This window comes from Dipodomys ordii, unplaced genomic scaffold (genome assembly GCF_000151885.1).
Source record: "Dipodomys ordii isolate 6190 unplaced genomic scaffold, Dord_2.0 Scaffold1000000201, whole genome shotgun sequence".
NCBI lineage: Eukaryota > Metazoa > Chordata > Mammalia > Rodentia > Heteromyidae > Dipodomys > Dipodomys ordii.
Window position 1 is genome coordinate 364,246 of NW_012283818.1, and position 72,089 is coordinate 436,334.

Here is a 72,089-nt window from a genome sequence, read left to right on the forward strand (position 1 = left end):
ATATTTACATACACATGTTTACTGCATATTGCAGTTAGTGTGGTTATTCATTTTATTTTGTGTTTTATTTATTTCTTATGTATTTTAGTAAGTATGATTACACACATAACCTTTTTACATCTTATTACATAGGACATAGATCCTGAGACCCAGGACTTTCACCGATAAGGAAGAAAAATGGGACATTTGGCTTCTTCCACCACGATTACTTAAGTCTTTAGCTGTTCTGTGATTTGAACTCAGGGCCTAGAAAGCCCACTTCATGAATGGGGCATGGGTTAATGTTAGCACACCAGTCTGATGCAAATGGAGTTTTTGGTCAAATTTGGCCCTAGGAGTGGCCAATATATAAACACATAGATGTGTAAAATGCAGTGTGTGTTTAATTACATATGTATTTGCATCTATAAACATATACAGAGAGAGACAGATAGACATTTATGGAGATTCTAGTGTATAACTCTATGTAAAGAGTGATGTCTATATCTTACTTTTATATATTCTATTGCTACTAATTATTTGGTCTAAAATTATTCCTCCATTAATTAATCACAGTAGAAGACTTAATAAAATATTAATTAAATTAATCAATGACCTATATATAATGCATACAATCTTATATTAGAAAGACTAGTTAACTAGTAATTCAATTAGCACATTTCAAACATTCTATTAGTGTTCCTAGAGATAGGAACCAGTTTCCTAGGATCTTCAGCTACGTGTATGTGGGAGTTCCAGGATCGAACTCAGGGCGCAGGTGTCAGGGTTAACCTGAGGCTTCACTGACAGCCCACCAGCCTCAGCCATGCAAAGTCATGTACAATTTTCAAGGCAAGTCAGTGAGACCCAGGATGGTCTCTGTGCAAAAGAAACAAAGGTAAAACTGTTGTGTAAAACTTTCTGTTTTTCTTCTTCCATTTTGATTTGTTTGTTGTTTGTTTGTTGTCCAGTGCTGGGAGTTGAAATTGGTTCCTTGGATCCCTGGATCATATGTGGGTGTAAAAACTGCACCCCAGCCTAGGGTAATCAAGGCTGAGACAGAGTTGTGAAGACCTGAGTTCAAGCCCCGTGCCTGCCCCCCCACCAAAAGTTAAGGTCCTGGCTTGGAATTTGGGACATTTTATCTGCCATACCTGGGATTTGAAATCAGGGCCTGGGTAACTCTATGTTGCTGTGGGTGAAGTGGAAGCTCACCCTCCTTGAATAAAAGAAAGTCCAAGGCAGACAGGAAGCCCTGAGAAGAGGTTACAGGCACTTTTAAAAGTAAAATCCACAAGATTAACATATAACACCAGGTGTCCATGGGATTGGCCCGTTAAAGGTCACTATGTAGTCCAGCAATTATTTTTTTAACTATCAGGGAAATTTATAACACTCTTTGCAATAAAACAATTAGTGGGGTGGTCAAACGGAGGTAGTCACTCTGGGAGATAAGGGTTAGGGGATTTACAGTGTTACAGGTTTGTGATTGATTAACAATTTGGCCTAGTCTGCTGGGCTCACCAGATGGCCCTTATCTTGAACCCCCTAAACCGGGAATTTCTACACAGGAATGGGGAGGAACATACTCTTTGTTCCTTATCTTGGGTCCCATATGGCCATTTGTGCAATTTACTTGTTAGCTCTTTATTTACGATTACAGTGCTAGTCCCAGGGCCGACATCTAGACTCCGAAACTTTTTATTTATCTCCAGAGAGGTCAAGGGTCAGAGCTAGTGCAAGCAAGTTTACAGAGGCAAAACCAGCAGTTAGCATTTGTAAAAATATAACTCTAATTTTTAATCTTTCATTCCCCCATTTTTTTTCTTTGGACTAATTTTAATCTTAAAATTTAGGGGGCTATTATCTCATTTGCAGGTATGTCACTTGTCTGTAATACTTGGTATTGCTGAGTCAGTACCATGGCCTGTATGACTGACAGCCTTTCACGAATGAACTGTAATAGCTTGTTAATGATGCAAGGACCAAAGGTAAGAAGCAACAATAAAATAATGACAGGTCCTGCTACCGCTGACAGCAGCTTAGTGAGCCAGGGAGATTTAGACCACCAGCTCTCGAACCAGCTGCCCTGCTCAATATTGTCCAAATTTCGCGCATCTAAACGCTTTCGGAATTTGGCCATGGAGTCACGCGCTATCCCAGTATGATCAGTATAAAAGCAGCATTTCTCTTTTAGACCTGTGCACACCCCACCATCCTTGAGGAAGACCAAGTCTAAACCTCTACGGTTTTGAAGCACTACCTCTGATAGGGAGGTGAGGGAGTCTGTTAATGCTGTGACTTTCAAAACAAACTTGGCTATATTTCTATATTTCAATCTTAAAGTCTAGTTAAATAACAGATTCTACCCTGTATTACTATTACTATGATGACTGCTACTACTACTATTATTACTCTGAAAGACCCAAAACCAGCAGTTAGCATTTGTAAAAGTATAACTCTAATTTTTTGAGGTCCAGTCGTGGGGCCTGAACTCTGGGCCTGGGCGCTGTCCCTCAGCTTTTCAACTCAAGGCTAGCGCTCTACCACTTCAGTCACAGTGTCACTTCTGGCTTTTTTTTTATGCTTATGTGGTGCTGAGGAATCAAACCCAGGGCTTCATGCATGCAAGGCAAGTGCTCTACCACTGAGCCACCTTTCCAGGCCTATAACTCTAATTTTTAATCTTTCACTTTCCATTCCAGGAGCAGGGCTGCTTGGAGCCAAGGTCTAGTTAACCTTGTTTAAAGTTTTAGTTTTCTAAAATCCCTAAAACAAAGGCAAAGCCTGGAAAGAAGCTGTACCAGTTCAAGTCTCCTCTCAGGGCCTACTTCCCAGTGCTTTACCCTTTGATGTCATGGTTTCACTTCTGGTATCTGTGTGTGTTGCGGGGGGCGGGTAATTTGTGTGCATATACTAGTCCTGGAGCTTGAACTCAGGACCTCAGTACTGTACCTGAGTTTCTCCTGTACAAGGATAGCACTCTATCAATTGAGCCACAGAGCCACAACAGGGGGGGTCTGGTCGTGGGTCCTGAACTCTGGGCCTGGGTGCTGTCCCTCAGCTCTTCAGCTCAAGGCTAGCGCTCTACCACTTGAGCCACAGCGCCACTTCTGGCTTTTTTCTTTTTGCTTATGTGGTGCTAAGGAATCGAACCCAGGACCTCGAGCATGCAAGGCAAGCACTCTACCACTGAGCCACCTTCCCAGCCCCAACAGGCTTTTTTCTAGTGATGTGCCACTGAGGATTCAAAGCCAGGGTTTCAAACATGCAAAGCACTCTACCCCTAAGACCCATTCCCAGCACTGAACTTCAGGTTTCTTTCTTTCTTTTCTTGTAAGTTGGAGGAGTTGAAGTCTGGGCTGGGTGCTGTCACTCAGCTCTTCAGCTTAAGTGGAGAGCTCTACCACTTGAGCTACAGAATCCATTCAGGTTTTCTAGTGGTTCATTGCAGATAACCATCTCAAGGAATCTCCTGCTCAGGCTGGCTTTGGACCTTGATCCTGAGCTTTCAGCCTGCTGAGTAAGTAGCTAGGATGACAGGCTTGCGTCACTGGCACCCAGCTTCCACTTCAAGTTTCTAAGTGGTGAATAGGAGATGATAATGTCATGGGACCTTTTGTGTGTGGGATAGTTTTGAACCCAGATCCTCAGCTTCCTGAGCAGGCAGGATGATAGACCTCAGCTAAAGACACCTAACCCGTGACACTTTGCTGCAAGGGAGTCCTTGGCTTGGCACAGTAGAGTGTTAGCCATGAGCATAAGAGGAAAATCAGTGTCTAGTCTCTGAGTTCAAGGTACATGATGGAGAAAAATAAACCAAAACAATTATCTGCAGGAGACAACTCAATAGAGTTCAGTACATACATAAATTTGGCTCTGCCTTGGGAAATATCTGTGCCTCAAGTTTCTCACCTGCACAATCATCTTACTTGTGAAGCTCTAATGAGGATCAGATGAAAGAATACACCCCGTGAAGGACTCAGCACCCAGCACCTCAGGAAGGACTCTTCATATAGCTGTATCCCACAAGTTGTCATTAGAATTAGGATGTTTTCATCAGTATCACCATTCCTTCAGAAAAATGTCACGAACCACACAAGTTCACATCTAATGGTTTAGAGGAGTGGTTAGTTGGGGGGTGGGGAGGGAGGGTAATCAGACTCAGGGGTTGCACTCATAGGGTTGTGGGTACTGTCCTAAGATCTTTTCCTCAAGGCTAGAGCTCTACCACTTTGTGCCACAGCTCAGAGTCTCACAGACTTCTTGCCAGGGCTGAGTTTTCAACCCACCAATGTCAGATCTCATCCCCTGAGCAGCTAGGGTGAGCCACCAGCATCTGGTTCGATGGAGTTGGTTTGCAGCTGTTAACCTCTGGCTGTCAGGATAGATGGCAATCGTCATCTTCAGATTCCCGGCTTACTCTGTCATGAAGTATTTAAAGTCCTGGTCTTGTATAGTTGCAGTTAGAACATTCTAACTTTTCTTTGGTGCTTGAGTGACAGCACCACTTCCGGCTTTTTCTGTGCATCTGATAGTGTGAAAACGAACCCAGGGCTTTATACATACTAGGCAAGCACTCTACCACTAAGCCCAGGAGTGACAAGTGTAGAAATAGATTTATAGATAGCTTATATATATAGATATGTATATATGTATATATATACACACAGATATATATGTAAAAAATAAGAAAAATATATGTATATTATTAAATTACATATACTATATTACTATCAATTATCCATAATTAAATTATTCCTTCATTTCTCATTGTTGAAAATTTATTAAAATATTTATTGAAAATTAGTCAATGTACTATGATTATTTTTTTAATTTTTAAATATAATCATATACTAACTACTAATGTAATTGTTACTTTTACAACATTCCATTTATATGGATGTATGTCAGAATTTGTTTCTTAGGTTCTCCCGCCATTCGTAGGTGGCGGTCCCAGAATTTGAACCCTGGGCCTACGTTTCTGGTTTTGGCTATGGCTTGCCTGATAGCCCACCAAACTTCAGCAGTGTAAGATCACATACTCTTTCTGGGCCCTTTCATTTAGACCCAGTATGGTCACAATCAAAGGGAAAAAAAAAGTAAAACCGCCTTCTGGAACTTCCCAGTTTTATCTTTATTCTTTCCCCCTCACTTTCTCTTTTTTTCTTTTTTCTTGGTTGTGGGGTCAGAAATCTGGGTCTGGACACTGTTCCTCAACTATTCAGCTCAAGACTAGTGTTCTACCACTTGAGCCATAGCACCACTTCCAGCTTTTTTCAGCATATGTGGTGCTGAGGAATCGAGTCCAGGGCCTTATGCATGCAAGGCACGCCCGCTACTACTGAGCCATCTTCCCTGCCCTTCTTTTTTTTTATCAGTCCCGAGATTTGAACTTGGGTCCTAGGATCATAGAATGGGCGGTGGGTCCATTGGCTGCACCCCAGCCTAGGGTGATCAAAGTTGAGGCAGAATTGCCAAAAGCTGAGTTCAAGCCATGGGCCTGGACAAAATAAATTAAGGCTGTGACTTGGAATTTTCTCCATTTTTCTGGCAGGCCTGGGATTTGAACTCAGGGTCTGGGTAACTCTGTGACACTGTGGGGGAGGGGAAACTCACTGTTGTTGAAGACAAGAATTTCAGACCAGTTTCCAGGATTGAATTTAAGCACCAGCACTGGAAAAATTAATATTCATATATGTGATCTTTTTACATACATGGGCTTATTCCATTTGACATTTATTACCCTTATTTATTCATTATTTATTTTATTTAGTATTATTACATATATAACATTTATTTCATTTATTATATCTTATCACATGCATATATTTGCATATGGATTATACTTAATACTGAGACCCAGGATTTTTACAGAGAAGGAAAAAAAATGTGTCAAAGTAGGCAGGATGACAGATATCAGCCACAGATGCCTAGACTGTAACACTTTTGTACGGGTGTCCTTGGGTCCCCTTGGTAGGGTGCTAGCCATGAGCCCAACAGTGAAGGGTCAGTAGCTAGGACCTGAGTTTAAGGTTCATGACTGAGAAAAATAAACCAAAACAATTGTCTGCAGGAGAAAACTCACTAGAGTTCAGTACATACATCATTTTGGCCCTGTCATGGGGACATAACTGAGCCTCAAGGTTCTCATCTGCACAATAATCTGTGGAGCTCTTACAAGGACCAGATGCAAGAATGCACTCAGTACACCATTCCTCATATAAGACTCATGACAAAGCTGTATCCCACATGCTGTCATTAGAATTAGGGTGCTTTCATCAGTGTCACCAAACTACACAAAGTTCACATAAAATGATTTAGAGGAGTGGGTTTTGTGTCGGGGCGCGGTGAGGCAGCCATGGGGATTCCACTGAAAGTTTGGGAGTACTGTCCTAAGATCTTTTGCTCAAGGCTAGAGCTCTACCACTTTGAGCCACAGCTCAGAGATTTGCAGACTTCCTGTCAGGGCTGGATTTTAAAACCACCAGTATCTTGGGTGTCAGGGCTGAGCGAGCCACAAGCATCTGGTTTTGTGTAGCTGGGTTGCAGCAGTTTACCTCTGGCTAAGTCAGGTTACATGGCAGCTCTCAGCACCAGACTCCTAGCTTGCTCTACAATGATGTATTTGCAGTATAATTCTTATATTTTTGCAGTCAGAACATTCTACTGTTTTGTTTTGGTGCCAGTCCTGCATCTTCAGTAAGTGTCTAGACACAGTCCTTAATCTTTTAAGCTCAAAGCTAGTACTCGACTGCTTGAGCAACAGCATGACTTCTGGATTTTTCTGTGCAAGTGGTAGTGAGGAATGGAACTTAGGACTTTGTACATACTCAGTGAGCACTCTAACACTGAACCCCAGGAGTGACAAGTGTATAAACAGATAAATTTGTAGATTGGTAGATAGAGAGAGATGCTCAGTGGTAGAGCGCTTGCCTTGCAGGCCTTAGGTCCTTGGTTCGATTCCTAAGCACCACATAATTAAAAAGAAAAAAGCCAGAAGTGGCATTGTGGCTCAAGTGGTAGAGTGCTAGCCTTGAGCTGAAGAGCTGAGGGACAGTGCCCAGGCCCAGAGTTCAGGCCCTATGACCGGACCCCAAAAAAAAAAAAAAGAAAATTAGTCAATGTAGAGTAATTCTGCATAATTTTAGAATATAATCATATACTAACTACTAATTTAAATGTTAATTTTATAACATTCTATTTGTACGGATGTATATCAGAATGAATTTCTTAGAACCTCCCACCATTCATTAGTGGCAGTTCCAAGATTGGACCTCCAGGTCTAAGTTGCTTGTTTCAGCTATGGCTTCCCTCATAGCCCACCAAACATTAGCAATGCAATGTCATGTACACATTCTGGGGCTTGTCATTTAGACCCAGGATGGTCACAATACAAAGGATAAAGAAGTAAAAGCAACTTCTTGAACTTCTCAGTTTTATCCTTCTCCATTTTATTTTTTTTTTTTTGCCAGCTCTGAAATTTGAAGTAGGGTCGTAGGATCCAGTGATCAGCTGTGACAGAGATGCAATGACCAGAGTTAAAGCCCTGTGCTAGGCCATAAAAAAGTAATAATAACCATGAGACCCTGGCTAGGAAATTGCATCATTTTTCTAGTAGGCCTGGGATTTGAACTCAGGGTCTGGGTAACACTGTGACATTATGTGTGAAGGGGAAGGCTCACTGTCCTTGAAGACAAGAAATTCATGGGGCTGGGAAGGTGGCTCAGTGGTAGAGTGCTTGCGTTGCATGCATGAGGACCCTGGTTCAATAACTCAGCACCACATAAGCAGCAAAAGCTGGAAGTGGCACTGTAGCTCAAGTGGTAGAGTGCTCGCTCACCTTGTACTGAAGAGCTGAGGGACAGTGCCCACGCCCAGATTTCAGGCACCATGACTGGCCAAAAAATACAGAAAAGAAAAAAAGAAATTCAGACCAGTTCCCAGGGCCTGAATGGAAGAACCAGCATGGGAAAAAAATATTCATATATATGAGATCTATTTACATACATGGGTTCTACTGCGTATGACATTTATTACCCTTATTTATTTAGTATTGTTACACATATAACATTTCCTTTATTATATCATATCTCATAGGATATATTTGCATATGGATTATACATCGTATTGAGACCCAAGACTTTCACAGAGAAGGAAAAAATGTGTCAAATTGGCTTCTTATTCCACAAATAAATTTTGGTCCATGCTGGAATTTCAACTCAGCCTACATTGCCCAATCCATAAATGGGGTACAATCTTAGCACTCCAGCCTCCAGCAAACTGAGCATCCAGGAAATTCTGAGGAACTGTGATCAAGCCACAGTAGTGCTCAATAGATGTGTTGATTGATATTATATATATACATATATATATACCTGCACCTATATGTATATATATATATTTACACACACTTACAAAGAGGGAATGTGAAGATGTTATTAAATTATATATATGTTATAACCAATCATTAGTTACTAAATTATGACTCCATTTAATGAGGTATCATGGTTGAATACTTACAAAAGCATTAATTAAAAATTAGTCAATATCCTTAATCATACCTTCATGCTAGAATGAAGATTTAAATCCAATAATTTTTGTGTGGCATTCTAAAATAGAATCACGAATTAACTGCAAATTTACTTATTACTTTTATGACATTCAATTAGCATTCACATGAACAGGAATGAGTTCATCAGGATCTCCCTCCATTTGTGGGTGGTAGTGATAGCATTTGAATTCCAGGCCTGGGTAGGTTACTTTGAATGCAAAACATTGGAATGACACCATGAAGATTTCAGATTGTCATGATTGAAAAAGAGAACAACAAGAAGAAAAGAAAGCCAGGTGTCAGTGTGTCCTGCCTATAACCCTAACTCCTCCTGAGGCTGAGATGTAGAGAATGCCAATTTGAATTCATCTGGGGCAGGGAAGTCCACAACACTCTTCTTTTTCTAACAGATCACAGGGGAAAAAAAACCATGAGTGGGGCTGTGGCTCAAGGGCAGAGTGCTATCCTTGAGCAAAAGGAGCTCAGGGAATGGGCCTAGACTCATAGTACAACCCTAGACCTGCCTAACCCCCCCAAAAAAAAGGAGGCAATAACTCCATGTCTCTGTGTATGAATGGATGATGTATGGATGATGGGCATTCAGCAGGTTGCCCATGTCAATCCCCCCAACCTGGGCAAGTCCTCAGAGAGTCCTAAGTCTGAGCCAGCAGCTTGAACAAAGCATCCTTCTCTGCCATTTAATAACAAGTGCCTTATGTTCTGGTTGAGATGTCCCATCGGGACACTAGCAGCCAGCCACTGCCTCCAGGGAGACCACAGTTCCTAGGCTGTAGGAGTTGTCAAAGGTTCTGGCTCGATATTCTCTATCGCTCTGTAGGATATGTGAGCCTACTCCTCTGGGGCCTGATGGCTATCCCTCATTCACCATTCCTCATTGTTTAGTCCCAGGCTGTTCCCAAATCTTGGCAAAGATATGAAATAGCCAGCAATTTCTGCACCAAAAGGGATAAGCCAATAAATCCTACCCTCATAGTTCCTGTCAGAAGTGAGCCTTGGGCTGCTAATGTGGCTTAGTGGTAGAGTACTTACCTAGCACACACAAAGGCCTGGGTTTGATTTCTCAGAATCACAGAAACAGAAAAAGCCAAAAGTGGCACTGTGGCTTAAGTGATAAGAGTGGTAGCCTTGACCAAAAGAAACTCAGGAACATGCCCAGACTCTGAGTTCAAGCTCCAAGACTGGCAAAAAACTGAGCCAGGTGAGACATATTCTTCTGGTACTCATAGGAGAGCCAAGATTAGAGGTAAGAGGTAGGGTAGAGTACAGTTGCTGGTGTCTCACACTTGTAATCTTAGCTACTCAGGAGGCTGAGATCTGAGGATCACAATTGCAAGCAGGAAAGTCTATATGAGACACTTTTCTGCAATTAAAAACCCCAAAAGTCAGAAGTAGAGCTGTGGTTCAAGTAATAGAGTGCTAGCCTTGAGCACAAAACCTCAGGGATAGCATCCAGGCCATGAATTCAAACCCTAGGACTGGCAAACACACACACATACACACACACACACACACACACACACACACACGCACACACACACACGTGCACACACACACACGTGCACACACACACACGTGCACACACACACACGTGCACACACACACACACACACACACCAAGCTAGAGCATTTGCCAGTCAGCCTGCACAAGTTCCATCTCTAGCAACTCAATATTAAAAAAAAGAGGGAGGGGGAGGGGGAGGCTGGGAAGGGATGTGAAGGGTAATCAAAAGGAGGAGGCTGCAATACTTAGTAAGAAATGTATGCATTATCCTGCCCATGTAATTGTAACCCCTCTGTACAGTATTTTCAAAAAAAGAAAGAAAAAAAAAGAGGGAGAAAGGAAGGAAAAACTTCCTCCTGGAGTTGATATAACCAGTGCCAAAATTCCAGTGGAATTCTAAGATGTGGAACAAGATAGAGAGCCTCAGGCAGAAGGTACAACATGCACAGAGTTTCTTGAGGTGTGGTGTAGAATAGGTGGTGTGAGTGGAATGAAGGTTCTGTGGCTTCACACAAGTCCGGTAATACATTCAAGGCTGGGTCAAGGCTTGTACTTGAGCCACAGGGATGGCCGAGGGTGGAGGTCCCAGAATGGGGCCCAGGGGGAAGATTAGCTTGGCTTTTCACCTGGACCCCAGCCATTTCCCGTGGCTGGAAGCCTATTTTTCACAGTTCCTGACCCTCAGGCCTCCTTTCCATGGAGGACTCAGGGCAAATGCAGGGAAGAACACTTGCTTAAGGAAAGATTCTAGCCCAATGTCAGTGGTGGCTCAACCCCTGTAAATCCTAGCTACTGAAAAGTCTGAGTTCAGAAGTTCTGGGTCAAAGCAAGCTCAGGAGAGAAAAGTTAGTGAGACTCTTCTTGTCGATGAACTACCAAAAGCCAGAAATGGAGCTTTGGCTCAAGTGGTAGAGTGTCAGCCTTGAGGCAAAAGTTAAAGAGACCAGTGCCCAGACACTAAGTTCAAGCCCCAGTACTGGCACATAAAAAATAAAGAAAAGCTTTCAGGAATTCCTAGTCCACTGTGGTGAAAGTCCAAATCAGTTGGGTGCTGGTGGCTCATGCCTATCCTCCTAGCTCCTCAGGAGGCTTAGATCTGATGATTGTCGTTCAAAGCCAACCTGAGCAGCAAAGTCCAGGAGATTCTGATCTCCAATGAACCACAGGAAAACTGGAAGTGGTACTGTGGCTCAAGTGGTCAGTTGAAGAGCTGAAGGGATAGTGCCCAGGCCCAGAGTTCAATCCCCACCTGGCCTGCGTGAACCTCACTCTGTGGCTCTAGGCAGAGTAATTTCCAGTGGACTGCTAAGGGTCCCCCAATCTCTAGGTATCCTACAAGTCTTGCAAGCAGCCTCTTTGGAAGCCTTTTTCTACAGAGCGGGTCAAAGTATCAGAAGGGGCTAGCCTTGGGGCACTGAGGTCTTCAGCCAGGTCATCAGAATGGCATCTGTCACGGGTGCAGTGTGGATCTGAGCAGTAAATCAATATTTCAGACCAGGTTTCTGGGCCAGGAGGGGCAAGAGCTGCAAGATGGCACAGCATGTAATGCCTATTCACGGGGGCAAATTTGTCAGCACTCCTTGGGTGGGTGTTGAGTTGGGCTCATGAAAGACTCGTAGTCGCAGGAATCCACAGCTGGCTGGCTGCTGCTTATAGCAGTGGTTATCCCAGGAGTCCCAGGGCTCAGAGCCATGCTTTCCTCACCAGTGTTAAGTGGCAAATGAAGGTCTGCAATCATGCACTGAGTATAAACCAGCATCGATCGTGTTCTTCCCTTGGTCTTGTACCCTCTGCATGAATGGAGGTACAGGTTCCATGGGATTTACTGCCAGGGCCCAGACCCCTCAGCCCAAGAAGGAATTGGAGAGAAATAACTTATGTGTCGAGTGTTTATTATGACTGTGCCTCTGGACTGCCCCCAATTCTAGCTCAGCTCATCATTACTACCTTCCTCTGTGTGTGTGTGTGCATGGGCACATCTTGGTACTAGGGCTTGAACTCAGGACCCGGGCTCTGTCCATCACTTTTTTCATTCAAGGCTTGCAACTCTACCACTTGAGCCACAGCTTTTCTTCCAGCTTTCAGGTGGTTATTGGGAAAGGAGAGTCTCACACACTTTAGAAAAGTGAGCTGGTGATAAGAAATGTACTCATTATCTTGCCCATGTAATTGTACCCCCTCTGTACAGTATTTTCACACACAACAAAAGATCCTACTGATACTAAAAAAAAAGAAAAGATAAGATAAGAAAAGTGAGCTGGGCTGCCTCTGAATGCCAATCCTTAGATCTCAGCCTCCTGAGGAGGTAGGAATATGAGAGCATGAGCTATTTACATCTGGCCACACTTTCCATCTTGGCTAAGACAGTGTACCTCTCTCCCAGCCTAGCTCCTACCTACTGATAACCTTCCTCCCCTTCCCCCTACTCCTCCAGGCTTCAGAGGAAACATACCCTCCCCTGACGACATAGAAATTGGATACTTGACAGGTTTGAGCTTTATGTTCTCCACACAGTCAAGGGCTGCTGGGAGCTGATGTGGAGATCAGAGATCTAGGCCAGGGCAAGTAGACAGCTGTAAGAACAGAAGACAGTATGAAAAGACATCCTTGAAGCTGGAGGCCAGTGGCTCATGCCTATAATCCTAGCTACTCAAGGCTGACACATGAGGATCAATCAAGATTCAAAGCTAGCCTGGGTGGGCAGACTCTTATCTCCAATGAATCACCAAAAGTCTGGGAAGCAGAGCTACTGGAGTACAAGTTGTAGAGCACCAACCTTGTGCAAACAAGCTAAAGTACACTACCTAGGTTCTGAGTACAAGCTCTGGTAAACACACACACACACGCACACACACTAACAGGTGCTAGTGGCTCATACCAGCAATCCTAGCTACTCAAGAGGCTGAGCTCTTAAGATGGCATCTTGAAGCCATCCCAGGCAGGAAAGTTCATGAGACTCTTATCTCCACTAAAGTACTAAAAAAGATGAAAGGTGAGCTGTGGTTCAAGTGGTAGTGTGTTAAGTTTGAGCAAAGGAAGCTCAGTGCCTAGGCCCTGAGTTCCAGCTCTAAGAGTTGTTTTTAAAGACACATTTTGCTCCCCATGCCCCCTCATGCCATAAATTCAGATGTTGATGATCCTAGATCTCATTTACACTCCTGCCACTTCCACAGCACCAGCACAAGTGGCCTGTTTCTGGCCAGCTCTGGGTTAAGAAGTGAATGTACGCAAGAAGAGCATACCCAGATTAAGGCTAATGCCCCAGAACATTGAAGTATTGGCCATATCAGTCTCCTCTCGCAATTCCCTGGCCCTGGAATCTAAAGTCTGTGCCTCTGTGTTCTGGGCATCCAGAATTCTCTAGAAGGATTTGAGAGGCCCAGCTGGGGCTGGAAAATAGACTTGCCTGAGAAAAAGTATGTTGACATTTCCTAGACACCAACAGACACTTCCAAGCCACCTTGGTGTCACCTCCAAAGTAGCCCGGAATCCTCCTTGCTTGGGCGGCCTTCAGTCCACTATCAAGCTCGAGTTGGCGAGAGTCATTGGCAACCTCCTTCCCCCACTCAACTGCCTGCCTGCTGAGAGGGACATGCAGCCAGAGGTCTAGCTGAGGAAAAGGTCAGGGCATCCCATGTCTGAGTTTTCCACCCAGAGACAGGCAAGACTTTATTGCAGCTGGCCTGGCTGATGCAGGAGGCCAAAGATTTGGACAGCTGGACTTGGGCCCCAAAGAAAAGCTTGAACTCAAGTCTCTGGTAATTTAGGAATCATTGTAGACCCTGATAGGAGGCTAAAGTAAAGGTCGGTGTGGAGGAGGAGCACCATACGAGGTCAGAAAGAGGCAGACAGGCACCCAAGAAGGGGACAGAGAAAGATGAGGGAAACACACACACACACACACACACACACATGCACACACACACACACACAGGCATGCACACAGGACACTAGTGTCTCACATCTGTCGTCCTAGTTGCAACTCATCAAAACACAAAACACATGTAACCCTGCACTTCAGACTTGGTCACCAGCATCCAAAACCATTCTTCCATGGATGGAGAGCATATAATTGTCACTACCATCCCACTTCTCCTCCCATTCACCCACTCCCTGCCTGCCACAAGCCACAACCTCTGGAGTTCTTGGTAAGGCACCACCCACCCTGCTATGGCTTCACACTCGAGTAAACCTGGAGTGATATTGGAAATGTCTGTACAGTGAGGCCAGCATCTGGTCTTACAACCACAGCAACCCTACTACTTCACTATCTCTTGCAAGTAAGGAAGGGGTGTCTTTCTTTCTTCTTTGGTTTTTTGTTTTTGTTTTGTTTTTTGGTTGAGGGGCTTGAACTCAGGGCTTGGGTACTGTCCCTGATGTCTAATTTTCCTCAAGGCCAGTGCTCTACAACTTGAGCCACCGTGCCACTTCCGGTTGGAGTCTGGAGATGAGGCTCTGGAGGGAATTCCCTGCCTAGGCTGGGTAATGAGACCCTCTGGATCTCAGACTCCCGAGTGGCCAGGATGACAGGTGTGGGATGACAGGCGTGAGCCACCGGTTCATGGCTTAAGGTGTCTAGTCCTTCAGAATTTCCACTTAGTCCTTCTCTAGATACAACTACCTAGACACCCCTCTACCTCCCTCAGGGACAGCAAAGGGATGCTAAAATCTGGGTGGGGCCATGGGTATTAAAAAGCCCCTTCCACATCACTAACCCCCTCTAATCTCCCATCTGCCTCCTCCTGATTGCCTGGTCTTCCAGGGCAGATCAGTCCCACAAGGAGTTCTGGGGCCTGCCCTATGTTCCCCACCCCACCCAACTGATACCTGAGGACTTCTGGGGCCAGCTACTCCATGTCCTTGTGGAAGACGTTGGGAGGGTTGCTGATAAGTGTGCGCAGGGGTGCCCAGGGCAGAAGGACTGCCCAGCTCCCCTCTGTCAGAGGAGACACAAAGCATGGATGTATCTACTAAGAGATTCAGGGCATAGCCATCCAACTGTCACAAAGGTAACATGGAGAACTGTTTTATAGTGACAGCTCTGGGGCCTGACCTCATGGCCCAGCACTGTCCCTGACTTGCTTTGTCTCCAAGGGAGTGCTCTTTCACCTGAGCCACCATGCCACTTCCAAATTTTTCTGTGTATGCAGGACCTAGGAATCGAACCAATGCTTTCCTATGTGCTAGGCGATCCTTCCACCTCTAAGACAAAATCCCCGCCATAGATAGCTGTTCTTCTGTGAAACCTCAGGCCTGTCTTGGGACAGTCTCATTCATCTATACCAAGTCTCTCACCACCCTGGCTGGAAATGAACATGCTCTGCTATGTTGCCCATCATCTGCAGCACCTTTGCTTGTTAAGCAAGACCCCCTTTTCAAGTGCTGTCTCCAAGAAGCCCTTTCTGATCACCTTGGAAAAGCTGGAGCCTCTCCGCTGTGCAGGCTGCTAGCCTTGTCAGGCTCTGCCTTCCAGCCAGTGTGGGTTGAGAATGCACAAAGGGGAAGGCTTGGGTTCCACCACCAGATTTCTGAAGGCCCTGATACACTACCCAGGGGCAGGTGTTGTATCACACTCCGTGAGAGGGGACTCGAAGCCTGGGCAATCTGTGGGCAAAAAGACAGGGCCATTTCTTTGTGTGGGCTTCAACTGAAGATTTGGGAGCTGTCTTTCTGAGTTTTATTGCTCAAGGCTGGTGCTCTACAACTTGAGCCACAGCTCCACTTCTGGCTTTTTGGTGGTTCTATGGAGAGTAAAGTTTCATGGGCTTTCCCGCTTATAGCTGGCTTCAAACTGTTATCCTCAGATCTCTGCCTCCCGAGTAGCCAGGATGACAGGCATGAGCCAGAACCCCAGGTGATGGGCACCAAAGGCTTTTTGTTTTTTTGCTCCTGTTTATCTCCTGTGAACTAGCAAGCCCAAGTTAAAATAATCATTACAGGGGATCAAATTCCTCTCCTAGGTCAGTTAATCCAAGGAGATAAAGTGTATTTGGAAAAGGCTAGTCTGAGTTGGCTTAGGGGTGTTTGTGTGTGTGTATGTGCATGAGTGTTGGGGATACCTACCCTCATCTCTGTGGTGCCTTATCCTCCCAGCAGGGAGGGCAACCAGGATCCTGACCCCAAGGGAGTTGGATGGGGGAGGGTACCTAAGGTCACATCCAGGGGGATGATCTGAATTCTGTCCTGCAACCTAAGCCTGGACAGATGAAGGAGAGGAGAAGGTTAGGGAAACATGAAAGGGAGCCCCTTATCTTTGGCTACATGTACCAGAGAGAAAAGTGAATACATCTTTCTTGGAAGTCAGATAAAAGGTGTACCATGTTCATTTATTTCATGATTGTGTTAGTCCTAGGGCTTGGATTCAGGGCCTGGGTGTTATCCCTGAGCTTCTTTTGTTCAAGGCTGAGGCTCTACCACTTGAGCCACAGCTCATCTGGGTTTTTTGTGTGTGGGTTTGGGGAGGGAGTTGGTTTATGGGAGATAAGATTCTCACGGACTTTCCTGCCCGGGTTACTCTGAGTCACAACCATCAGACCTCAGCCTCCCAAAGAGCTAGGATGGTGGGTGGGAGCCATGAGCTCTTGACCAACACCATCCATTTATAAGCCCTTAGACCCAGGGCCAGCACAAGCATACTACACCTCCTTGTTGGGAGTAGGAAGCAGACATGAGTGGGTTTGATACTTCAACAGCCTACCTATCTTTGAGCATTGTTCTGGGTCAGTCTGATGGAGGCTTCTTCCTTATCCACAGCAATGACTTGGCTCTGTCACAAGAACAAATGTTCCCCAGGAGGAATCAGGTCTGGGGTCTTTCCTCTGAACCCCGCCACCCTAACCAAAACGACACTCCCCAGCAAAGCGTAGTACACACAGAGTGTATTTATTGTCTTATAGCCAGGGTCTTGTCAGATAGGTGGAGGTATAGGTCAGAGGCCCGGGATTGTGCTGGGCAGGGGGACAAGGTGACACCTTCTCATCCACTTCCCTTTAATGGTGTAGCAGAGGGATGTGGGGAAGGACTCATGGGATGGACAATGAATAGCTGTCATGGTCTAGCCAGGACACAGAGGGGCTTACCTCATGAAGCTGGTTCAACAGGCTGAGCAAAATAGCTCCTCACCCACAGCCCACCTCCTGAATGAGAGGGCCACCATGGGTTCCAGCCACATGGGGATGCTGGGCCACCTCCTCCAACACTAATTCTACCAATTCCTGAGAGAGAGAGAGAGAGACAGCGACAGAGTTCCAGAATTACACTTAAGCCAGATGCCGATGGCTCAAACCTATAATCCTAACTACACAGGAGTCTGAGATGTGAAGATTTTGGTTCATAGCTGGCTTGGGAGGAATGCCTGTGAGAATGTTATCCTCAACGAACTAACAGAAAATGGGAAGTGATGCTGTGACTCCTGTGGTAGAGCGCTAGCCTTTATCTGAGGAGCTCAGGGACAGCATCCAGATCCAGAATTCAAGCCCCACAAATGACAAGAAGTGGACTTCCCATCACAAGAAGTGGACTGAATAACACCCACTCTCTTAGGAAGCATGGCAGAGAAATCAGGCCAAGATTCCAGTCAGCTGGGGATCATGAGTAGGTCACCTGGCTTCTCCATGACTCATTTTCCCCAGCTGGAAAAATGGATAGAGTGAAGGATCCCTTCCTCATGGGGATAGGGTAATGATGAAAGACAGCCATGTTTTTTTTCATAATCCCACACCTGTTGCATGATTAACAACAGACCCCATCTGAGCCCTTTCCCCGGCAACTTCCTGTCATATGCTCACAGAATTGTTGAGAACTGTATCTGACACCTGATCCCTCTGTGCCTGGCTCAACTCCAGAGATCCCTCTGTATTAGTCCCTTATTTACTCACAACTGTCCCATGAGGAGACTGAGGTCCGATGGATGACATACAACCCAGAGCTTCACCTGTGGTCAAGAATCCGCTGCCGTGAACTAAGAGTTTGGGACAATCCGTCTAATACGAGGACTGAGCTGGGTGCTAAATGTCTACCAGCCCCTTCCCCACTCCCCCCACACATACACACAACACACTTTCATCCTCCTTTGCAGGCAAAGATGTTTTACTTTCTTTCTTTTGGTTGGTTGTGGGTCTTGAACTCTGGGCCTGGGTTCTATCCCTGTGTTCTTCAGCTCAAGTCCAGCACTGTACTACTTGAGCCACAGTACCACTTCCGGTTTTCTGGTGCTTTATTGGCGAGAAGAGTCTGAGGGTCTTTCCTGCCCAAGCTGGCTTTCACCCGTGATCCTACGATTCAGCTCATAAGTACTTAGGATGCAGCCATCAGCCACTGACAACCGGCCAAAGATGCATTTCTATGCCTGTCATCCTATCCCCTCAGGAGACTGAGATCTGAAGACTGCAGTTGAATGCCACCCTTGATAGCAAAGTCATTGAGAACTCTTATCTCCAATTAAACACCCAAAAACTTTGCAAGTGGAGCTGGGGCTCAAATGGTGGAGTGCTAGCTTTGAGCATGAAACAAGGGATGGGACCCAGGCCCTAGTTTTAAACTTTTTCTAGCATAAATCCACCCAACAAAGGGAAGCAGGTGAGCACACCAGAGTTCAAAGCTCACACATAATCCTCAAGACTCATAGAATAGACCCCATCCTGTTGTGAGTCTCTAGATTCTATGACCTAGGTCATGGCAGTCTTAGATGGGACTGACCATGCACCGAGTCAGGACATTCAAGTACAATCTCATACTGAGGATCCCGTGACCTCATCAAGGACTCAAGATCTCTCACTCTACTGCCTTGACACAGGGCAGTCAGGTGAGATCTAGTTATCCAACCAAAGGATATTGGAATGAATTAATTTCTCAGCCAAGGGATACAGACTGGAGGGCTCTAGGTCCCTTTATCTCGGGAAGGAGAAAAGGGCTGATCCATCTCAGGAATGATCCTGGGTTGTGAGTATCCTCAAAGAAACAACCCAGCTCAGAGCCCAGTGCGTCTGGTTTTCTCACCAGCCTCGACCATCAGTCTGCCCTCTCTAAATCCCATCTAGACTAAAGGCTGAGCCAGCAAGGAGACCCACCTCTACCTCTACCTCTGAGAATGGCAGTCATGGGGTCCTAGAGTCCCCTAGAGAAAGTCTCAGAACGACTCTTTCCCTCATTCCCTGGTTGTCCTGTGCCAGTGGCCTGGTTTCCTCTGTCTCTAGTGGAGGAATGAACACTGGAGGTGTCATCTTCAGATTGAGCCAGCAAAAGTCCCAGTCCCCAAGGATGTACTGCACAGGCATCCTGCAGTGGATGACAGCGAGGTTGTCAAGGGTGAACCCAGAATGCCAGGAATTTTAATAGCCATGTGGCTGGGTCGAAGGCTTTATCACTGATGGTGTAGGTTGTCAGGTGAGGTCATGGCTTCAATGGCCTGACACACCTGATCTGGGATCATCCTCCCTCTTCATCTTCCTCCTTATCCCCTGCCACTCCCCTCTGGACATGGCTCTCCCTATCCTTCTTAGCGTTTGGACACTTTCGTCTTATCTGACCAGAAAATAAACTCGGTTACACACCCTGAGCACTAGGGTCTACCCCAGGTTGTTTCCCTTAGCAGTAAGCAAACCACTCAGATCCTGGATGTCATGAAGTTGCTGAGCGGACAGTGACTTGGTCCTACATACTGGCTTTAGGCTCTGAAACTGTCCCCACAGAGATTGTGAATGGTTGGCTCCCTTGATCCAGGAACTCCAAACCAAGGCCTGCATGATCCCTTCTTCCTTCCTTTCCTCCTTTTCTCCTTCACTTTTCCCTCCTCTCTTTCTCTTTCCTATCTATGTGTCACTCCTGGGCCTTAAAATCAGAGACTGGGTGCTGTCCCTGAGCCTTTTTACTCAAGGCCAACAGTCTATACCTTGAGCCACTCATCCACTTCTGGCATTTTCTTTTTGGTCGTTAAAGGCTTTCCTGCATGGTCCTTAAGCCTCAATCCTCCCATCACAGCCTCCTAAGTAGCTAAGATGACAGGAGTGAAGCAATGGTATCCAACTCAAACCAAGATTTCTTCATGTGCTGTGGATCCAGCACTGGAACCTTTCATCATGTATGACCCCCCCTCTCCCCCCCACCCCGGGCTTGGCACACACTGTAATCGTTTTTTTGGATAAATAAAAGAGCATCTGTCTATGACAATACTACATCAAAGTCCCATCTAATTCGGTAAGCATCCTGGGTGGGGGCAAAGCCTGATGTAACTCTCCAACAGTTCTCCCTCCACCTCTTCCCACCCTCCTGGTGCCACTGCACTTAACTGTTTTGGTTCCAAGGACGTGAGCCATGATGTCTTCACTGGATTCTGGGGCCTCTGGGATGCCTATCTTCTCAAAGATCTCTGTCCATCCACTGACCAGCTCTGTGGCACTCCATTCCTCACTCAGGTGTCAACAAGGTTGCTGTGAGGTGAACGCCAGACTCAAAGGGCCTCCTCTCCACTCCCTGGGGAAGACAGGATGGTCCACTATATCCGGCCCCCAAATTTCATGTTGCAGAGAAAGGATCCTTGAGGCATTCCAGGTCTCTGAATCTCCCAGATTCCAGTGCAGGTGCTGGGAATTGTCTCTGCTCACAGCTGGCAGGCTGCGGATGGCGAGGTCACAATCTCTGCTCCCCAAGACATCCTCAACTGTGGTGGTCACCCTAAAGAGAGCCGGTGGAGAATCAGCAGCTGCTGGAGAAAGGCAGTCAAGGCACGACATTCGTAGCAGGAAACCTTCTGGCTTGGGAATTCTGCCTGTGCTGCTTTGAAAGTCATTGTTTGGTGGCTGAAATGGTCCATCTAATTTGACCCAGAATCCCAGGCATTAGTAGAAATTGCCAGCTTCAAGAAAAAACCCTGGAAAAGGTGGCATTTTACTTCTCCCAATCAAACTTAATGGGTTTCAAAATCAGTAGTCCCTTTTTCCTTCCAGACAGCCTACAGCAGGTTACAGAAAATGGCTTTCAGAGAGCCTTAGCTAACTGCATGTCCTGGTCCCAAGCAGGCTCCAGCAGGGGGACCACACTTGCCTACCATTGCCTAGCTGGAAACAGCTCAGGAGGGACACAGATTGGAGTCTTCAGGACTCCAGGGAGGACTGCCCACCAGTGCACTGCCCTGGGAGGAAATCCATGGCAACATTGGGGACCCGGAGCTCCCTGCTCAGATGCCCACGGACACCATCAATGCCCTGGGTAAGATTCCCCTCTCATCCTCGGTCGTGATAAACCATCTGCTATGTCACACCGTTCATCAATTCCCAGACCCTCCTAGCTTCACAGCCCCTGCCCTACTCCCCCTATCTCGTTCCCTAATTATGTTTGGCAGACACATTCTCAACTTTGAATTAGCTCCAACTATACGCATGAGAGCAGACTGTCTGGCTGGAAGAATGCAGCTGTGATCTGGCTAAAGACAGAAGGGCAGGTGTCCACCCTGGTCTGCGGTTCACACAGGCCTCCTAGGAGAGACCCACGCAGGCCCAACTGCTACTGTGGGCTGCAGGAAAGGGGAAGAAAGTGGTGGGAAGGAACATCTAATGAAACCTTCTCTAAAGGAGCCATGACACTGTGAAAGAGAAAACAAAAATTGTGGCTGGGCTCATACTGGGCATTAATGAAAAAAGAACAACAAATACACACATGCACATAAATAAAATGCTTTTGCTTGGGCTAGGAAGGTGGCTCAGTGGTAGAGTGCTTTCCTTACATGCACAAGGCCCTGGGTTTGATTCCTCAGCACCAGGTAAGCAAAAAGAAAAAAGTCGGAAGTGGCCCTGTGGCTCAAGTGCTAGAGTACTAGCCTTGAGCTGAAGAGCTTAGGGACAGCGCACAGGCCCAGAGTTCAGACCCCAAAACCGGACCCCCTCCCCCCAAAAAATTATTGTACTCTTTTTAGACATGCTGACTGTACAATGAGAAAGATGATCTCTCTCTCTCTCTCATACACACCTAAACACACAGACTCAAAGCAGTGCCTCTCCTGAATTTGTTGGTTTCTCATCTAGGCAACTTACCAGCTCAAGCACGGGGGTTCCCTTGTCAGAACCAGGGGCAACCACCTAAGGGGAACAATGCTGTAATAATGCAGAACCACCCTGCCTCCCCCTTTCTCCAGGGACAGACCCTTCCCCTTGGGAACAACCAGCCTTGAATCCCCAGTCACCAAAACCCTAGGCTAGGACTCTGGGTGAAGGAGTCCCCAGACACGTGGTTCCTGAGAGCCTGGACAGAAAACAAAGCAGGGGGTCATGGTGCCTCCAGAGAGGTGTCTGACCTGGGGTGGGAGCATTGTTGGGGACTTTGATGAGGTCCTAAAAGCTATATACATGGTTGGATTTCCTACTTCCAGCCTACATACTTCTGGGCGACTTGGCAGATTCTTGGGGAGGACGAGGAGACCAGATGAACTGGGAGCACTAGCAGAAGCTGGCAGAACTGAGAAATGTGATCACCCAGTCAGAACTGTTGACAGCTGGGGTTGGGGGTACAGGCCGGTTGTATGTGTGTCAGAGGGGGTGTGCTTTTCTCCCAAATACCCACCTTCTATCTGACCCCAGTGCCCTCACCTCTCTAGTGGGCTCTTCGGGGAATGTTCTCAGGTGAAAGGGTGACTGAGCACAGAAGACAAGGGCTCACACAGCAAGGAGGGCCTATCTTCTGTATCCAACACCTCCCTCCCCAGCAAAAAGGAAAAGACCTAAGAAGGTAGGTGTTGGGTACTGCTCCCCATCTCTGATGAAAGCCACCAGGTTCCCACCAGGGAGAGAAAGGATACAGATGCAAGGCTGTGTGGCTGTCACTGCTCCAGGCTAGGGGCTCTGTGGTGCCCCCTCCTCACCCATCCCTGATGCTCCCCTTTTCCTGGGACACTAACCGCTAGGGATGAGGGTGGATCCCCGAGTGGACACCCACCTCCACTCCCCATCCCTGGGGTGCATTTGTGGCAGAGCCAGGGCAGACTGTGGCACATGGGGGAGGTGCATGCGTGATGGGTAAGGGGAAGTAAGAGGTGGGGTTCTGGCTCGGCGGGGGTGGGGGGTTGGATAGAGTGGAGAGGTCGCAGGGGGTGGGGTCGTGGGGTGCTGGCCTGCAGGGTGGCCACTCAATTGTGTTGCTGGAAGAAGCTGTAGGCTGCGATCGGGTCCGCACCCGGCATCTGAGGACCCGGGGCCGGGACCAAGTCAGGGCCACAAGCATGCCAGGGGCGCGCCATCTCCGGCAGGTGACTGCAAGAGGCTCTGCGGTTCAGAGCCGGCAGTGCCATGTTTGAAAAGCAGCGCTGCTGAGAGGGGGCAGGGGCGTCTGCCAGCGCATGGCGGGGCTGCGCACAGCCTCTGCTCTGCAGCCTCAGCGGCCTCCTCCCCTGTGTCAGCCGCAGCCGCAGCCTCTACCTCAGCAACCATAGCTGCCTCGCCGCTGCATGCTCTGCACTTCCGGCCAGTACCCACACTATGATCGGAGCAGCCGCCAGCCACTGAAGCCATTTCCACTGGTGCTTGTGTAGTAGGTGTTAGGTTTTTAAAAGGAGGTAGCCGAGTAAGAACAGCAGCACTCACGTGGTATTCAGGTAAGGGGTAGGTTTATTCAGTAGACCTGCTGGGACCAGGCAAGGTTGGCACTCCACGTGGCTGGGAAAGGAAAGAGGAAAGAGAGAGAAAAGAGCTAGAAAAGAGAAAGAGAGCAGAGAGAGCAGAGAGCTAGAAACAGAGGGAGCTAGAAACAGAGAGAGCGCCTGGGCCTGCACTAGGCATTATCTAGGGTATGGGCAGGGAAAGGTGTGGCCACATCAAATTCAGATGTGACCTCAGCGGATGCAGATGTGACCTCTTCCAGGTGTCCCAGTTGCCTAGGTAATGCAGGTACTGGGTGGAGACTTTGCTGCGAGGAGCGTGGAGTCTGCTAGCCATCCAGGAGCAGACCTTACAGTAGGAAGACACCCTACTCAGGCAGGCAAGCCCACCTAGTCGTCTGGAGTTACAGAGCCCACCACAACAAAGTTGTTATTAAAGAAGCAACTTTATTTAGAAGGTTCCTACACTGACCGGCCAGGGCCGCAGCACAGACTCAGGAGTTGATACTGCGACCCCCAAGCGGCCCATGTGCTTAGGTTTTTAAAGGCAAAAATCACAAGGTGAAGCCTGGTCAGGTAGGTGACCAATGAGATTTTCACACACCCAAAGATTGCACAGTCATACCAGACCACACCCAGGTGGCCAGTGAGGTTACACTTTGTCACATAATGGCTGTTTAAACCAGCCTATCACTTTTGGTTTAAAGGACTCTGGAATTCAATGGTAAAGCGGAGCTTAAGGTAAACATACACAAAGAAGTTTAGTGGAGTTTAACGTAAGCATGTGAAAAAGGTGGAGTTTATAGTAAACTTGGGATGTCTCCAGCATGCCAGCCTGAGTGGGATTACTGGCTAACTGTTTAGTTTGTCAGTCCTTAACAGAATAATGAAGGTGGGTTAAGTTATTAAGGGGAGGGAGACCTAGAGGATTGCTTTTCATTCCAAGAACTGGGCAGGTTGGAGCCAAGTTTTTTTTTTTTCCTTAAATCCCTAAAACAAAAATAAAACCTGTAAATAAGCTGTCCCAGCTCGAGTCTCCTCTCAGGGCCTACTTCACTTGTGCTCCTGCTCGCTCTTCTCTCTGATCTCTCTCAGCCCCACACTCCTCTCCTGGGCCTTGCTGCCCTGATGCACACATGCCCCTGCTTCCTTGGGCCCCTGGCCATTGCTGCCACCAAAGTGTGCCCCTGGGTCTTGCCCCCTCTTCCCCTGGGCCCCCCCACCCCTGGCCACAATTGCAGCCCTGACTAGGTCCTAAGGCTTCCAGACCATGGCAATTGCAGCCTTACCTCAGCTCAGCACTACCCCCCACCCCGGTACCTGCCTTGGGGATTGAATCTCCCCTCAGCCCCACCCCTGGAGGAGACTCTCCTCCATTCCCCTTCACTCCACACACCAAGTAGGTGCATGGTGACACTCATGTGTGTATGTGTGTTTGTGTTTGTGTCTGTGTGATTGTTGGGGATAACTACCTCTCAAGGACTCAGAATATAGCACCCTTTGGGATGACTCAGCACATAGCGCACTTCCAAAAATAGCACAAAGCACTCTGTGTAAAGGACTCAGCACACAGCTCCCTTTGAAGGACACAGCATGTAGTATGCTGGGTAGAGTACTCAGCACAGAGCACCCTTTGAAGGAGGGAGTCCATAGCCTGCAGTGTACAGGACTCAGTGCATGGCATGCTTTGAAAAACCAGCACATAGCACTTTTTCCCAGGGACTCATCACATAGCACCCTATAAGACTCCACACAGCACCCTTTGAAGGGCTGAGTATGAAGCACCTTGTGTAAAACACCCAGTGCACAGCACCCTTTGAAAAACTCAGTACATAGAACAATTTTGAAGGACAGCACATACCACACTGTGGAAGCACTCAGCACACAGCACCATTTGAAGGACATTACAGAGCACCCTGTGTAAAGGACTCAGCACACAGCACTCAAAAAACTCACCTCATCCCTCTCTTCGCAAGGGCTCAGCACATAGCAGCACTTTTCTCAGGGACTGAGCACATAGCATCCTTTGCGATAACTCAGCAAACAGCACCTTTTTGAGGACTCAGCACAAAACCCCCATGAGGGAAGGACCCAGCAAATAGCTCCCTGTGAAGGACTCAGCACATAGCTGTATGTCACAAATTCAGCTGTCATTAGAATTAGGGTGCTTTCTTCAGTATCACCATTCTTCAGTAACACTTCACAAACCCTACTAGTTCACATTTACACAACCTGTGTTTTATGGAGGAAGGTCAGCTGGAGGTCTTGAACTCAAAGCTTGTGGGCCCTGTCCCTGAGCTCTTAGGTTCAATGCTAGAGCTCTACCACTTGGAGGCACATTGCCAATTTTGTTTTTTTGGGTTGTTCTTTCACAGGTTTTAGGGTGATAAATAAGGCCAAGTTGGGGTATCCGTGGGCAAAGGCTCTTAGCTCAGCCTGGAGCTGACCTCTCCCTTCCTTGTGTCCCTGGAAAACCGGACCTCCTGGAGCTCTCTTCGCCTAGGCTGGAAGAGACCTGCTCTGGCATCAGCAGAGTGAGCAAAAGTCAGCTTGGCTCTGGTCACTTCCCCATATTGAACTCTAGTGATGGCACCGGACCGCGTGTTCTGCGTATGGCCACGATTGTACCTGAGAGTTGTGTTTACCCTGGCTTCCCTAGGGCCCCCATCATGCTTCAAAGCCACCCTGCATAGGAAAATCCTTTAGACCCTCACCTACAATTAACCATCGAAAAGCAAGTGGGGCTGTGGCTCAAGTGGCACAGCACTAGCCTTGAACAAGAAAACTCAGGGATAGAGCCCAGGCCCTGAGTTCACATACACACACACACACACACACACACACACACCACATGCATGCAAAATCAGAGATTTCTACACTGCGATCTTTGGGTATTCTCTACTTTTCCCCCACTAAGCCTGGTGGCTGCTGGCCTAGGTTTTTGATGCATACAACAGCACCTGACATCTTTAATTTTGGGGGAACAGAATAGCTAGAACATCAGCCTTCCCCCATCCAGGCTCCTTGATTGGGTCATGGTCTATCCAGGCCCTTTGGAGCTCCTTTACAGTCTCGCCAAGATGCCTTCAAAAGGCATCACATACTAGGCACTGGTGGCTCATGCCTGTCATCCTAGCTACTCAGGAAGCTGAGATCTGGAGGATCACGGTGCCAAGCCAGTCTGGGCAGGACAGTGTGTGAGACTCTTAGCCTCTATGAAATGTCAGAAAACAAAAGTGGCATTGTGGCTCAAGTGGTAGAGTGCCAGCCTTGAGAAAAAGAGCTCAGGGACAGCGCTCATGGCCAACAACAACAAGGAGAGGCATTGCATGTTGTCTTTGGGATTGGCATGGGCCAAATATAATTGAAATTAATTATAATTGGAATTGATCAAGTGCTCCAAGACAAAGCAGTACCTCCTTTAGTCCCGAGCTCTTCCATCTCCTCTCACCCCCTGGCCTTGTCCGTGCTTTGGGTCAGCATGGGTCTGGCTGTATGGGAGGGCTCCAAGAAAGATCCTAGAGCAATCACCCCACATCCTTCTGCCCTGCTCACCCTGCTGCTTCTGCTCTTTGCCATAGACCTTCTTCCTGGAATCTATCCATGAGGTCATCACCACCAACATAGTGGTGAGTGGTGGGTCTGGCCTAACTAGGGGCAGTCAGAGGTGGAAGTTGTTCTGGGACTAGAAGCTTCCACCTTGAGTGTGGGCTGAGGTCTAGGCTGACCGTTATTTCATCCTGAGCCTTGCAGTGGTGGGGAGAAAGTGTAGACTTCACATTGAGTAAGTAAGATCAGAATCTGGAGGTCCACTTGTGTGGGGGAGGATGTGGGACTCAGGGGGCCACTGATGTTTGTACTCTCTTGGGACTCCCCTCTCCCTCTCATCCCTCAATGGTAGAAGAGTAACTTCAACTAAGTGTGTGGGAAGAGTGGGCGGGGGAATATTTTGGGGGGAACCAGATTGTGCTTCATATTCATCCTAGCCCCTACTTCCTATTTATCTGAGGAATGGTCATATGGGTTTGGGAGGGGGGAGAATCATCCTAGCTGAGAATGTGGCTCAGTGATAGAGTGGTCACCTAGAATGCCTGAAGCCCTTGGTTCTATTCCACACAGAAAAAGCTGGAAAGGGAGGTGGGGCTCAACTGGTAGAGTGACAGTCTTGATCAAAAAGAGCTCAGGAACAGTGGCCAGGCCCAAATTTCAAGCCCCAAGACTGGAAGAAAAAATCTTTGTTGGAGGCTTTTTTTTTTGCTTTGAGAACAATTTATTCTTTGTGATAAGCATAACATGGGTCTCTTTCCTGGCCACCATTGGGCCATTAGATGCCCCTTGAGTTTGGGCCAACTCCCTGAAGCCTCTGTCCTACCTGACCCCCAGTTTAGCTTTCCCATCACCCAGCAGATGGAGGCCTGAGAGAAAGCCCCTTGGCCACCTACTTCTGGTGGCTGCCAAGGCTTATGAGAGTCAGTATGTCACATAAAGAGTCATCATCTACATCCGTTTACAGGAGAAAGTCGGGGAGCACTAATCCCCTGAGCCTGGGAGCTGTGGGTGGATCTGGATGTGGGGCATCTGGAGCAGGACGTGCTCCTTGGGGGTGTCCACTATGGGGACGGGAACCCTGACCTCTCCTCTGGCAGTTTCCATGATGTCTTCAAGTTGTAATTCTTCAAAACCTTTCTCTCCTCCCTCATTTCACCCACCACAGGCCCTGAGGCATCTGAAGCAGTGCTGGTTGTGGGTCGCCTCAGCCTGTGCTGGCATCTGAAGACTGCTGTATGTGCCTTCCCCTGTGAGGAGCAACAGCAGCTCCTGCAGCACTCTCCTCCTTTCCATCTTCTCCTGGGACAGCCAGTGTATGCACTTGGCTTTCTCCCAACACAGCTCATAGGATCTCAGGATAGGTTGTGTTTCCAGCGGCTTCACCCCAGCCTATGGTGATGAAAGCTGAGGCACAGTTGCCATGACCTGAGTTCAAGACCATGTTTGGCAAAAAAAGCAAAAAAGGAGAAAAAACAATAGCTCCCTGGCTTGCAATTTACGCCGTTTCTCCTACCTTTGAATTTGAACTTAATGCTTGGGTAACTCTGAAGCACTGTAGATGAAGGGGAAGCTCACCATGCTTGAAGACAAGAAAGTAAGGCCTGGTCCCTAGGCTTGAATTCAAGTACCCACCCCAGAAATATTCTATTTATATATATTGTAAAGGTAGGATTTCTACTTACGTATAGATGATCAGTCCATATCCTGTTTGTTATGGTTATTTATTGTATTTCTGTTTTATTCATTTATTTTCTATTTTTTTATTGCGAAAATACTGGACAGAGGGGTTACAATTACATGGGCAGATAATAAGTATATTTCTTATCAAGCATTGTAGCCTCCTCCTTTGTTTCCCCTTCCCATCCTCTTCCCAGCCCCCCCCACAATCCTCCCCGCCCCGCCTCCCCAACGGACACTCCCGCCCACCACACACACCAAAGTTGTAAAGTTCCTTTTTGACATAATGACTTGTACATCTCATTGTTGTGATGAGTCCACATGTATCCCTATTAAACAATTTGTTTTTCTCCTTCCCCTCCACAAATTATAACTACATCAAATACAGTAAAAGCAGGGGTTATCCTGAGGGGGAGGGACATACAAAGCAACAAAGAAATAATCTTATAAATGTGTTAGAAACAATTGCAAGAAAGAAAAAAAACATTTGAGTACATATCTTAGGGTTCATTTCCCTAACATCACATTATCTGACCTTTTCTGCTTGACTCAGACATATACTAGATATTGCAAATACGGGAAACCATGGGACCTATGTTTCTTTGGGCCTGGCTTACTTCACTTAATATAATTTTTTCCAAGTCTTTCCATTTCCTAATAAATGGGGCAATGTCATTCTTTCTGATGGAGGCATAGAATTCCATTGCATATATATACCACATTTTCTTGATCCATTCATCTTCTAAGGGACATCTGGGTTGGTTCCATATCTTAGCTATGGTAAATAGTGCTGCAATAAACATAGTCATGCTGGTAGCTTTAGTGTGGTTTTGTTTGTAAACATTTGGGTAAATGCCCAAAAATGGGATTGCTGAGTCATAGGGGAGCTCTATGTGGAGTCTTTTGAGGAACCTCCATACTACTTTCCAAAGTGGTTGAACAAGTTTACACTCCCACCAAAAATGCAGTAAGGTTCCCTTCTGTCCACATCCCCTCCAGGATCTGTGGTTATTAGTGTTCTTGATTATAGCCATTCTAACTGGGTGAGGTGGTATCTCAATGTTGTTTTGATTTGCATTTCTTTTATGGCAAGGGAGGTTGAGCATTTCTTCATGTGTCTATTGCCTATCCTTCTTTCCTCTTTAGAGAAGTTTCTCTTTAAGTCTTTAGCCCACTTATTTATTGGTCAGTTGTTTCTTTCAGGATTTGTTGTTGGGTGATTTAATTTTCTGAGTTCCAAGTATATTTTAGATATGAGATTTTTTATTGACTGTGATGACACACATTCTATTTATGATATTGATGATAACCCATCACATAGTGTCTAGAATTGTAGATATGTTCTCCATCATGTCTGACACCCAGGACTCTCAGAGAAAAGGAAAACAGGTATCACACTCAGCTTCTTACTCCATGATCCAATTGTTGGCAGTGCTGGGATCTGAACTTAGGACCTGACAGACCCAATTCAGACCCTGAATGGGTGTGTCAACACGGCAACCTATAGCCAATGAAGCTGCCAGGGAATTTTCAGACCATGAGGTTGAGCTACAGGGGTGGACAAAATAGCCATACATGGATAGACAGGTGGTAGAACACCAATAAATATATATTTGTACAGTGTGCCAGAGATATCTACCTAGGATTCAATGACATCAACTACATTCCTACTACCTCTTAGGTATTTATTATGCCACCATTGAAGGAATAGTATTCTTTTCATGCTTAATAAACCATTCATTAAGATGAATCATCGACCTAGGATCATTGCATCTAATTTTGGACTAGACCAATACACGCAGAAACTTCTCATTCAATCATGAGTTTGCTAATATTTCATTGTTATTCCCATGCACGGGAACAAGTATCTTGGTATCTCCCCCACTGGTAGGTGTCAGAACCAGAATTCAAGCTCAGGGCCTATGTTGCCACATGGGCCTCTGTCTTCCATGATAGCCCGTTAGCCTTCTCCAATGCAAGGTGAAGTACCCTTTGCAGCCATGTAATTCAGACCCAGGATGGTCACCATGCAAAAGAAGAAAATATAAAAAAATCCATCCTGCGACATTTTTTCCATCATTTTTCTGTCATTTGTTCCTGCAAACTTCAGAGCCTAGGATCCCAGGATTGGCTACGGGCCATGGGAGCCCGCCAGCCTATGGTGATCAAAGCTGAGGTAGAGTTGTGATTAAATGAGTTCAAATCCCATGCTTGGCAATACTACTACTACTACTACTACTACTACTACTAATACACCCTGGCTCAGAATTCGCACCATTTTTCTGCCACCTCTGAGATTCCAACTCAGGTCTGGGTAACTTTGTTGCACTGTCGGGGATGGTGATGCTCACCATCCTTGAAGACTACAAGGTCAGGCCTAGTCCCAGGGCCTGAACTGAAGCCCCAGCACTAGCAAAAATCATATGCTCACCTACTTTACACATAGGATTTCTCTTTACATAGAGATGTGGAATGCATCATGCATTCAGTGTATTTATTCCTTTTATTGTGTCTTAGTCATGGATGCATTTTGTATTTTATTGCATATGATGGCAGCTATAACTGTGCTGACATGGATGGCAACTGATTCCCATGAATATAGATTTGCCTATATACCATACTGCATCCTAGCTGAGACACTGGACTTTCACAGGACAGAAAAACAGGTGCAACGATTGGCTTCTCACATCAGGATTCATCTTTTGGCAGTGCTGGGATCTGACCTCGGGGACTAGCAGGCCAAATAGGCGAATGAGTCCAGGTAAGCAAAACAGTCTGTGAGCCACTAAGGAACTATGGCCATTCCCAGGACCTGAGATTGAGCCCCGTGGTGGGGGGGGGAGGGAAGGGGAAGAACAATAGTCATCTATTCATAATCTGAAGGTAGTATGTAAATAAGGACATATTTGTATAGAGTAGGATGGCAACCAGTGATGGAATCCAATCTACCTTGTTACTAACGATTCTGGATCTTCCCCAATACCTCCATTTCATGACTGTGATCATTATGGTCATGTTTCATCAACTCTTCATTAAAAATAATCAATACCCCATGAGTCTTGCCTATCATTTCCTACTCGCATAAAGCAGGAACTACTCATTCAATGATGAGATTGATTGCATTCCACGACTCTTCCTAGGTCCAGAAACGAGTGTCCCAGGATCTCCCACCATTCCCTCATGGTAAGAGGGCTGACTGGGATTCGTCTTCAGGGCCTTCATTGTCTGGTTAGCCTGTGGCTCCACCAAAAACAAGCAGGCCTTCAGCCATGCCAGGTCACCTTCACTCTGCAGGTAGACATGTTCAGATCCAGAATGGTCACCATGCAAAGGAAAATAAACATAAAAGAGCCAGGTGGAATTTACCATCGCTTATTTTCCCCTCGAGGCTTTTTTTTTTTCCAGCAAGCCCCAGAGTCTGAGGGTTCGAGGACGGGCTGTTGTTCCAGAGGCTGCAGCCTAGGATGATCAGAGCTGAGGAAGAATTGCCACGACTTGAGTTCAAGCCCCGGGTCTGGTAAAAAAAAGAAAAAACTATGAATTAAGAACCTTAGCTCAGAATTTGTGCCATTTTAATTCGAGAGCTGGGATTTGAACTCAAGTTTGGGTAACTCTGTTGCACTGTGGGGGAAGGTGTAGCTCACCGTCCTTGAAGACTAAAAGGTCAGGCCTGGTACTGGGCTTCATTTGAAGCCCCAGCACTGGACAAGCCCACCTCTTTTAAACATAGGATCTCTATTTACATACAGGTGTGGTATGCACCTTGTTTCAGTGTAGTTAATCTTTTTATTTTATGTCTTATTCTTCTATTTATTGTGTATTTTATTGAGTATAGGATGACATATATAACTGTGCTCACATGGATGACAACCTATTCCAATGGGTATAGAGTTGCCTATGCTTTCTGGATCCCAGCTGTGACCCAGGACTTGCATAAGATAGGAAAACATCTTCAAGGTTTGGCATCTCACATCAGGATGAACCTTTTGGCAGTGCTGGAAGTTGAACTCGGGGCCTAGCAGAACCAACTACCAAATGTCCACATGAGCACACCAGCTTGTGAGCCACTAAGGACTTAGGCCATACCCAGGATCTGAGATCTAGCCCTGGGGTGGGGTGGAGCACCATATTCATCCATTCATATGCTGAAATTAATATGCTAATAAAGGCCTGTTTGTATAGAGGAGGAGAAGTGGTGAGCTGTGTTGGAATCCTATCTTCCATGTGACTATCTATTCTTGGATCTTTCCCAATGCATCCATTTCCTGAATGTAATTATTATTGTCACACTTCATGCAGTCTTAATTAAGATCTTGCCTATCCTTTCCTATGCGAATCATGCATGAACTTCTCCACTCTTCCCTAGGCCTGAATTCAAGCACCAGTACTGAAAAACATAACATTTATAGACATTTTAAAAATTTGAGTTATATCTCTATATTCATTTTAAATTGTGTTTGTTGGAGTGATTCATTATATTTTATTATTGTTTGTGGATTGATTGATTGATTGATTTAGCATTAATTTTATGTAGTGTGAGTACAACTATAACATTTATTACATTTGTTCCAATCTATTCCATAGCATGTAGCTTTGCAGACATAATATGTACATCATACCTGACACTGAGCACTTGCTCAGAAAAGGAAAACATGTGTCACACATGGAATCTTACACCAGGAAGAAAGTTTTGGCAATGATGGGACCTTGGCTGAGGGACTAGGAGGCCCAATTCATGAAGGGATGAGTGTCAGCACGGCAGCATCTAGCCCATGCAGGTGCCAAGTGGATCCCAAGACTTGGGATCGAGTTCCAGGTTTGGCCAAAATAGCAAACATCTTCTATGCAGATGATGGTATACAAATAAATATAAATTTATATATTTACATACTGCCAGAAATGTCTATTTAGTATTCAATGACACATAATATGCTCCTCCAGATTCTCAGGTCTTTAGTGAGGACTCCATTTAATCAACAGTATTCTTTTAGTGCATAATAAACTATGAATTAAAATCAGTCCGTGTCCTGTGATTATTGGGTCTAATATTCTGGTAGACTAATTGATGAACTACTCATCCAACAATGACATTGTTCACATTCCTCTGGTGCTCCTATGGATGACCGGGATTCAAACTCAGGACCTAGGATTTCAGGTTGGTCTATGGCTTCGCTGACAGCCTGCCAGCCTTCAGCAGTGCCAGGTGACCTACAGGCTGCAGCTGTGTCATTTGGACCCGGGATGGTCACCATGCAAGGAAGGAAAATCAAGAAACCTCCAATCATCCACAGATCGCGGTTTTTTTTTTTCCGGTGCTGTTTTCATTTTGTTTTCCTGTCAGTCCCTGAGGCCTACTATCCCATGATCGGCTATGGGTCCAGAGGCTGCACCATCCCAGCCTAGGGTGATGGAAGCTGAGTCAGTGTTGCCACAACCTCAGTTCAAGTCCCGTGATTGGCAATCAATCAATCAATAAATAAATAAAATTTTAAAATATTAAAAATAGCCACGCACCCGTGGCTCAGACCTGTAATCCTAGCTACTCAAGAGGCTGAGGATTGTGGTTCAATCCAACCCAAGTTGTAAAACCCATGAGACTCTTATCTCCAATAAAGCACTAGAAAACCAGAAGTGGTGCTGAGGTTCAAGCGGTAGTGTGCTCACCTTGAGCTGAAGAGGGCAGGGACAGCGCCCAAAGTGAGAGCTCAAGCCCCATGAAAAAAAAATTTAAAAATACTAATGAAGCTCCCCAGCTTGGCATTCATGAATTTTTTTTTCCTGTCAGGCCTGGGATTTGAACTCAGAGTCTGGGTAACTCTAATGCACAGTGGGGGATGGGGAAACTCACCATCTTTGAAGACAAGCAATTCACGCCTGTTCCCTAGGCCTGAATTCAATCCCCAGTCCTGTTAAAGTAATATTCATCCACATTTGAAAAAATGATTAATATCCACATACTTATTTTTACCACATATTATTTTACTGTGTATTTATTTTATTTTTTGCACTATTCATTCATTCATTATTTATGTTGACTATTATTACAGTTATAACATGTATTAAATTGATTACATCTTATGAGAACTATACAGATTAGCATATCTATTATATATCTTACTTCAGACCCAGGATATTCACAGAAATTCTATAGTAGATGATCCCATGCTTAGAAAAACAGAAAGAATACACTCACCAAGTCGAATTCATACCTAGGCACCCCAGTGGCTTACATCTGTAATCCCAGCTACTCAAAGGTGAGAACTGGAAGATGAAGTTTCAAAGCCAATCCAGGCATAAAAGCCTGACAGATATCTTCAATTAACAGGCAAAAGCCAGGCTACAGGTATGGCTGAAGTGGTAGAAAATCAGCTATGAACACTCAAGCCAAGAAAGAGCAAGCTGAATTCAAGTGCGGAGAGAGGGAGTAGGGGAAGAAAGCAGAGAGAAAACCTCCAAAAACAGAGAACAAAACAACAGTACACACATCCCACCTAATTTATGATACCAACAAACTGAAAATAAAAAATCAAGCTTGTGCAGTTGTATAACTTTACATGAGCACATATGCTTTTAGGTACACTTCAAAACTATGTTTTAATAATACATATGAATGTATATTAAAATGTAAAAATATATATCTTTAAATAAACTAAGAAAGCAGCCAATGAATAAATACTCCTGAATTAGTGCCTTAACCATGGCATTATAAATTATTTATATTAAAAGTGTATTCCAAGTTTCTTTCCTCAGGATCAATCTATAAGAAGTTTGTTTATGCACTGTGCGTCGGTGGCTCACTCAGGAGGCTGAGATCTGAGGATGGCGGTTCAAAGCCAGATTGGAAAGGAAAGTCCATGAGATTTTAAAGTCCATGAGATTTTTATCTCCAATAAACTGGAAATGGCACTGCGGCTCAAGTGGTAGAGCACTTGCACTGAAGGCAGGCAGCCAAACCCAGAGTTCAAGCCCCACCACCGACAAAAGAAAGAAAGAAAGAAAGAAAGAAAGAAAGAAAGAAAGAAAGAAAGAAAGAAAGAAAGAAAGAAAGAAAGAAAGAAAGAAAGAAAGAAAGAAAAGAAAGAAAGAAAGAAAGAAAGAAAGAAAGAAAGAAAGAAAGAAAAGAAAGAAAGAAAGAAGATTGTTCATACAGAAATTCTAACTTTCTGAGCTTTAGGAATTTTGTCTTCCTTTTCTTCCAGGGTCTTATGCTCCTTAGGCAAGTACTCCACTTTATTCCCAAAATGCTTACAAGTACCTCCTGTCCTCACAGAAGTGAGTTTTTATTCAGAAACCCAACCTTTTGGGGTATGAGGGCTCCCCTAGTGTATTTTGTGGTAGGCACTGAGGAAAACTCACACGATGCAATTGCAGAGAGTTTATAGTTATAGAAATAACTCTAAATAGAAATAACATCAACTGTCCCTCTAGGGAGGAATGATGTACTCATTTTCATTCTCACTCTTCATGGCAGATGGTCAAATTGGAAACACCAATGTGCTATGCTGAAATGTAAACGTTTAAACCCCTTTTTGAAAAAGTCTCATGTTATAAAATCAAAATGTATCAAATAAAGGCCAAGTGAACTTTAAAAAATATGAAAAATGCTAATGAAGCTCCCTGGCTTGGAATATGTGCTATTTTTTGTCTGCTAGGCCTGGGATTTGAACTCGGGGTCTGGGAAACTCTTGCACTCTGGGTGAAGGGGAAGGTCTCTATGCTTGAAGATCAGAAAGTCAGGCCTCTTCCCTAGGTCTGAATTCTGGCCCCAACCCAGGAAAACATAGTCCTTACATGTATTTTAAAGATAGGATTAAACTTCCAGAGAGGTGTCCAGTCTATATCATGTTTGGTGTGGTTATTCATTGTACTTTTTGTTTTATTCATTTATTTACTCTTTATTTTATTGACTGTGATGACACCTAACCATGTATTACATTGTTTACACCCTATCACATAGCATTTAGATTTGTAGACTTGTTCTCCATCATGCCTGACACCCCGCTCTCTCACAGAAAAGGAAAACAGGTGTCACACTTGGCTTCTTACTCCAGGAGGAAATTTTAGCAGGCTCTGAGATCGAGCCCCAGCGGTGGCCAAAATAGCCATACATGGATAGGCAGGTGGTAGTACACCAATAAATACATATTCGTACAGAGTGCCAGAGCCGTGTATCTAGTTCAATGACATCTGTTACGTTCCTACTAAGTTTTAGGTAGTTATTATGCCTCCATTGAAGGAATATTATTCTTGTCATGCCTAATTAACCATTAATTAAGTTCAATCAGCGTCCTAGGATTATTGCGTCTAATTTGAGTCCAGACCACAAACTACTCTTTCAATCAGTATTCCTATGCATAGGAATGAGTCTCTTGTGATGTCCTGCCATTGGTATGTGTCAGGACTTAGATTTTTAACCCAGAGCCTATGTTGACAGGTTGGCCTATGGCTTCCCTGATGGCCCACAAGCCTTCAGGAATAGCATTTCAACACCACTTTGCAGCCGTGTCATTCAGACTCAGGATGGTCACCCTGCAAAGAAAAAAATAAAGTAAAACCCGCAGTCCTCTGCAGCTCGGCACTTTTTGTGCTGTCCCACATTTTTTATTCTTCATGCAAGCCCTCTGGGCCTAGGATCCCAGCATCAACTATGGGTGAGAGGCTGCAGCCCAGTCTAAGGCAATCAAAGCTGAGGTAGAATTGCCACGACCTGAGTTCAAGCTCCTTGGTTGGCAAAAAAAAGAATAAATAAAATTAATTAATTATTTAACTAAATAGAAAAAAATCCCCATCGTTTGGAATTTCTGCCAGTTTTCTTTCCTACCCTGGGATTTGAACTCAGGAACTTGGTAAATCTGCAGAAATGTGAGGGAAGGTGCAGAGTTTCTACTACTTGAGTTCAAATCCTGTGTCAAGCCAAAAACAAAAAGTTAAGTCACTAACCTCAGCTTGGGGGTGGGGGATAGCTGTGGAGGTGGGAGGGAAGGGATGGCAAGGGGCAAACAAAGGAGGAGGCAAAAATGCTCAATAGTAAATGTCCTCATTACTTTGCTCATGTAACTGTAACCCCTCTATACAGCAGTTTTACAACAAAAAATGTACAAAAATGAAACAATTTAGAGCTCGGGGAAGCACTTTGCAGGTAAGGGAAAGATGTCTGAATAGTTATACAAAATTATACACTGCTGTTTTTAAAATGTTCAGTATGGAACTGAATAAACATAACTGCTTCCATTACAACTAATAAAGTCACTGTTTTGGAACTGGAGCTAGTATTTCTGTCACTCCTGGGATTTGATCTCACCATCCAGGTAACTCTTTTGCATCGTAGGTGAAGGGGAAGTTCACTGTCCTTGAGGAAAAAATATACAGGGTAGAGTTCTCAAGGCCTGAATTAAGTCCCTATAATGGAAAAAAATACTTATGTACATTTGTAATATATGTTACATATTACATGTGTATTTTTATTAAAAACTGATTTTTTATTATTCATTTTGTATTTCTGTATTTCTATAAATGATTCATTTACTTATTATTTATTGTATTAGTATTATTATACACATAATATTTATTACATTTTACCCATCTATTATAAAATTATACATAATAATTTAGGACATTGACTCATTTTTCATTAATAATTTACTAAGTGTTGAAACATGATACATAATTAAATGGAGGCATTTGTCACAGTCTTCACATGTTTAGAGTCTCTCCCCAAAATGAGCTTTGTCTTGTTTATCTTTAACATCTTCCTATAGGAATTTCTTTAGATGATTTATATTCAGGAGCCTTTCCTTGAGGATAGGCAAGTTGAGGGATAAAATTATAAGGGTGGGACTGGGAATGTGGCTTAGTGGTAGAGAGCTTGCTCAGCATGCATGAATACCAGGGATTGAATCCTCAGTGCCACATACTCAGAAAAAAAACAGAAACTGTTGTGTGCTCAAGTGGTAGAGCACTAGCCTTGAGAAAATGAAGCACAGAGACAGTAACCAGGCCCTAAGTTCAAGTACCAACACTGGCAAAAACAATAGGCCAGATGCCAGTGGCTCACACCTGGAACCCTATCTTCTCTGGAGGCTGAGATCCGAAGACCACAGTTCAAAGACAGCCTGGGCAAGGAAAGTCTGTTAGACCCTTATCACCAATGAACCACCAAAAGACCGCATGGGGCGCTGACGTTCAAGTGGTAGAGTGTTCCCCTTGAGATGAAGGGCTCAGGAACAGTGCCCAGGCTTGAGTTCAAGACACACAATAGGAAAAAAGTGAGGGTTAATCATAGTACTTTTCCTATTTGCTAATTAGGAGAACAATCTCTGGAAAATGAACGCTGACGCTGATGTACACTAGAATTGGAGTCAGAGCTCAAGGTTCAAGTTTAGCAGATCCATATGCCCAGCCTCTCAGACCCTAGCATTATAACCTTGTGTCCTACAGGATTCTGAAAGGTCCACTGTTGAAACGCTTAATATGTTCCCCAAGCCCTTTGTGATAAGCAGTTGACTTGTATTGTCAATGTCATTACACTTCTGACCTAGCAGAGCACCAGTAGCTAAGGCCAATCACCCTACCTCAGGAGTCTGAGGTCTGAGGATCACAGGGTGAAGCCAGCCAGGGCAGGAAAGTCTATGACACTCTGACTTCCACTTCTGAAAGGGCAGCTGTTCAAGAACTTCCTCGGTTTCTCTTGATGATGAGAAGTTACTTGTACTTGAGTTGAACTCAAGGCCTGTCTCTAGCACTCTACTACTTGAGCCACAGCACCAATTCTGGCTTTTTCTGTGCATGTGCTACAGAGAGATCAAACCCTCTGTAGGGCTTCTTGCATGCCAGGGAAAAGCACTCTCTCACTAATCCACATTCCCAGCCCTCTCATCTTTTTCTTAATGGTAGTTTCTACATAAGTATTCTACCATTTTAGATCCCCCAAGTTTAATTTTCTGAATAACGGTTATTTAAAAAACCTTGATCTTCTCTTCCGCTGCCTGATTTGTGACTGTTCCTTCCTTGGCCTCATAATAAAATGTAAATAAAGGCCGCTGAGATCTTAAGTTTGTACCATATAAGGACACAGACCTTGAACTCTGGAAGAGAAAAGCCATGGGACTGAAAAGAAGAGAATGATGCAATATGTGCAACAAGCCTATCTGAAAAATAAATCTGTACATAAAAGGAGAAGCATTGCATACAATCTGTTTGCACTCAGGGAGGTAATATACACACATAAGTAGGTAGGACACTCATATATAAAATTGGACTTCCTTTTTGAATTTTTTTGGTGGCCATCCCAGGGCTTAAACTCAGGGCCCTATGTGTTCCTCAGCTGTTTTGCTCAAGGCTGAGACTCTACCACTGCCACAGCTCCACTTCTAGCCATCTGGGTTAATTGGACATAAGCGCCTGCCTGGCTTTCCTGCCTGGTCTGTCTTGTATCTCCTGCTTGGCTTTCTTTCACAAAGCTGGAGCTCTAACCTCTGGGCCACTGATACACTTCTGGTTTTCTGGTGGTTTATTGGAAATAAGAGTCTCACAGACTTTCCTGCTCAGGCTGGCTTTGAACAGAGATCTCCTGAAGAGACTTCAAGTGCCTTTTCTCAGGTATTCGCCAAGGATCTGCTCCACACAAACCCTTAGTTTAAATCTCGAGATTTATTAGAGAAAAACAGAAACATGAAGATGCTTCTAGTATGTTCTAGATACTTAAGGTTGGAGACACAAAACACTCATAATTAGATAATTTTATAGGCCTAAGGAGCAATGCAGAAAGTATCAGGATCACACCAGCTTTTGGTCCTCTTGTCCTGAGAGAGTAAATTCACTGCAGCTCAATGCTAAGTGACTGAACTGGCATGCCTTGTGGACATTTGCTGCCAAATCATGCGACACTCATTTCTCACTTTTGGCTTCAAACCTGTGACCAGAGGAGAAGAGGAGGAAAGAAAATACTATAAAGAATGTTGAGTAGTTTACTTATAAATTCAAGGCATTGGAATGATGCTGTTAAGTAGTCAGATTGTCCAGATTAAAAATGAAGAAAAGAAAGGCAGGTGCCAGTGTCTGCTGACTGAAATCCCAGCTCCTCAGGAGGCTGAGATGTAGAGAATCTGAGTTTGAATCCAGCCAGCATAGGAAAGTCCATGACACTGTTATTTCTAAGAGATCACAGAAAACCCAGAAGTGGGGCTGCGGCTCCAGGTTAATGCACTACACTTGAGCAAAAGTAACTCAGGGACAAAGCCTGTGCTCATAACTGCACCCCAGGACCTGCTTCCATGTCTTTGTGTATGTGTGGATGTATTCCTATAGGTGAAGCTCCAGAGTAGATATGATGAAGGGCACCAAGCTAGAAAATTTGTTTTCCAGACAATGATTTCATAACACAGAGACTTCTTTCATGACAGTGCATGTTCCTGGGCTCCCGTCAAAGTTCCCAATGCAGCCGGAGGGTTTCTCTGCCTCCCAGGCCTGCTGGAAGAAGTTTCTCTCATTGTCTGGACAGGCAGACAAAAGGCCTCAGTCCTGTACAGCTGTTTAACAAACAACTCAACTCCATCTTGGCCAATTAGTGAGGATGAGTGTGGATGGGCTCTGAAGGTCAGGACAAAAATGCCTCTTTGTTCTCCAAGCTATTTCTCTCCCCAGTGCTCTGTTTTAACATCAAGCCTTCATTTGTGCCACCTCCTATGGCAGGCCAAGTTCCCAACACTTATCCTGCCTTTGTAAGACTATATTCTGGTGTTCAGATACACTGCTCAATATAATTCAGGAGTCCTTCTGGCAGACAACTAGGGCACTTAACCTCAAGAAATGTTTCATTGAGGGTGATGATGGGCCTATGATGCCTTTGCTAGGCTTTGGAAATCCAAGCATATGTCTGATCTCACCATGTTTCCTGTCATCTAGGACTGCTGAAGCATATTAGGTTATTAGGTTTTGAAACCTTTGACCTCCCCTAGTTGAGTTCTGGGTGGCAATGTTTTGGGGATGAAGACAGGACCTTGGTGTTGACCATGAGCTCAGTTCAGGAGGTGTGTGTGTGTGTGTGTGTGTGTGTGTGTGTGTGTGTGTGTGTGTGTGCACACAAGTGCACACATATACCAGTCCTGGAGCTTGAACTCAGGACCTGAGCACTGTACCTAATTCCTTTTGTACAAGAATAGCCCTCTCCCACTTGAGCCACAGAGCCACTTCAGGCTTTTTTGTAGTGATGTGTTCCTGAGAAATCAAGTCCAGAGTTTCATAGATGCAAAGCACTCTACCCCTAAGGCACATTCCCAGCCCTGTACTTCAGGTTTGTTATTTTGTTTCTTTTTTGTTGCTGTTTCTTGTAGGAGTTGAAGTCTGGGCCTGGATGTTGTCCCTCAAGTCTTGTGCTCTACCCCATGGTTCATTGGAGCTAAATGTCTCAAGGATTTTCCTGCCCAGGCTAGCTTTGAACCATGATCCTCAGATCTCATCATACTAAGGAGCTAGGATGACAAGCATGAGTGAAAAGCATCCAGCTTCCACTTCAGGTTTCTTAGTGGTGAATTGGAGGTAATAATCTCATGGGACCTTTTGTGTCTGGCATAGTTTGCAAGCCAGATCCTCAGACCTCAGCTTCCTGAGAAGGCAGGCTGACAGACCTCAGCTACAGACCCCTAGGCTACTGCAATGGGGTACTTAGGTCCACATGGTGGAGTGCTATCCATGTGCCCAAGAGGTAAGGGTCAGTGCCTATGCCACGAGTTCAAGCTTCATGATTGAGAAAAAACAAAACAAAACAATTGTCTGCAGCAGACAACTCACCCACTCTTCAGTAATACACAATTTTGTCTCTGCCATGGGGACATATCTTAGTCTCAATATGCTTGTCTGCATAATCATCTCAGTTGTGTAGCTCTTACAAGGAACATATGAAAGAATACACTCTGTGAAGGACAGAGCAGATGGCACTCTTTGAAGGACTCAGCACACAGTATCATGTGAAGACTCAGCACCCAGCACCCAATGCAGGACTCAGCACACTGCACCCTGTGAAGGACTCAGAACCCAGCACCCTGTGCCAGACTCAGCACAGAGCACCCTATGAAGGAATTAGCACATAGCTCTATTCCACAAGCTGTCATTGGAATTAGGTTGCTTTCATCAGTATCACCATTCTTTGAGGAACATTTCACAAATCACACAAGTTCACTTCTAATGGTTTAGTGGGGGTGTTTTTTTTTGACGGGTGGAGGAAGGCTACCCATAGGGCTTGAACTCAATGCATGCGGATACTGTTCTAATAACATTTACTCAAGGCTAAGGCTCAACTGCTTAGAGCCACATCTCCAAGAGTCTCACATACTACCTACCAGGGCTTGGTTTAAAAGCTCCCAAGCAGCCAGGATGACGGGGGTAAGCCAGCAGCATCTGCTTCTGTGGAGCTGGGTTGCAGCTGTTTACATCTGCCTGAGTCAGGTTAAGTGGCAGCTGTCAGTGCCAGACTCCTAGCTTGTTCTGTGATGTGGTACTTGAAGTCCTGTCCTTCTATAATTGCAGTTAGAACATTCTACCTTTTGTTGGTGGCTGTGCTGGGGCTTGAGTAAGGGCTTAGACACTGTCCCTAAGCATTTGTGCTCAAGGCTAGCACTCAATTGATTGAAAGACAGCAGAACTTTCAGGTTTTCTGCTTATGTGGCACTGAGGAATGGAACCCAGGGCTTCGTGCTTACTAGGGGAGAACGCAATCACTGAGCCCCAGGAGTAAAGGAGGTATAAATAGATAGATTGTTGTATATAAATGGTATATACACAAAAGAGAGATGTCTATATTATTAAATTATAGATAATATTATTACAAATTATTAGGTATTAAAATATATCTCCATGGGGCTGGGAAGGTGGCTCAGTGGTAGAGTGCTTGTCTTGCATGCATGAGACCCTGGGTTCAATTCCTCAGCACCACATAAGCAAAAAGAAAAAGCCGGATGTGGCACTGTGACTGAAGTGGTAGAGCACTAGCCTTGCCCTGAAGAGCTGAGGGACAGCGCCCAGGCCCAGAGTTCAGGCCCCACGACTGGAACCAAAAAAGAATATATATATATATCTCCATTTAATGATGTGTCCCAGCTAACAATTAATAAAGTATTAATTAATACTCAATACCCTGTTATTGTTTATCACATACATACATCAATGCATATAATATTTTATAGAATGAGACAGATGTCTATATATTATTAAATTAAGCATCATGTGCTACTACCAATTATTAGGTATTTATGTCTCCATGCAATTTTTTTTAATTTTATTTTATTTTATTTGTGAACCTACTGTACAGAGGGGTTACAATTGCATGGGCAGGATAATGCGTACATTTCTTACCAAGCATTGCAGCCTCCTCCTTTGTTTACCCTTCCCATCCCTTCCCAGCCTCCCCTTTCCCCCCCATCCCAATCCTTCTCCTTCCCCTCTCCCCCCACCCCTTCCCCCCCCGCACCGACGTTGTAAAGCTCGTTTTGGACATGACAACTTGTACTTCTCATTGTTGCATCAGATCCACCTGTATCCTTAAACAACTGGTTTTTCCCCATCTCCTCCACAAGTTATACTGACATCAAATATAGTGAAAGCAGGGGTTATACTGTGGGGGAGGGACATACAAAGCAACAAAGAGATAATCTTATAAATGCGTTAGAAACACATGCATGAAAGAAAAACATTAAAATACATATCTAAGGGTTCATTTTCCTGACATCACATTATCTGACCTTTTCCGCTTGACTCATACATATACTAGATATTGCAAATAAGGGAAACCATGGGACCTATGTTTCTTTGGGCCTGGCTTACTTCACTTAATATAATTTTTTCCAAGCCTTTCCATTTCCTAACAAATGTGGCAATGTCATTCTTTCTGATGGAGGCATAGAATTCCATTGTGTATATATACCACATTTTCTTGATCCATTCATCTACTGAGGAGCATCTGGGTTGGTTACATATCTTAGCTATGGTAAATAATGCTGCAATAAACATAGTTGTGGTGGTAGCTTTAGTGTGGTCTTGTTTGTAAGCATTTGGGTAAATGCCCAAAATGGGATTGCTGGGTCATTGGGGAGTTCTATGTGAAGTCTTTTGAGGAACCTCCATACTGCTTTCCAAAGTGGTTGGACAAGTTTACATTCCCACCAACAATGAAGTAAGGTTCCTTTCTGTCCAGATCCCCCCAGCATCTGTTGTTATTAGAGTTCTTGATTTTTGCCGTTCTTTCTGGGGTGAGGTGATATCTCAATGTTGTTTTGATTTGCATTTCTTTTATGGCTAGGGATGTTGAACATTTCTTCATGTGTCTATTGGCCATCCTTTTTTCTTCTTCAGAGAAGTTTCTCTTTAAGTCTTTCGACCACTTATTTATTGGGCAGTTGTTTCTTTGGGGATTTGTTGTTGGGGGGTTTAATTTTTTGAGTTCCAAGTATATTTTAGTTATAATACCCTTGTCCGTTGTATGGCTAGTAAAGATCTGGGTTTTCAATTCTATTCCATTGGTCCTGAGGTCTGTTCTTTGCAAGTACCAAGCTGTTTTGATTATTATGGCTTTGTAGTAGAGTTTGAAATTTGGTATTGATATTCCTTCAGCAGTGTTCTTTCCATTGAGGAGTGTTTTTGCTTTTCGGGGTCTTTTATTGTTCCATATGAATTTTTGGATTGCCTCTTCTATTTCCTTGAAGAATGAGGTTGGAATTTTGATAGGTATTGCGTTGAATTTGTAGATAGCCTTGGGAAGTATTGACATTTTCACGATGTTAATCTTTCCAATCCAGGAGCATGGGAGGCTTTGCCATTTTTTTAGTTCTGTGTTAATTTCCTTTCTCAAGATTTTAAAGTTTTCATCATAGAGGTCCTTCATTTCATTAGTTAATTCCTAGGATTTTTATTTTTTGTGGGGCTATTACAAATGGAGTTGCTTTCCTAATTTCAGCCACACTTTTCTCATTGTTGGCATACAGAAAAGCAATTGATTTTTGGGGGTTAATTTTATACCCTGATACTTTGCCAAAGTTTTGAATCAGCTTGAGTAATTTGGGAGTGGAGTCTATGGGATTCTTTAAATACAAGATCATGTCATCTGCAAAGAGGGAGAGTTTTATTTCTTCTTTCCATATTTGGATCCCCTTTATGTCTGCATCTTGTCTTATTGCTGTAGCTAGGCATTCTAATACTAGATTGAAAAGGAGTGGAGAGAGTGTGCACCCTTGTCTTGTTCCTGAGTTAAGAGGAAATGGCTTTATTTTTTCACCATTGAGTATAATGCTGGCTGTAGGTTTGTCATATACAGCCATTATTGTATTGAGGAATGTTCCATGGATTCCTAATTTTTCCAAAACCTTCATCATGAAGGGGTGTTGGATCTTGTCGAATGCTTTTTCTGCATCTATTGAGATAACCATGTGGTTCTTATTCTTGCTCCTGTTGATGTGATGAATAATATTAATTGATTTGCGTATATTGAACCAGCTTTGCATCCCTGAAATGAATCCTGTTTGATCGTGGTGTATGATTTTTTGGATGAAATGTTGAAGTCGATTGGCCAAAATTTTGTTGAGAAGTTTTGCATCAATATTCCTCAAAGAGATGGGTCTATAGTTCTCTTTCTTAGATGAGTCTCTGCGTGGTTTTGGGATGAGGGTTATGATGGCTTCATAGAACGTGTTCGGTAGTGAGCTTTCTCTTTCAATTTCATTGAAGAGTTGGAGGAGTATTGGTGTGAGCTCTGCTTTGAAGGCCTTGAAAAATTCCGCTGTAAAACCATCTGGTCCTGGACTTTTCTTAGCTGGGATGTCTCTTATTGCTGTTTCTATTTCAATGCTTGATATGGGCCTGTTAAGATAGTTTAACTCATATTGGTTTAGTTTTGGCATGTCAATATTTGCTAGGAAAAGGTCCATTTCTGTCAAGTTCTCAAACTTATTAGCATAAAGTTTTGAGAAGTATTCCCTTATAATGTTCTGAATATTGGTTGTTTCCGTGGTGACGTTTCCATTCTCATCTCTGAGTTTATTAATTTGGGTGTGTTCTCTTCTTTTTCTGATAAGATTTGGTAAGGGTCTGTCAATTTTGTTAAGTTTTTCGAAGAACCAACTCTTTGTTTTGTTGTTTCTTTCTATAGTTTTTTTGGATACTAATTCATTTAATTCTGATTTAATTTTGATTATTTCTTTCCATCTACTGGATTGGGGTTTATCTTGCTGTTCTTTTTCAAGGAGGTTTAGATGTGTCATTAAATTGTTCGTTTCAGATCTCTCCAATTGGTTGATGTAGGAGCTCAGAGCTATAAACTTGCCTCTGAGTACTGCCTTGCTGTGTCCCAGAGGAGCTGGTAATTTGTGTGTTCATTTTTGTTGAATAGCATGAACATTTGAATTTCCTTTCTAATCTCTTCCATGACACACTCATGATTCAGCAGTGTGTTGTTCAGCCTCCATGTGATGCCCGACTTTCTTTGGCGGCTTTTGGTATTGAGTTCTAATTTTATTCCCTTGTGGTCATAGAGGATGCAAGGTATAACTTCAATTTTTCTGAATTTAGGCAAGTTTGCTTTGTGGCCTAAAATGTGGTCTATTTTAGAAAATGTTCCATGTGCTGCTGAGAAAAACGTGTATTCTGATGCTGCTGGGTGAAATGTTCGGTAGATGTCTGTTAAGTCTAGTTGATCTATGCAGCTGTTTATATCTGCGGTTTCTCTGTTGAGTTTTTGCCGAGTTGTTCTATCTCATGGGGAGAGTGGTGTGTTAAAATCCCCAACAATTAATGTCTTTGGATCTATATGGGATTTGAGGGAAAGTAGTGTTTCTTTGATAAATTTGGGTGCTCCATTGTTTGGTGAATAGATATTTAGAATTGTAACATCCTCCTGAAAGAGAGATCCTTTAATTAGTATGTAGCGACCTTCTTTATCTCTTCTCACAAATTTTAATTTGAAGTCTATTTTATCTGATATTAGGATTGCAACTCCCGCCTGTTTATGGGGCCATTTGCTTGGAAGATTTTGTTCCAGCCTTTAACATTGAAAATGTGTTTGTTTTTACGGGCAAGATGTGACTCCTGCAGGCAGCAGATAGAAGGGTCTTGTTTTTTAATCCAACTAGACAGTCTATGTCGCTTAATTGGAGAGTTCAGTCTGTTAACGTTAAGAGATAGGACTGACAGGTATTTGGGAGTTCCTGCTATGTTATCCACCTTCTTGGGGGCTGCAAAAACTGGGTTCTTCCTATGGTTCTTGGATTCTCAGTTTGGGTGCAGTTTCTTGGCCTTTATTGCGGTCTTGTTGGTTTTCTATGTGTAGGACATCTTTAAGAATCTTTTGTAGGGCTGGTTTGGTGGAGATGTATTGTTTCAATTTTTCTTTGCTATGGAAGGTTTTTATTTGGCCTTCAGTTATGAAGGAGAGTTTAGCTGGGTACAGTATTCTTGGTTGATAGTTGTTTGTTTTCAGGGCATGGCATACTTCATTCCAGGCTCTTCTTGCTTTGATTGTCTCTGCTGAGAAATCTGAGGTGATTCTGATTGGTTTCCCTTTATAGGGGATTACCCTTTTCTCCTTGACAGCTTTAAGGATCTTTTCCTTGGTCTGTGTTGATCCTGTGTGGATTATAATGTGTCGGTGGGAGGTCCTATTTTGGTCTGGTCTATTTGGGGTTCTAAAAGCTTCTTGTATCTCAATAGGCCTATCTTTTTGTATGTTTGGGAATTTCTCTGCTAGGATCCTGTTAAACAAATTTCCTAGACCATTAACTTCTGTTTCTAGGTGCTCCTCTACACCCATTATCCTTAGATTAGGCCTTCTGATGGTGTCTTCCAGGTGTTGGATAGATTTATCATATTTCTTGGACTTGTCTTGGATGGTTGTATGTTCTTTCTCTATAATATCTAGGCTGTCTTCAATCCCTGAGATTCGATCTTCTGCATGGTCTAACCTGCTGTCAAGACTCTCTACTTTGTTTTTTATCTCTTTTCCTTCTAGTTGGTCAGCTTTGATGGCTTAAGTTCTTTGTTGAAGCTCTGTTTTAGGTCTTGTATGAATTTCTTTACTTCCTTTATTTGGTGTTCAGTGTTTGTTCTCAAATCACTTAGTTGATTGGTTATGGTTTCTTTGGATTCCCATTCTTTCTGTTTGGTTCCATTCAGCATTCCCTTTGTGGTCTCCCTGGCTTCCTTCAGCTCTTTGTTAATGGATTCCATGAATGCCTTTAGTGATCTTTGTGTATTCTCTGCCTGTTCTCTCAATTCCTGTATTACTCTTTGATTAGCTGCCTTCTCTTCGTGGGATTCCTGCAGTTCTCTTTGAGTGTCTCATCCTGCTCACCCCATTCCTCCCTTTCTCTTTGAGTATTCTCAAGTTGTTCACGCAAATCCTGCATCAGTATTTGAGAAGCTTCCTCACGCTTATGATACTCCTGTATAAGCTTTTGGGATGCCTCCTCTTTCTCCCTTTCACGCTCATACAGAGTCCTTTGGAAGTTGTCAAACTTCTCATTTATCATGGTTGCCACCAGTGTTTGTAGAGCTATTTGGGAACTCTCCTCTGGATCATTCATTATCTGTTCTGACCCCTGATTGTCAAGATTGGGAATTGAGATATCCGGATTTGCCATTTTTCTTGTGTTTTTCTGGCTTACTCTGCCCATTTGAGATGAAAATAACACCAGTTTTGTGCTAGAACACTATCTTAAGGCAACCATCAATCAAAGTTTGCTTTTGTACATTCAATAGTCTACAGATACAATCTAGTTCAACAGATACGTCTATTCAACGTCAAACAACTATATGTTAATGGGATTCGAACCGCAGAGAAGAATTTGGAAGACCAGAAATTATAAGGGTTAGGGAGAGAGGTGGGTAAAAAATAGGGATAGATTGGTGTGGGGGGGCACAGGGAGAGTTAACTATGTCCTAAACCCAATGCAGGAAATAGGTTGGGTAGGATGCAAGTAGAGAGAGAGAGAAAAAGAAGAAAGGGAAGTGAAATGAAAAGAGACCAGAAAAAAATAGAAATGTAAAAAATTAATATTATTATGGGGATTAAAAGACCATCTATTTAGAGAGGAATGTGAGTATATTAAGATAAGGGAAGGGACATAGAGGAGAAGTGAAAAACTTAAAAAAATGCTAAAAATATTATATGGGAATAAAGAGGTAGTACTGCTATTAAGGAGTTTAAATCTCGGAGGTTTTGAATTGGGTAATAAATTTGTGGATTAAGTGTGTACACAATGGGGGATAGGGTCTACTAGTTAACTGCGGGTTTATCTGAGGATGTGAAGGACAAGAGCTAAGTCACATAAAGAAGGTCAAAAAAAAGAATAGGTGAACAGGATAATAAAGGGAGGAAGAAAAAAAAGATCAGAAGTTCGGTAGAGCTAGACAAAAAACAAAAAGACAGTTAAGAAAGAAAGAAAAAGAGAGAGAAGACAAGAAAAGAAAGGAAACCTCACATTCACGTATTCCTAAAATAAAAATTATAAGAGGAAAAAAAAGTTACTGGAAAACCATTATTTTTCAAAAAAGGCAAAAATTGATAATATTTTTAGAAAAGGAAAAAAAATTTTTATACATATAAGGTACCCAAAAAAAAGGAAAGAAAAGAAAAAAAAAGAAAAAAAAGGGAAAAGAAGAAGAAAAAAAAGAAAAAATTCTTTGATTTTTTTTTTTGGGAGGGGTCGGGAGAATCCTGTATCTCCCTTTTGTCTGTAACCAGCTTCTTGTTGGAGTCTCTGGTCTGCTTGAGGTCCTGCGGCTTGATTGGTTTCTTAAGTCAGTTTGTTCCAACAGGCAGAAAAATGCTCTGCTTTACCCAAGATTTTGGGATCCCCCTCCCAGATTAGTTTAATGGGAGGCAGATCTGCTTTGAGAATCACAAAAGAGGGGGATGCAGTGGTGAGGCTAGGTTCTGGGTAGAGTTGCAGGCTTTCACCAATCAGTAGCTTTTCCCTGGGGCTAATTTGTGAAGAAAAGAAAAAAAAACTCACAGAGCCAAGCCTGGAGCCATTCTCAGGGTTTCTGTTTTTCCTTTGATTGTTGAGGCTGCTAGAGGGAGGGGCAGCCACTGGCTCTGGTTACCCAGTGGGGAAAGCCACTCCAATGGCTGGTGCCTGAGCTGAGTGACTTTTCCCTGGATGGAGCTGAGTCTGGCAGGTCACTTCGCCATTAAGTTCTTGTGACCTGCTAAATGACTCGTTTTATTCCAAGGCCTGAGTTGGAGCTAGCAGCTCCTCCAAGCTTTGTCGGTATCCAAGATGGGGATCACTGGTGCTGGGGGGGGGAGGGGTGGCCTTCCCTCCTCTGCTCTCTGAGAAGGAGTGAGGATGTCGGGCTTCTACTCACGCTGAGTCTTGGATCCTGGGTCGTCTCTGGTCTGCAAACTGCAGGATGAAGCTGTCTGCTCCTTGTCGGTTCTTGCTGGTGTTGAGTAGAATCCGCTTGTCTGCTGCGTCTGGCTCCTTCGTCCCGGACTCTCTGTGTGAGCACTCAGGTATTGCCCGGCTGCGGTCTCCACCGTGACCCTGCCGCCGCCGCCGCCACCGGCGGCTGCTGGCTAGTGCTCAGATGTGTATTCTTGCCTTGGCTTTCTCTCACTTGTCTAACTCTCTGTCCTGTGATGGCACACTTGGTGTGTTTCTCTGGCTTAGGACTGTTCACTGGAACTCTAAACTGCTTTCTATGCGAGAGCTTGTTCAGATTCCAGCTTCTCCTCCGCCATCTTGTCGCCTCCCTCTCACCTAAATTGTTTACCATTAGAAGTATTTTGATTGCTTTTTATACCCAACATTTTGAGAGAAATGTACTACTTTATAATGTTATTAAAGAAAGACTGATATAAAAATCACTTTTCACCCCAGATAAATATTTTACCTTTCATATACACAAAAATGCAGTCTGACATATTAATGTTAGGAATGAGAGTTTAAAAATCATAGGCACCAAGACCTAAGTATGAATTAAAGACTCTCCAACTTGTGAATACAATTGGTTTAAAAAGACATCAATACTACTGCATTTTTAATTCCCTATGATAATGATTCTCTATGATAATGATAATGAAAATGATAAACTATTAACACTTAAAATAACTCATTTTCTTGGGAGTAGGACACAAAACACAAGGTTAATTCTAATCATTTAAAAAGACCTTTATTTATACTAAGCATTCACTCATAACTATAAAGATTCTAAAACTAACTGAAGTACACAGACACAAAGGAAATAATTTAACTGCATCATGTACATTTATTGGACCGTTAATAGAAAACAAAGTTATACGAATAATTAGCTTACCCAATTCACTTACATTCTTTTATTCTATTCCATTTACTTCAATAAAATCTGGGTTTTCATAAAATGATGCATAAAAAAGCCTATATGCCCACTTACATTTTCAGATCTTAACAATATTTATTTCAGAAAATTTAGCTCTATAGTCAATGAACTGAAATAATACTAAAATATTCAAAGGACTTTCAGAAATTGCAAGACTTCCTCTGGGATGTTATGTATATTGGAAAAGATATTCAAAAAGCCTTATTTGTTAAAGTTGCCATAGTTACTCCCACAAAAGAGCCATTGGTAAAGATCCCTGTGCATGTACAAAACACCTTCAAATGCATACACAATCTGGACACGACACATCCTTTTGGTTTGTTCATTTTTGAAAGGAATATCTAACAAGCATATCGACAATACTTATTTTGTCAATAAGATGGGATATTCAAACGTAATATGGGTTTGATTAACTCTTAGTGCGAATAGATATGGTTTTGCAAAGAAAGTGATTTTCTACAGAAATCCAGAAAGAGTTTATCCAACTTATGTTTCACAGGAATAACCAGAGAGTAATACCTGCTTGGTCAAGTCGGTCCAAATCACTCCATGAGTGTATCTTAAAAGTATAACCAATTTAAGAGGTCAAATATGAATTTTGTACTGACAATCATCTTACAGCAATAACTTACTACCTAATTATGTCTGTATCTTCTTACCTCACATAAAATAAGAGCTGAAAGCGGTCTCTTTATCTAACTTAATGCTGTAAATGCTTTGATTATGATGACTTTTTTAGTAGACAAATAATATGTAGAGAAGGGTGGTTCCACTGAAATGACATGACAGAACACTGATAAATAAAACATTGCAACACAGTTAGCTCTTTTCAGCCTCAACATGTCCAGATTGGCAAGCAACATTGCAACAGCACACACACACATATACATGTATACACATGTTCACACATGTACACACACATATACATGCATGCTAAATTCAGGGTTTATTGTACAAAAAAGTTCAAATAAAATATTAGTGATTAGAACAAATGATAATATGCCTTATTACAAAATAATGCATGAACCATCACCACCAATGTTACATTTTACCTGCCTCTCCAAATGTGACCACTTAATTTATTTTTAATTAATTGATTACCTTATTAATTCGCTTGGTGCTAATACTAGGGCTTGAACTCAGGGCCTGGCTTTGTCCCAGAATTTATTTTTTGTTTCAGTTTTCTCAAGACTAGCATTTTACTGCTTGTACCACAGCTCCATTTCTAGCTTTTTCTGGTTACTTTCAAATCAGAATCTAATGGACTTTTTTTTTCTTGGTCTGCTTTCAAACCACAATCCTCAGATTTCATCTTTCTGATTAACTACTACTGAAGACATAAGCCATCAGTGTGGCTTCTACTTTTTCCTCTATAGTTATCTAATGCACATACTTGAATAGTAATTTAAAACTGAGAGTATAGAAACAAGATGTACAGTGATGATACTGTCCTGTCAGAAATTCAAGTTAGTAATGTAAATTATTCTTAAGACCATACACAAAAATACCATATTATAGTGTAAGAGAACTCACTATTGAACATATGAGCCTTAAGAGCTTTCTAATAGATCCATTATTTATTGTTACCCAACATTAGAAAAATGTATGAGGCATTGGTAAAATAGAAGTCCTTTGCATGACTACATATATTCCTTGTTTTTTTAAAGACACTTGCTTTCATCTAAAAAGTAGGCCTGTCTATTGTCTTCATGTGATTTCAATAATTGACAGTGCTTAGTGAGAAGGTCAAAATGTATTAGTAGTCCTTCACTATCAATTCTCATTTTTCTTCTTGGAGAATATAATGATCAAATCAATAATTCAGAATCAGAAATCAATAGTTCAGAATCATGCTTCCATTGCAAGTGGATCACAAGAAATCCTCAATACCAATTTCCACAAAGTTTTGTCACAGATACAATTTCCCTGCCTTCTCTAGCTGCTTTACTACCTTCCTATTTCTTCATTATACAGGAAAAGTGTGATTCACCTGATTTCAGTCAGATCTGTTCCTAGAATTAAGGAATTAGTTTATTGTCTGTAATTTGGTCAAAGTTATGTCTCTTTATGTAGGCTACTATAAATGTATTTACTAATTTCAAGTAAATACATAAATTCTATTCCCATCTTTTTTAAAAAATAAAATTTTGTTTGCTCTATAAATTGATCAGAGGCATGGATTTTGTGGCTAGCTAGGTCATTGCACATCATCTGTCTCTCTCTCTCCCTTTCTTGGTTCTCATAGATAATATGATTGCTCCATAATTATCCTGATTTATTTTGCTTTCATATTTTTGGTTGCATCATTTCAGTTTTTGCTCGGCCATTTCCCAAATCATTTATATAGAAGGCGTTATTTCCTAATTTCTCATTCCTAGAATAAGCTGCACATGAAGACATCACTGGTCCTCATTTTCAGTGTGTACATTTGAATACGGAGGAACATCTTTCCTATGCTCTCCATCAATTCCCTACTCTCCAGTTAGAATAATTTCGAATAGTAAAATTGGAAAAAGAGAAAATAAATCATGGTGAATAAACAGTTGCAAAAAATCACTGGATATTTCTGACCAGTTCAACCAATGTGAACTATTAGGAAAATACATGGACACCTCATTCTCACTGGCACTCAAAGTTTCTGGTTAGGTAATTCTTAGGAATATGAAGAACAAGATGAAAAAATAAGGAATGATATCAATTGCAAGAAAAAAAATGGAGAAGGATCCAAGCAAATTTCTTCATTGGGCTGCCAAAAATATTCGGCTTACTACAGTGCGGAGACTTCTTTCCCAAAAGGCCACTCATGTGAATAGTAGGGATGACGATGAGTATACCCCTCTTCATCGAGAAGCGTACAGTGGACAATTAGACATTGTCAGTGAGTTGGGGTCTCAAGCGGCACATGCAATAACTGTAGATGACTGGACACCCCTGCACAGTGCATATACGTGGAATAATACCAGAGTGACTTCTTTATTACTTCATCATGATGCAAATACCAATGCCCAACTAAAGGCCTCTTGTCTCCCTTACATCTTGCTGCTGCGAATTGAGCTAGCAAAGATACGCTGGATCTCCTTGTGTTGAACCATTATATAAAACCAGGCCTGGAGATCAACATAGAAAAAATTGCATTTGATATTGCCAAAAGGATAAGTATGTATCACTACTTCTATGAAGTTGTGGAAGGCTGTACAAATTGTTCACCTATGTCCTAATGGTCGGGTTAAGTTTCTTAAATTTCAAAAATGCAAGTCTATCTTTTGTGTCCCTATAAAATATTTTCACAATCCAAATAAGAGCAATATATTTTATTTTGGTCTGTCATGGGGCTTGAACTCTGGGCCTGGGAGCTATCTCTGTGCTCTTCAGCTCAAGGTGAGCGCTCTACTACTTGAGCCTCAGCTCCACTTCCAGTTTTCTAGTGGTTTATTGGAGATAAGAGTACCACATACTTTCCTTCCCAGGCTGCCTTGGAACCAGGATCCTCAGATCTCAGCCTCTTGTGTAGCTAGCATTATAGGCATAAGCCACATGTGCCCTGCAACACCAATATTTTACTGTAAAAATTCATGTATTTCGCAGAATTCTTCCAAGTGAATTGCCTGCATTGGATGTCAAAATGTATTCAATAGTTTTTGTATACATGTATAATGATTTCTTCAGAGTTTGAGATTTTTTAATCAGAAACAATTTTAACTTACTTGTTGAAATGAGTAGTACAGAAACTAAAATATTTCCGGTGCTTGTCTGAAAAAGTATATTTTAAAATATTCTATATTCTATGTTTGCATAATGTTCATAATTTATTTTATTTTCTCCTAGATATACTTTGAATTCTACATTATTTAATAATATTTAGGTTCATTAATGTGTCCTTTCTGATTGCATTCCATATAGAAACAGTTTGATTCCTTTTTTTCTAGGTCTTAATATTATTTTTCTTTGGGATAAAATGACAATGTTGTCTAAGTTGAAAAGTTTTGTAAAGTTTATGCTATGTAAACGCCTTTCTGAGGTGAATATTTAATACACTGATGTCAAACTAAATTTAATTATATGAATTACGTGTATTGTTACAGTTGTAATTTTTTAATCAACTTTTTAATAACTGTTTTTCATTTCTTGCATCTGAAGAATGAAACATATGGTATACTTCTAAAATTTTCATATTATCCTTGTGCAAATGCCATGTTAATCTCTGCATTGTAATTTGAGTATTCGTGCTGCTGAAGCATGTAGTATCCTCTAAATTTAAGTAGTTAATGATGCAATCTTTATGCAAGCCTATATCTATGGGTGCCTACTTGTAACAAGGAAACCATATTGTTCCGAACAATGCTATCGATCTTATTTCCCTAAAATTCTGTGAATAGTAGAAAAAATTATATTGATCAATCAATTGCTCACATTTGCAATTTTTTTGTCAATGACTATATTAAGTCTTTTTATTTGGAATTTGATCGTACTCTCAATTATTTATAGATAGGTACAAAGGTGATGGCTTTTTCAAGTACTTATTTATCCAGCTATGTTAGCTATGTGGACCTAATGGATTCAAAGTAAGCGTTGCTTAAGAGCTACTTCTAAACTTCTTCAGCTGATATTTTCCCAAATGAGGTGTTACTAGCACAAATGTCTACCTGAGACTTTACCCTTCTTCCATGTGGGAACAGACCAACCAGAATATCTTACCCTGACAACATAGATTGTCTTACTAGAACAAAACTAATCTTGGTTACAAGGGATCATAAAGAGATGAACAGTTCAAACAGAACTGTTCAGACTAGAAGGTATTTTATCAAAATATAATTGTTTATTGTACCTTCCATTTCAAAAGTAGCTAAAGCCAAGAAGGTGAAAAAATTGTTCATATGCATGATTACTTAATGTCCTGGCCTGTCTACCATCCAACCAGGCAGGAACTTACACTACTGCCTTTTTATCACCAAATATTTTCATAGTTGCAGGAGAAGTCCATATGTTTCTCCTCGTTATTAGGCATTAAATTGATACTGTTTTAATCACAGTGTTTCCTCTTGCCTCCATGCTGTAAATCTACAAATGGTAAAGCTTTAGGTCTAACTCTATCAAACACTAAGGTAGAGATAATGGAATAATACTTTAAAACAGAGTTGCCTTTGATACAGTAACTACAACAGAACAATGCAAACCTGTGCCTTTTAATTATATTATATATAGTTATATATTTTATATTTATATGTACTGATTTTATATTTCACACAGTAAAACTTACTAGAATTAGTTGATAATTTGACAAATAAATTGATATTTATTTATTCCAATAAATAGAATTGGAATATAAATAATTAGGTTTAAAATATATATTAGAATATAAAAAGTATCAATGCAATGTCTTTAGTATAAACTTGTGATACATCCTAACTGTTCATGGTCTTCTGAATCCACATGGTAAAAAAACAATGTTTTCCTCTAATCTATAATGCATTTTACTCTGCTGCTCTGTCTATTGTTTTAACTCTCTTGTCCCAAACTGTTTTTCTCCATATTTCGGAAGCATTCCTATTTATTATACCCAAATTTTGCTAAGATGTCTAAAAAAGCATTATTCTTCTGCAGTCCCCATGGGTGCTAGGATCCCAGGTCCCAGTTACCTGCATCATCAGATAACAGGGGCAAGACTTCTCACCAAGGCCCATGCAACATGTCAGCACATAGTAATTGAAGACCAATCTCAATTTCTCATTTCCTATATTTCAGAACCCCAATTCCTTGAGAGGCAGGAATTAGCAATAAGCAATTGTGGAATGCAAGGCAACTTAAAATGAAGAATGAAATAACAAAATTTGAGAGAAAGTACTGTAATTAAAACATTCAACTTATAGATGACCAGCCCATATGAGTGAACAAGTTCACTAAGTGTCATAAAATTATTTTTAATACCCCTCCCCTATGATTAATGAAAGATTTTATTCCAACAAAAGTGGGCCAAAAAATAGTTCCTTGAAGGATAGATCCACAATTGGTCTACCAAAGCCCAGAAAACTTGACTTAGAGGTCAAATGTAATTCAGAAAAATATTTGAAGCACTAAGGAGTGCTTCAAAACACTGGGACTTCAGTACAACATGGTTCTGTGGTATAAAAATGTCACTCTCAAACCAATGATAATCTACATTTAATCTTCTGAAAGTGTATTCCATTTCAAATAAACTTTTTAAAATCACATTCGTCAAAATGACATTTTACAAGTTGATGATACTTAGTGACATTACAAGTTTTTTAAGTGTAGGGAGCAAGTTACAATAGAGTTGAATTATTTACACAGCACTAATGCCAAAAACGTTCAACCATTCATTAAAGTGTAGAAATAGTACGACCCACAATTTGTGTTTTTCAGTAAGGGCCTTCCAAAAATGTGTTAAATAGGTTAGCCTCCTAAATTTCAAACCTAAACCTGAGCTAATAAATTTCATCATTTAATAAGGTACACTTTAAAAAGTCACAAATAGTTGCCTTATCATATGTTATTTTATGTTTTCCCTCTGTCTAACATAGTAAGAAATATGACTTTAAGTCTTGAATATGGGTATTCATCAGAGATATGACAAACATAATATCTGTCTTCTATTTTTATCATATTCCTCTTTTGGAATAAATTTTAATTTTCTTCTTTTTCCAAAACTTATAGGCAGTAGAAAATATTATTCCATGTAAAATAAAAGAATCACACCATTGTACAAAGCCATTTATAAAAATTCGTAGTTAGGAATACATTATAAGCCATTTTAACTTTCTTTTTCACTAAAGATTAATCTTCCAAATGGATGAGAATAAAATCTGGTTTAGGTGCTTCACCTCTCCAGTCTCCAGCAAATTGTTGCTGCAGATGAATCAATTATTGAAATATAAGCTGACATCAGTTCAAGAATATGCAGGATTGAAAGTCCATGGAATGCATATAAACCATTCAAAGTATTAATAGACAGTTTGACACAATGACTATCAGGAAGTTGAAACCAGAGAGTAATTATAGTAAAGACATAGAATGAATGAAAAATGAACAAGGGGCAAGTACAGCTAGAATATTCAATGTACACATATGATAAAGAAATGGTAAATTGGAAATAAATCTTGGAGAAAGGGTTGGTTGAGAATGATGGAAGGAGTGACTCCGATCTAGGAGCATTGGACAATTAGATGGATATATTTAATTGGAAAACAATTACACAACCTTTTAAAATTCAATTAAAAACACAAGAAACAAAAAACAGAAAAATCACAACCAAACAGCAATCTCCAGAGAGTATGGATATGACCTCTCAAAATTTTAATCAATTAATGAAGGGCAGGCTTGGGGAAAGCAAACAAAACTGTTCAAAGAGGGAAGTTTGGGATAGGGGAGAATTTTGAAGAAAATTAAATAGATTACCTAAGGTTATAAATCACCTACATCTGCTGCAAATAGTATCTTTCTTCTACGAGTTTTCTGTCTGAACTGGATAATCCAGTCCTGAGACACACTTGGTTGCTTGTGAGGTTAGAGTGGAAGAAACAAGATCATGAACCCATTACTCCACTGGAGAGAAAACAATACTCTATATTTTCTCTAATCTCTCTTCACTACTCTTTCTTCACACTTTTAAGTCAATTGATTTTGAATTATATTTTTCCTTCTTTCTTCTGGCCAAGTAATTCATTAAATATTATTTTCCATTTTCTTCTTTCATGCTGTTTAATTGGCCATGTGAATCCATTAAATATCCCTCTTGCATTTGGTTGCCATGAAACAACATTTATGTTAATGAGGAGAAATCTAATGTAAAACTTTGTCTCCAGAATACAGCCCTAGAAGCTGTGATCACAAATATTCGGCTATTTTTTTTCTTTTACCTTAAAAGACTTCTTGTGTCTAAAGTGCCCACAAAAATAAGTACTCCATCACTTGTTGGTTCAATCAGAATTGGCTAAGCTCAAAGACATATTTTCCTAACAAGATGCTGATAGGAAACAAAAAATACTGCACTTTTATCTTCTCTCTTAAGATTCTCCTTAGATACCATATCAGGAACAGTGAAGTTATTCTAGGCAAAATTATTTCAATAGATTATTTTTCTCTTGGTCTTGCATTTGTTCACCAAGATATATGGAGGAGAATAGAGTTAAATGACCCATACCTTGGAAGACAGTGTCTGTTACAAAAGGACAATGCTTCTATGTCCTACTTCTATGTCCTCCTCTTAGCTCTTGCCGGAGTTCCAATTAATCACAGCTTCTTGGCTTCACGTCTAGTGAAGCTGAAGGACTATATGGGCTCCACCACTGTTAAATCTTCATTATTTCTCTTTTAAAACTCTTTAAGTTGCCTCACTTGGACATGGAATTTATTTTCATGTCTTCATTCAATCAGTTCTGCATTGTAGTGAGCCAAATAGGCTCTGTAAACTCACTTTAGGGAGTAAAAATACTAACACAATTTATATCAAAAAGTTTTGGCCTCTCTTCACTGCTGAATACAATATGCTTAGCTAAGTCTTCTAAGAAAACTTTTTTTATTAACTTTTCCATTTCCTCAATTCTTTTCTGAACTTTTTGGCATATGTAATAACAGAAGTCTTCACTATCTCCTATTAATAAGGATATTACTTTTGTGAGCCACTTAGAAATGTGAAATCATTGGTTTGAAGTATCCAATCAGATTTTTTTCTGTGTTTCATTGCTTCACATCCAAATACATTGTGGAAAGTGTTACAAACAAAAATGTGTAATCCCAACACCTTCTTTCATTGTGAAGGGCACTTTCTCCCTAAATATTTTGACTCAAATTATCTTTTTCAGAGAATTACTGTTTGGTAATTAAAGGTAAATTCACAAATTTTGATGCCTTATTTTTTAAGAACTTTGAATTTAAATTCCAATACAACCTTGTTTCAAACAGTGAAAATATATTTCCTGGGTAAGGACAGTTCCAAGGGACCCTACAGGATTTACAGGTTTGTTTGTTTAGTGTGAAAAAGAGCCATCTTAATCCACATTGCTCCCTCTCTACTAAGTCTCCTTGGATTTCTTTGCATGAAAGACTATTCTTCCAGGCAATTTAAATTTTCGTAATAGGCTAAGTTGTTAAAATTTTGAACAATTAAAATTTACCTGTCATAACTTTAAAACTCTTGAAAATCCTTTATCAGAACCGCGAATTCACCAATCCTAATTCCACCATTACCATAAAAAAGTTAACATGCTATTTTCATGATATAGTATCCAGGCAGCTATTATATTCCAGTGGCTTTGTTATGCGTATATATATAACCATATTAGCTGATGCTAAGCACAATTAATTCCAAGATATGGAACCAGATTTTTTGATTTGTGGTTGTTGTTTTTGATGAACTATGTGATTTCTGTTTTCTTTGGGTTTTCCCCCTATGTTTTATCCTTCCAGTATATCATTTTGTATTGTATATAAATTTACCTTAATTAGCGAAGGGAAGAGGAAAAGCATAATGGTGAGACAAAGGACAAAAGGCAAACCAATGCAATAGCAATACTCACAAGACAATATATTGGAAATGTACATTACAACTTGTGAGGGATGAAGGGGTGAAGGAAAACTGTGAGAAAAATGAGAGAAGGTTAACAAATTTGAAAGTTATGATTTAATAACTTACAATTACTGTAACCCCACTGTACATTACTTTGATAATAAAATTGAAAATTAGCTGCGTAAAATATAATTTCACTGTATTGGCACAGGAAATAATCTTCTTTATGTAGTAATATTTTAAAAATCAATACTATTTGGCATCTAATTTGAATTAATTACCCCTTATTTATCCGAGGGTCGTCAACTTGAATGTTATCCAACTAGACAATATTTTCACAATATACTTGCCAAATTTTTCAAAAAAAATAAATTTAGTACTTTCTCATTCTAAAACAGAAAACTGTTTAATGCTATGGAAACCCATAACTTTTAAAAGTAAGTAAATTGTTAAAAGGACAGAATATATGTGTTCTTCAAAATTCCTATAACTACTAACTACTCATTTTTAAATTCTCAACATTCCTGAGAGATTCCAAACAGTACGTGTTTGCATGTTATATAATTCTGCAATAGATGTAGTTTCCAATGGGGTGTTACAGACTGAGAAGTCAACAGAAAAATAGCCACATTCTGGTAGAGGATAAAACTATGAAGCATGTGTAATAATTAATTCTTCAAGAGTAAGCTATTGTTTATCAGCGTAAGCTATTATTTCTATGACCATCAATCCCAAGATTTATGCCATAAAGTCATCCTAGCCCAACAGTTTCCAACTTTTAAGGGGCACCTTAAAATTCCTTAATTCACATCATGAATACCTTATCTCTATTTTGAAAAAATACTACACCTCTGCTAATGTGACGCCCTCCTTGTTCTGAAAAGAACACAACAATACATTGAGATGCATCATTTTTCCTCCACTGGTATTCTTGAGATCAGAACACTTGCAAATATTATTTATATTTATACTTTTTTAACTATCATAGATATTCAGGATGCTAAGATAAAAAAATTATGGTTCAAAGCCCACCCAGGCAGGAAGGTTTCTTAGAATCTTATCTCCAAAAAAATTTTCCACAAAAGCCAGACTCAAGTGGCACTGAGGCTGAAGTGGTAGGGCACGAGAATTGAGCATCAACAGGCTCAGAGACACTGTTTCATTTGTGTCTTTTTGTGTGCACCTATAAGTGCCTCTGAGTGTATGTGTATGTTCGTATGTATGTATGCAAAACCCTAAAGCTGTTATTCAGCAATGTTGCTCGTGACTGGTATTCCAGCTTTTGGCTGATTAATTATAGGTAGTGTCTCAAAGCCTATACTGTCCAAGCTGGATGCAAATTGAACTTCCCAGACTCCTTTATATTCTTAGGTTTTATTTTTCCAGGAGTATCAACTTTTAAACTTCAAACACTTTTGTGAGTGTAAATTCTAACCTTAGCCCAGATTTTTAACTCAAGAATTCATATAAAGATAGATGAACATATACATTACATATCCTGAGTGTACACTGTTAGAAATGTGATCATAAACCAAGTTGTTGTGAAATCTGAGGACTGGGGTTTAAAGCCAGCACGGGTAGGAAAGTCCTGGAGACTCTTTTCTCCAATAATTACTAGAAAATTGGAAGTGGCCCTGTGGCTCGAGTGCAAGAGCCCTAGCCTTGAGCTGCATTTCAGAGGGACAGCAACCTGTCCTATGTTTCAGGTGCCACAAACAACAAAAACAACAACAAAAAGAATATAAGAAAAGGAAAGAAAAAGAAATGTGATCTTAGCCACCAGGTTCATTGCTAGTATAATTCCAGTTCTCTCAAGATGGATTCTTTTTTTTCCTGTTACGTGTATACTCTCCTATATCTGACTTGAATTGAAAACAGAATCATTCTTCCATTCTCCTTTTTGCACATTTACGTGATTAGCAAGCGTGATTTAGAAAGGCAGTGGCCTCATGCTTCATGTTCCACTTAGGAGTAATGCTTTCTCTATATCACTCCCATAAATCTACATATTGGATTTGGCTTTATTTTTCAATGTTTTCTTATTTGTTGAGTCTTCTATATTTTATTGAACAATTATACATAAACACAGAACTTCTTTTTCTCCTATAATTGCTATTGTTTGTCTTACTCTTAACTCATGTACACTTGGGAAATTAATGCACAGCACATAGACTCACAAAAATGATCTGAGAACCTTCTTCTCATTTAAAATTCACCTTAATTTTCAGAGCATATAGGAAGTTTGAACAAAATGTTCTCATGGATACTGTATTTATAAGCAATTTAAATTTCATTTCTCTTTACTTAGTTTTCTCTGAAACACGTGTTACCTCATGGCCAAATGTATCCTTGTGCTATTTCAATGAATCCAGAAAACATTCATTTTTTTCTGGAGCAGCACCATAGATTGTTACTGGAAGTAAGTGGAAGTAACTGTTACTGGATGTGGAAACTGATCCCAGGAGAGGAATTGAACATAGAGAAATGACAAAGTTCAAGTTAACTATTGCTTTCTTTTTTACTGTATAAGAAAAGGATCCTAGGCTGGAAGGAAACTCTGTCCCTGACTTTTGTGAGTGTGTCCTTTACTCATATAAAACTTGTCTGTGAACTTCTGGTTGAGAGTATTACAAAAGGAAACAATGTGTCATTTGAAAGCCAGTGTAGAACAAAAGGAAGTCACTTTATTTTAAAAATGTTCTACTGCAAAGAAGCAAAGATATGGAGGTTTTAAAGTGTCTTATGGATGGATGTTTCACTCCTGAGATGATTCTCTTGTTGCAGGAATCAGTTATCAATTCCTTTAGTCAAGTCCTGAGTTTTCCATAGCAATAAGGATTCCAAAACAGCAGGATCCAGTGAGTATGATCAGCAAAAGCAGCCTATTTTCAGACCACCACTATTTTAAGGAGAGTCCCAAAGAAATACCCAGGGTTTGTTTTGTTTCCTTGTTTATTTAGTTTGTGCTGGTTCTGGGGCTTGAACTTAGAGACTGGCCCCTGTCCCTGAACAGTTGTCTTTCTTTCCCACCTGGCCCAAAGCTAGTACTCCGCTGCTTGAGCCAAACCTCCACTTCTGGCTTTTTTGGTGTTTAATTACAGATAAGGTTTGACAGACTCTCTTGCCTGGGTTGGCTTTGAACTAAGACAGTAAGAAAGCTAAATGACACCAACTGTATGTACTTCTCTTTTGAACCAAGAAATATTAGATGAAATTTATTATAAAGTTACTATTTGACAATTTTTAAAGAAGAGAATATGTTTAGCAAATAATCCATAACAAATAACTCAGCAAAAGTAGGTGCACTACTAAACCATTTGGGAAGATTACTATTGACTTCATCATTCCTTTGAGGGAAACTTAAAGCCATATTTATTTTTGTTGGTTGTGATTATTGAATATTGATCCTGGGCATTGTCTCTCAGCTCTTCAGCACAAAATGAACACTCTACTACTTTAGCTAGAGTTTCTGGAGTTAATTGAAGGTGAGTGTTTCATGGACTTTCCTGACCAGGCTGGCTTAGAACCACAATCTTCTGGTCTCAACCTCCTGAGTAGCTAGGATTACAGATATGAGCCACCAACACCCGGCTCATATTTGCATTTATGTGCACTTAATGTCACTATGTAGACAAAGAATGGAAATCTGAACCAAATGATGTGACATTGAAGCTTGTCAGAATGATTGAGTTAGCAATAAATATGTCCTCCTTTCCCATTTTGTTACATTAATGACGCATGAGCTATGGGACTCTTACATTAGCATCCTCTTCCATCTTTGTAGGTGTATTTAGTATCAGAAAATGTTCACAGAGAAATATAGAAAGACAGATTTTTAGAAAGCAAAGGAGATCAGGTATGAAAGAACAGCATAGAAGGAGATATATTTATCACACAGAGATTAAGAACTAGCCTAGGAGATTTTGAATGTTAAAGGCAATGAGGAATAAGCCTAGTTGATAACAAGTTCTTCAATATCCAAAAATGGTTTCCTAGAACGGTTTCTGCTATACCTTAGTTACTATCATTTTTTCTTTCCATCTGGAGTTATTCCTTCTCTTCTGTCACAACTGTTAATTAGCCTCTGCCCTTTTGGTGCGATGACTTGAAAAGAGTTTCCAAATCTCACTTAGACTGTTGTTGTTGTTGTTGTTTTGGCAGTCCTGGAGCTAAAACTCAGCGCTTGGGAATTATTCCTCAGCTTTTTTTTCCCTCAAGGCTAACCATCCACCATTTGAGGCACAGGACAACTTCCAGTGTTTCCTTTCAATTTATGTGGTACTGAGGAATTGAACCCTGGGTTTAATGCATGCTAGGCAATCACCATACCATGAAGCCACATTCCCAGAACCCTAAATGACTTTCTTAAGATGGTATTACATTTTCATTCTGTAACTATGTATCATAATTTTAACCAGAAATTTTTGCTAGAAAAGAGCATTGAACACAGTACTGAGACCAGTAAGGCTAGTTGGACAATGGATTACTGTCACAGTGTAGCCAGGGCACAGAGGAAATTACCTCATGGAGCTGGTACAACAGAGTGAGCAAGACAGAGCCTGACCCACAGTCTACCTCCAGAATGAGAGGGCCACCTTGGTTCCGACCATATGGGGATGCTGGGCCACCTCCTCCAGCACCCATTGAATCAGTACCTGAGAGAGAAAGAGAAAGAAAGAAGGTCAGAATTACACTTAAGCCAGGTGCCGGTGGCTCAGGCCTATAATCTTAAGTACAATGGAGGCTGAGATATGAAGATCGTGGTTTATAGCCAGCCTGGCAGGAACACCTGTGAAACTCATCTCCAAAAACCACCAGAAAACTGGAAGTGGTGCTGTGATGCAAGTGGTAGAGTGCTAGCTTTGAGATGAGGAGCTCGGGGAGCTGCCCCAGGCCCAAAGTTCAAGCCCCATGACTGAAAAGAAGTGGACTTCCCACCACAGGAAGTGGACTGAATAGCACCCATTGTCCTAAAGAGCATGGCAGAGAAGTCAGGCCGAGCTTCCTGTCAGCTAGGAGTCATTAGGAGGTCACCTGGCTTCTCTGTGCCTCAGTTTCCCCAGCTTCAACAGTGAACAAAATGAATGATTCCGTTACTCATGGGGATAGGGTAATAAAGAAAGAGAGCCATGTTTTGTTTCATAATTCTATACCTGTTTCACCATTAATAACACACACCATCTGAGATCTTTCTGGGAATCTTCCTATCATATGGTCACAGAATTGCCAAGAACAGGATCAGATGGCCCCTCCCTCTGTGCCTGTCCCTGCTCCAGAGAACCCTCTGTATTAATCCCTTGTTTCCTCAACTGTACCATGAGGAGATTGAAGTCCAATGGTTGAGGCCCAACCCAGAGCTTCACCCCTGGTCAAGAAGCGGCTGCCGTGGACTGAGTTTGGGACAATCCATCTAAACTAATGACTGAGCTGGTGTTACATATCTACCATCCCAACTACAGAAGACCGGGCCTGGTGGCTCATCCCTGTCACAGATAGGACCATGATCCAGCCCAGCCTGAGCATATATTAATTCTCCATCTCAGAAATGCCCAAGACTTGACTTGCATTGTAGAAGACCTGACTGGCAAGCCTAAGGTCTTTAGGTCTAACCCTAATATACCAAACCAAAAACAACCACAGTCCCAGTGCCAGAGGCTCATGCCTATAATCCTAGGTACTCAGGAGGCTGAGATCTGAATATCACAGCTCAAGATTTAAAGTAGGGTTGGCTTCACCCTTCAGACATCATGATGAGAAGACCTGGATTCTGACCTATGCTGTTGCGCTCAATACTAGCAGAGTGTTGGTCATGCTCTCTGTCCCCCTGGGAAGCCATCCCCTGCAGGCCACACTCCAAGGTCCTCCAAATCTCCCCCAGCTCCATTGCACACAGATCCCTTGTTCTTCCCTTGTTCTTGTAATTTAACAGTGCTGTGTCCCCTTCAAGCCTCTCACCTTTCCAAGCCCCCAGACCTCAGCTGTGAAGCCCATACATGCCTCAAAGATAGCAGGTAGAAGTTACCAAAGCATTCTGCCTCCTTGTTATAACACACACACACACACACACACACACACACACACACACACACACACACACATCCAGACTCATCCATGCAGCACCTGCAATTTGCCAACTGATCACTCACCTGAGCACAGTCAGGCTGTACAAGGAAAAAGATTATCTCTTTCTCTCTGTCTCTCTGTCTATGTCTCTCTCTATGTGTCTCTCTGTCTTCACGTGAAAGGTTGACCAAACACAGAACACAAGGGCTCACACAGCAAGGGTGTCTATCTTCTGCATCCAACACCTCCCATCCCCAGAAAAAAAGAAAAAGACCCCAGAAGGCAGGTGTAGAAATGCTCCTCCCCACCTCTGACTAAAGCCACCGGGTTTTCACCAGGGAGAGGTAGGGTGCAGATTTGTGGCAGTGTGGCTCCCACTACTCCAGGCCAGGGGATCTGTGGCACCCACTCCTCACTCAACCATATATCTCCCCGTTTCCTGGGACACAAGCCGCTGGGGATGGGGGTGAGATCCTCGGGTCAACACCCACCCCCACCCCTGGGGCACCTTTGTGGCAGGGCGTGGGCCAGACTGTGGGGCACAGGGGAGGCGCGGGTCCCGGTAAGAGAGGAGGGGATATGGGGTGCAGGGTGCAGGGATGTGTGGCAGCCACTCACATGTGTTGCTGGGAGAAGCTGTTGGCAGCTGCTACATGTGGGGCAAGCAGCAATGGCAGAGGCATGACACACACTCAGGCCCCGAGCAGAGGACAGGGGAGCCAGGACCAGGTCAAGGCAGCAAGCTGGCTCGTGGCACACCATTGCACCATTGTCTGAGGAAACCATGGGTCTGAGCCCACAGCACCAGGTTTGAAATGCTGCTCCATGGGGAAGGGGAGGAGGGGGTCAGGGCTCAGGCAGGCACATGATGGGCCTGAGGAAGGCCTTTGCTCCTAGGCTTCGAGTATCTTGCTCACCACTCAGCCACCTCTACCTTCCTCAACTGCTGGTAGTGGTATCAACAAACAGAGGGAATCATGGTGCTACTGGTCGGCATGGAATGTGGGCGTGGCCACCATTCTTGTATCCCATTGGTCGGAAAGAACCATGAAACAATGGGGGTGTGGCTGGAATCCTGTGATGCAGGCAGAATGGGCGGAGTCAAAATGCTGCAGCCCATTTCCCAGGGAACTCTGTCCATGCCAGTTGGGGACAAGAGGGTGACCTGCTTTAGCCAGATGGCTGCACAGATTGTTGTCTATGTCTGTTTGTTCTCAGACCTTGAACTCAGGATCTGGGCACAATCTGTGAGTTGCTCTTGATCAAAGGTAGCTCTCTACCATTGGAGCCACATGGCATTACTTCTGGCTTTGTTGGCACTAGTTCGACAGGAGTCTCAAGGACTTATCTGTCTAGGGTGACTTTGACCATGATCCTCCTTTCACAACCTTGTAAGTTTTTTTTAATTAAGTTTTTTATTATGAAAATACTATAGAAAGGGGTTACAGTTACATAAACCTCCTCTTTTTTTCTAATTTAATTTTATTTTATTTGTGAACATACTGTACAGAGGAGTTACAAATACATGGGCAGGATAATGCGTACATTTCTTACCAAGCATTGCAGCCTCCTCCTTTGTTTACCCTTCACATCCCTTCCCAGCCTCACCCCTCCTCCCATCCCAATCTTTCTCCTTCCCCCCCCCTCCCCCCCCTCCACTGACATTGTAAAGCTCGTTTTGGACATGACAACTTGTACTTCTCATTGTTGCAACAGTATATATACACAATGGAATTCTATGCCTCCATCAGAAAGAATGACATTGCCCCATTTGTTAGGAAATGGAAAAACTTGGAAAAAATTATATTAAGTGAAGTAAGCCAGGCCCAAAGAAGCATAGGTCCCATGGTTTCCCTTATTTGTAATATCCAGTATATGTATGAGTCAAGCGGAAAAGGTCAGATAATGTGATGTCAGGAAAATGAACCGTTAGATGTGTATTTTAATGCTTTTTTCTTTCATGCATGTGTTTCTAACGCATTTATAAGATTATCTCTTTGTTGCTTTGTATGTCCCTCCCCCACAGTACAACCTTGTAAGTTTTAAGGAGGACTGCTGAGAGCCACTGGTGCCTGGCTAATCATTGGTTTTGCTGATGTTCTTGGACAGACCTGTGAGTTCCCTATCCTCAGGTTGAAGTGGTAGGAGCTGGAGCCCACAGTTTGAATCCTGGTCCTACCACCAACAAATGGCAGGAGATCCTATGAAACTCATTCCTATTCATATGACTACCAAAGGAATGTGATGTATATCATGATTAAGTGGGCAGTACTTGAATGATTTTAGGATAAAACTATACACAATTACATTATAGGACACTGGTGGATATTAATTAATACTTTATGAAGCATTTAAACATTCACATTCATTAAATGGAGGCCAAATGAAATACCTATGAATTGGGCATCACATAGCATGGAGATGCTATTTTTTTTTCTGCCAGGACTGGAATTTGAACTGATGGCCTAGGTATCCCTGCTGTTGCACTGTGTAGAAAGGGGAAGCTTGCCTCCTTGAATTCAAGAAATTCAAAGTCTGTTCCTTAGGCCTGAAATCGATGCCCACCACTAGAAAACATCCTATTTGTGTACATTTTAAATATATGATTTATATTTACACACATATGTTGATTCTATATTGCATTCAGTGTAGTTATTTATTTTATTTTTTGTTTTATTCATGTATTGACTTCTCATTTAATTTTTTATTATGACTCATAGAACAGTGATTACATTGATTACATAGAATATAGGTTAGCATATGTATTGCATGTCCTTCCTGACACCCAGGATTTTCACAGAAAAGGAAAACGTGTCAGCATCAACTTCTTACTACATGATTCATTTTTTGGGAGTGCTGGCATCTGAACTCACAGCCTACAAGGCCCAGTTCATGAATGGGTGAGTATCAGCCTGGCATCCTGTGGCAAATTGAGCTGACAGGCAGTTCTGAGTACCTGAGATCGAGTCTCAGCGGTTGACAAAATAAGAACAGATTGACATGCAGATGGTAGTACACTAATAAATATATATCTTTATAGAGTGCCAGAGATGTCTATATATTATTCAGTTATATAGTCTACATTCCTACCAATTCTTGGGTATTTATAATGCCTCCATATAATTAATGTTATTGTTTTCATTCTTAACAAACTATTAAGTAAATCAATCAATATCCTGAAATTATTACATTCTGTAAGTAATAGTATTATTTTAATGCTTCACAAATATTAAATAAAATCAGTCTTCTGAAATGATGCTGTCTAATTTTATAGGAGCATCATTCACCATCAATTCATTCAACTGTGGCATTGATAATATTACCTTGTTATTCCCATGGATGGGAACGAGTCTCTTAGTATCTCCTGCCATTGATTGGTGTCAGGACTAGGATTTGAAATCAAGGCCTACATTGCCACGTGGACCTATGACTTCCTCGATAGTCTGACAACCTTCTGCAATGCAAGGTGAAGTACCCTTTGCAACAGTGTCATTCAGACCCAGGAGGGTCACCGTGCAAAGGAAGAAAACATAAAAAGGCCATCTCGCTGCATTTTTTCTGTACATTTTTGCCACACAAGGCTTGGGGGTCTAGGATCTCAGGATCTACTGTATGTCCAGTGGCTGTATCCCAACATAGGGTGTCGAAGCTGAGGCAGAGTTACCACAACCTGAGTTCAAACCCCTTACTGAGCAAAAAATAATTAAAAGAAATTAGCTCCCTGGCTTGCAATTCACCCCGTTTTTCTGCCAGGCTTTGGATTTGAACTCAAGTTCTGGGTAAATCTGCAGCACTGTGTTAGAAGGGCAAGCTCACCGTACTTGAAGATAAGAAAGTCAGGCCTGTACTCTAAGCCAAAATTCAAGCCCCAGCCTTGGAAAACATACTATTTATATACATTGAAAATGCAGGATTTGTACTTACCTATGGATGTTCATTCCATACACGTTTGGTGTGGTTGTTCCTTGTACTTTTTGTTTTATTCATTTATTTACCATTGATTTTACTATGATGACACCCATTCCCTTTATTATATTGATGACATCCTATCACATGGAATCTAAATTTGTAGACGTGTTCTCCATCATGCCTAACACCCAGGACTCTCAGAGAAAAGGAAGAAAGTTTCACACTTGGTTTTTACTGCATGATCCAATTGTTGGTATTGCTGGGATCTGAACTCAGGGCCTAGCAGGACCAATTGGTGAATAGTTCAAAGTGACCACACCAGCCTGTGAGCAAGAAAGGAATTAGGCCATTCCCAGGATCTGACATTGATCCCCATGATTGGTCACGATAG

At 42.3% G+C, this 72,089-nt stretch overlaps 2 pseudogenes; one reads left to right on the forward strand and one right to left on the reverse strand.

Annotated features, from left to right (window-relative positions):
* Nucleotides 1–11,625: 11,625 nt before the first annotated feature.
* On the reverse strand, nt 11,626–20,457 carry LOC106002695 (annotated as a pseudogene).
* Nucleotides 20,458–31,200: 10,743 nt separating this feature from the next.
* On the forward strand, nt 31,201–55,421 carry LOC106002696 (annotated as a pseudogene).
* The last annotated feature ends 16,668 nt before the right edge of the window (nt 55,422–72,089 follow it).